The sequence below is a fragment of the Leopardus geoffroyi genome, chromosome A2 (assembly GCF_018350155.1).
Source record: "Leopardus geoffroyi isolate Oge1 chromosome A2, O.geoffroyi_Oge1_pat1.0, whole genome shotgun sequence".
Classification (NCBI taxonomy): domain Eukaryota; kingdom Metazoa; phylum Chordata; class Mammalia; order Carnivora; family Felidae; genus Leopardus; species Leopardus geoffroyi.
Window position 1 is genome coordinate 50429008 of NC_059331.1, and position 70982 is coordinate 50499989.

At 48.4% G+C, this 70982-nt stretch overlaps 2 protein-coding genes across 4 annotated transcripts; one reads left to right on the forward strand and one right to left on the reverse strand.

The window, feature by feature from the left end:
• The first annotated feature begins 7356 nt into the window (after positions 1–7356).
• Positions 7357–19865, forward strand: CAV3 (caveolin 3). Its single transcript, XM_045493628.1, has 2 exons — positions 7357–7593; positions 19079–19865. The coding sequence occupies exons 1-2, from the start codon at positions 7480–7482 to the stop codon at positions 19418–19420; spliced, it is 456 nt and encodes a 151-aa protein (XP_045349584.1). The 5' UTR covers positions 7357–7479; the 3' UTR covers positions 19421–19865.
• Positions 19866–22323: 2458 nt separating this feature from the next.
• Positions 22324–46097, reverse strand: OXTR (oxytocin receptor). 3 transcript variants are annotated; one of them, XR_006716013.1, is made up of 4 exons: positions 45794–46097; positions 43899–44965; positions 27226–27562; positions 22324–22957 (listed from the first exon to the last, which is right to left on the reverse strand). XR_006716013.1 is itself a non-coding variant. In XM_045493630.1 (3 exons), the coding sequence occupies exons 2-3, from the start codon at positions 44818–44820 to the stop codon at positions 27315–27317; spliced, it is 1170 nt and encodes a 389-aa protein (XP_045349586.1). In that variant the 5' UTR covers positions 44821–44965; positions 45794–46096; the 3' UTR covers positions 26482–27314. The 3 variants fall into 3 exon arrangements, 2 of the variants coding, with proteins under 2 accessions (XP_045349586.1, XP_045349587.1); XM_045493630.1 differs by lacking the exon at positions 22324–22957 and having other exon boundaries at positions 26482–27562; positions 45794–46096; XM_045493631.1 differs by lacking the exon at positions 22324–22957 and having other exon boundaries at positions 26482–27562; positions 43899–46096.
• Positions 46098–70982: the final 24885 nt, after the last annotated feature.

Below are 70982 nucleotides of genomic sequence, written 5' to 3' on the forward strand. Positions count from 1 at the left end.
AGGTTCCCAGGACCCCCTTCTTGGGTTGGATTAATTTGCTAGAGCAGTTCACAGCACTCAGAGGAACACGACTAGATGACCGGTGTATTATAAACGGATATAACTTAGGAGCAGTCAGGTGGAAGAGATATGTGGTGTGTGGGTGTGGGGGAAGGGTGTGGAGCTTCCGAGCCCCCTCCCAGCGCCCCCGTGTGTTCACCAGCCCAGAGGCTCTCCAAGTCCCAGCCTCTGGGGTTTTATGGAGGCTTCCTTATGGCCGTCATTTGTTGCAGAGGCAAAAGGGAACAAATTTGGGGAGAAGTTTGGGCCCTTCTACCGTGTGTCAGTTTCCTGGGCCTCTGTAACAAAGTACACAAATGGAATGGCCGAAACAGACATTTGTTGCCTCCCAGTCCTGGAGGCTACCAGTCCCAGCTCAAGATGCCGGCAGAGCCACACTCCCTCTGAAGGCTGTAGGGAAGGATGGATTCCAGGCGTCTCTCCTCATGGCTGGTAGTTCCTTGGCTTGTGGCAACCTGCCTGCAACCTTCACATCGCGTTCCCCCTGTGTGTGTGTCTGTCTCTGGGGCCAAATTTCCCCTTTTTATAAAGACACAGCCATATGGGATGAACACCTACCCTAATGAGCTCAACAAACTGGATCACCCCACAAAGACCATATTTCATTTTTTTTAATGTTTATTTATTTTGAGAGAGAGAAAGAGACAGCATGCAAGCAGGGGAGGGGCAGAGAAGGAGAAAGAGAGAGAGAGAGAGAGAGAGAGAATCTCAAGCAGGCTCTGCACTGTCTGTGAACAGCCCCATACAGGGCTCGAACCCATGAAACCACGAGATCACAACCTGAGCCAAAACTGAGAGTCAGATGCTTAACCGACTGAGCCACCCAGGCGCCCCACAAAGACTGTATTTCTAAATACAGGCCACATTCACAGGTGCTGGGGGGTCAGTACTTAAACATTGTCCCTAAAAGCTGCCCTTCTTTACAAAGCCCGGGGAAGAGGGTAATAATTCCTCCCCTGCAAAAAGAAGCAATCTCTGCTGCTGTCCCCTAGTTCACGGCCACCGGCCTGAGAAGCAAGTGCTGGATACCCAGTATCCACCTATAACTCATCCTACTCTTCGGGGCCTGTAGGTGCTGGGGTGCCTCTCCCGGCTACGAAGTCCTCCCAGGCAGCAGCCACCTTGGTCCCTTCTGCCGTAGCTCTTGCAATGTTCGCCTCCCATCCTCAGCACCTGCCACACGCCACACATCCAGTCAGTGTCTGTTGCAAAAACACACTCTTCATCTGTGTTTCCCGTCCGCTGAGCTCAGCAGAAAACACCAGCACTAAGTCGATGCGTGTTGAATTAAAAAATGAGCCCAGGAAACTTTCCGTGGACACAGAGGAGCTGACCTCAACCTGTTTTCAAACGCGGCATTGTTTATGAAGTGGTGACATTCTCTGAATCACCGAGACTCTGCAGGCAGCTCACATCTGCGGCTCAGGCGGAATTAAATTGGAGCCAATCCTTTTTGAAGCAGAGATTGAGATCCTATGGGATACTAAGGAGACAGGGAGCAACAGACTTCTCTCTCTCATCCCGGCCCGGCAGAGCTCTGCACGGTGTTTCAGACAGACACATCGCCTTCAGGGCCTAGAACATCAATGGGGTTTGGGGTCAGCTCAAAGAGATGCACAGACCCAGCCTGCAGAACCACGTCCAGACATCAGGTCTCTATGCATTAACGAAGCCGTGCTGAACTCAGAGGCTCCTGCTGTTCTCAGAGACCAAGGCCTGCTCCGGGGCTGAAAGGAAACAGTAAACAGTGCTCTCTTCCAAGGGCACACACAGCCCCTCCCCCGGAGCCCACTCCAGTGTGGTTTCCTAAGGGTGTTGCTGTTGGCCCTTGAGGCTGGCAAACCTTCCACCTCTTTTCTCTCACCAGCAGGGCAAAGTGGACTCCACCTATGCAAGGGCAGGGCTCCTAGTCTCCCCTGTTTTGGTAAGGACTCTGGCAGAATATGGTGACTTGGGTTCATTTGCTCACTCTCATTCCCTGATGGAAAGGGAGATGAGGATTCAAGGAATTGCAAGGAGGTGTGGGACTCGAGGCAGAGACAGTCTTCCCTTGGGTGGGAGAGTGAGGCCAGGAGAGCACATCTCCGCTGTGGTGCCATCCCACGGTGGCTCCAATGAGCCTCTCAGCACCCTAGAGCAGAGTTAGCAAACTACATACAGCCTGTGGGCCAAAATCTGGTCACCACTTATTTTTATAAACAAAGTTTTACCAAAAGACAATCATGCCCCTTGATTTACATACTGTCTCTGGCTGCTGTTGTGCTATGCCCGCAGAGCAGAATCATTGTGACAGAGACTATATGGCCTGCAGAGCCTGAAACCAGGGGCAACTTCATGGCCATGCAACCCCCAGGGCCCTGGGCTTAGAAGACACCTTAGTTTACTGCTCTGCTGCCACTGTCTTGAAATTCCTAATTATTTTTAGCAAAGGGCCCCGCATTTTTGTTTTTCACTGGATCCTGCAAATTATGTAGCTGGTCCTGCCTAGAACATTTACTTGCTGGCCCCAAGTTTGCCTACTTTTGCCTGTACTTTTCCAACCCGCCCTTTCATGCCTCAACAATTCCAGCCTTGGAATTGTTTCCTTTCTGAAGCAGCCTATTAGACTTCTGGACAACTGAGAATGAGTGCTTCCCGGTACCCTCAACAGTAATCCCATCAGTTGTCATTATCAAGAAGCCCACAGTAAGCCAGGCACTGGTTTGAATGAAGCCAAAGTCTGCCACTTACTCACCAGTCCTTGGGACCATTCAGAATAAATCTCATCCCTTAAACGTTCATGGATTTGAGTAAGTTTCTTCTGTTCTTCCCCTAAGTCTTCTCTCCTCCAAATTGACATGGCTTTGTTTCTCATTAAGACATGCTTCTAGTTCTTGTACCATCTTACCTACCCTATCTAGATAGGATCTAGCTTCCCCAAAACCCTCTTAGAGAATGGAGCCTGAGTGTACAAGGCTCCAAGTGTAGACTGACCAGTGCAGAGTTGAGTAGGTCAGTCACCTCCATCATTCTGGGTATATATCTTTATTAATGCATCCTGACATCACACTGCCCTCTTTGGAAAGCATTCCAAGAATCTCCAAAATCTCTGGTAGGAATCAGTTACCAAAATCTGGTAAGAGGCGATGGTGTCATTATCCTCATTATATAGATAAGTACACTGAAGCTTGGAGGGGGTGGCCTGCTGACTGGCAGATGACCAATTACTTCCAGTTCTGTTTCCAAATGCTTACTTCTCCCCTCCACCAACCACCACTCTTTAGAGGGACCACAGTTTCTTCATCTGTAGAGTGCAGAAACTGGGTCTCTTCCAGCTCAAGAATGCTGTGATGTGTCTGCTAAATAAATAAATAAATAAATGCAGACTCCAAAAGCCAAATAGTAAACAGAAAATAGATGCCCTCTGCCTAGATCTAAAACTCCTATGAAAAACTAAAAGATTTCCTACTCTACTCATTCTAGCCTTATCTCTCTTGGAGACATCTGCAGACATGATCAATCTTGCCGGTTAATGTAGCCTTAAATCTAACAGTTATTTGAGTCTTCAGATTGTAGTGCTATGACTCTCCCGGTGCGTCTGTCCATATCATCTTTCCCATTACTTCCCCTTTTCTTATTCCACAGATTTATGAGTTCCTGCACATCCCATTTGCAAAGATTTTTTTTCCCTCTCTCCCTTAGCAAGCCAAACAACAACCCTTTAAAATAAGAACGCGGCGTCCTCCATAAAACCCCGGACACCAAATGGGCTTCAGAAAATCACTCTCTCTGCTTTACTGGGCTCTCATGTCAGGAGCATCACCCCAGGGTTGACTTGAAAGCTTCATCTTTCAGTCTGTTCTCTGTAACATCTTCTCTGTGGGTACAAGGGCCCACTGGTGCCCTGTGAGTTTTGTCTCTGTGTGTGAGGTACAGAGTCTCAGCGTGAGGAATGCGGCCGGCTTCACCATCCAAACTGGACAGGTGAGGACACTAGGCACAGAGAAGGTAAAAAGCCCACCCGAGGTCACAAAAGTGGCTAGTGATGGGGCAAAAAAAGACCTCACGACTGACAGTTCCTGAGTTAAACGCTCTTTCGTTGCCACGACATTGCCTTTGGAAACAGGATCGTCATAAATGAAATGAGAGACAGCTCTCTTTCTGCCTCTGGCTTCTAGCTCTCCCCACCCTGCTTCTCGAAATCCAATCATCCTTCTGGTCCCCCTGAAGTGCCACCGCCTTCAAAAAGTGCACCCTGGTCACCTCAGGCCACAGCATTTCCTTCCTCGGACATCCAAAATGGGCATTAGTTGCCCCACACCCTTGGTTCCTCAGCATTGATTGCCATCTCCAGGCAGCAACCCTTCCAACGTGACAAACAGGACAACTCCGTTACACCCTCGGTGAGGGGCAGCACACAGCGAGCCTCAACAAACAGCAGCTGCTGTTACTACCAGTGTCACTCTTTGTTCCAGTTCCCATGACTGTGAAACCAGCTACCCTCAAATTGAGTTCGTGGACTCTGTGGCTTCGGTGTTGGGACAGGACACAGAACAGCTTGTCTGTTGCACGACGTCTGGGCTTCAGCTGGAAGGCACAGAGGTTCAGGGCTGATGTGAAGCCCGGGGCCTGGAGTCATCCAAAGCCTCAGGCACTCTCCCCTCTGACAGCCGGGGGCCCTGGACCCTTCGCATGTGGTCTCTCCCCTTGGGCGAGTCAGGGCTTCCTGAAAGCGAGCAGCTGAGTTCCAAGGGCGGGAATCCTGAGAGGAGAGAGCCAGGAAGCTGTCTCTGTCCTATGGCCTGGCCCAAAAGCCACATAACATCAGTTCTGCTGTGCTCTGGGAGTCGCAATCATCTAACCCCCTGCCAGGATTAAACAGGAAGAACACAGACCACTGTGGTAGAAGGAGAGTGTCCTACCGGAAGAGCAGAGATGTGGCCACCTCTGAAAAATGCAAACGTCCATGATCTGTTACCACTGCTTCTACTTTAGGATGAGCCTCTTCCTGATGGCTCCGTCCCTTGTGAAATGCCATTGCCTCAATTGCCCTAGCTTTTCACCGGACATCTGGCCCCGCAGTGGACAAAACTCAAACTCAGGCTGAGCTCCCTGGCATATGGCAACACTTTCTTTGTCCCAACTCTTTACAGGAGAAGGTACATACTCCCACGAGCTAGGGTCCCAGGCAGCAGGATGAAGGAGAAAACAAACAGGTAATTCCTAAAAGAGTAATAGACTTTTCTAGTTGCCTGCCATTTACCCCTAGTGACCACTGTGGGGGCTACCAACGTGCTCTGCCCACAAATCTGCATTTCCCAGCCTCGTCTGCTGAGAGGGATGGCCGGTGAGAAATAAACAAAAGCTGTCAAGGGGGACTTCCGGGAAAGCTTTCGAATGGAGCCGACTCAGCTGGCTGATGCCTTTTCCTGGCGCATCTCGCCACGTTTTCTTCTTCCATATGCTAGCTGGAAAAGCGACAGCCACCTTGTGCCCAGGAGGTGGCTGTAAGAATAGCAGGACAGAAAGAGGGAGGTCTGGGAGCCTGATGCCACAGTGGAGCTACCACAGTAGTTCTGTACTATGTGACAGGGGGAGAAAAGCCCCCACCTGGCACCAGCCACTAATATCTTGCATTTTATTAGCGATAGCCGAGCACAGTTACTTACAGAGCCCGGCTTTTACGCCGTGGTCACCTTGACTGTCTTCCTGCCTCAGACTCACTCAGCTCTGATCACCAGTGATCTTCCTCGCACATCATTCCGAAAAAGACCGCCTGCTGTGCCGAGGTCTTCAATGGCTTCACTTTTTATTGTTTATTTATTTATTTTGAGAGAGAAAGAGAGCGCCTACGCCTACGAACAGGGGTGGGGTGGGGGGGGCAGAGAGAGAGAGAGTCCCAAGCAGGCTCCATGCTATCAGCAAGGCCCTGATGAGGGCTTCCATCCCACAAACCATGAGATCGTGACCTGAGCTGAAATCAGGAGTTAGACACTTAACCGACTGAGCCACCCAGGGGCCCCAAATCCATAGTCTTTAGTATGACATTTGAGTCCTTCCCACATAGGCCCGAGCTGAGCCCCATCACCTGCCCTGCCTCTGCCAGACAACCCAGGCCCCAGCCACTGCACACGGCTCAGCATCCTAGTTCACACTGGTCCTCTGAAACTTATGGTCTTTCCACCCAAGAGGTTCTAGATAGTGAACTCCTGCTTACCCTTTAACAAACCCCAAAGGCACCTCCTTTAGGAAGCCTTCCCTGATTCCCTCAAAGTAAGCTATTGCCTCCTGTGGACCTCAAAGGCAAGTCCTTTGTAAAATATCTCTGATCTGTAGCACTTGCCACACCCTATTATAATTACTTATTTTTGAATCATACTGTCCTCCTAGACTGTGAGCTCCTCAAGGCAGGAACAGAGCCTGATTGCTCTGTTTATCCCCAGCTGTTGGCAAATCCTGAATGAATGAGTGGGCAGATGGATGAACGGATGCACAGCCCCTGGAAGCTGGGGACTCCGACTCTTCACCCCTCAGGCTGTAGAGGCCTTGAGTGACGCCCGAGTTGGAGGAGGACCCAGGAAAAGTGAGCAGGCACCTAAGACAGGTGCATCCCGCTGACACCCATGCAAAGTCTGGGGCCTGTGGACACCCTGGAAGCTGTCACCGGGGCCGGGGGGGGGGGGCAGGACAAAAGGGCAGCATGAATGTGGACCTCCTATCCCCTCCGTGTGGTACCAAGAGGGCATGGGAGTGTGCGCTGCCCCATCAACGGTCTGCTTCCCTGGAAAACTCCAGAAGTGGGAAAAAGTTAGCCCTGCTCCAGGCCACCAAACAGCAAGGCCAGGTACTAACTACCCCAATGAGAATCCCTACTGGACAGTAATTCCGTTCCCGAAGCCCTTTCCCGCACAGGAGCTCATCTCCTCCTCTCCGAGAGGGTAGGCAGAAGGTTCTCGCCACGGCCCCATTCCACGGGTGGGAACCTGGTGGACCAGAGAGGAGAGGCGTGCCCAAGCTCACAGTCAGCGAGAGGCGGAGCTGAGGACCAACCCCACCCCCCTCCCAGAGAAGCCCAAATGCTGATGGCAGCCGTGCGAATTCCAGGACCCACTCCAACCGCTGAGCTTCCCCATGGCCCACAGATGCCAGAGCCTCTGCTCTCTCGGGTGAGGCCTTGTGCCCTCGGCAGTCCCTGTAGGGAGTGCTGGGCCTTCCAGCAGAGCTCCAGTCTTAATTTTAGCTTGGAGGCCTGCCACGGAGGCTTTAGCGAGAGGCAGGCTGAAGTTATGTGGGACAGCTGTCAGCTGGCATGCTGGGTGGGGCCTGTTGAGCCGGCAGGGGCACAAGTCTGGGGACACCAAACCGTGTCCCTGCCCCAAGTCTTTTCAGCCCCGCTGGCCACACGGCTCAGACCTCCTCCTGCGGTCCCCCAGCTCCGCGATGATGGCCGAAGAGCACACAGACCTGGAGGCCCAGATTGTCAAGGACATCCACTGCAAGGAGATCGACCTGGTGAACCGAGACCCCAAGAACATTAACGAGGACATAGTGAAGGTAGGATCGGCGGGCCTGCCTGGGTGCCACCGCCAGGAGGGTGTCGGGTCTGCAGAATGTTTGGACGGGGGAAGGGGGATGGGGGAGGGCTCTGCTCCACACACAGCCGGCTTCCCCGACAAGAGGCCCTGTTCCTCTGTCTTCTCCAAATCCTCCCTCAAAAGCCAGCACGTACACCCCCCAAGGAACATTTAGCATAAACAAGAGCAGGACCTCAGCCACACAAACGTGATGCAGGTGTTGCCCAGGGCGGGGAGGCAAGTCACAGACCAGAGTGCCTCCCTACTCCTCTGAGCTTCTTCCCATTAGTGCCTGGCCCTTGTGCCAGGATGGAGACCAGCGGGTGGCCGACTTGGGCTCTTTCTCATGCCAGGGGTCATGTCTGTGGTCTCCATGGTGGGCGTGGGGTTAATCCCCAAAAGGTGGCTTCCAGCAGGGCTGGCAGCCGCTCGTGGGGGCACTCATCTCCCCAGAGTACTACCCCATGTCCACAGCCCATGGTGTGGGGGCTGTGCCCAGTGCTCATGCCAGGTCCTGCGGCCAGGCCAGGGCAGAGGCCTCTCAGACGCACCCAGGCCCCTGGAAGGGACCACTCAGAGGGTGGTTACCGGGCCTTTGGGGAGTCTCCCCAACAGCCACTGCTTGAGTCAGCCCCTTTCCTCATCTGGATGCCCCCAGCAGCCTGACTGCCTCCGGGCCCACACCCTCCCTCTAACCTCCAGTCGGTAGCCACGGGGATCTTCCTACAGCAGAATTCCTGGAAGCAGGGTGGCCAACCACTGGCATCAGAGTCACTGGAAGGGCTTTTAAAAGGGCAGGTGCCTGGGGCCTCCAGAGTCCAACTAAATGCATCAGAATCACAGATCAGCCCTGTCCAATAGAAATGTAATGCAACCCATCATACAATCACCAGATGTCATTTTACATTTACATTTTACATTTTTCTAGTAGCCGTGATTTTTATTTTTTCAAAAAAAAATTTTTTAACATTTATTTATTTTGAGAGAGAGAAACAGACAGACAGAGCACAAGCAGGGGAGGGGCAGAGAGAGAAACACAGAATCCAAAGCAGACCTCAGGCTCCGAGCTATCAGCACAGAGCCAGACAGGGCTCGAACCCACAAACTTGTGAGATTGTGACCTGAGCCGAAGTCAGATGCTTAAATGACTGAGCCACCCCGGCGCCATGATTTTAAAGAAGGAGAAAAAACAAGCAGATGAAATTAATTTTCATGATATTTTTCTATTTAACCTAATATTTCCAAAATAGTATCATTTCAACATGTAATTGATATAAAAAACAATTATCAACGTATTAGTATACAGTCTTTGTTCATCTTTGAAGTCTACCATGTATCCTTCCCTTACATTGCATATCAGTTCAGATTCCAAATTTATCAGAAATCCTTGTCCTGTATTTAGATCTCATAAACTGCGCGGCTGAAATCAATTCAACACACCCAAATTGTTCCAAAGATTTTAAAAAGTTTTCCAATCTCAGAATTAAGTATCACTTCTCACGTTTGAACTAAAATGAAATAAGATTTAGAATTCTTCTGTTGCCCTGGTCATAGGTCAAGTGCTCAAAACTCGTGACCGCTGCATTAGACAGCATGGCTCTTGGCTTGCTCTGAAACACAGCCCCTGCGTTATCTTCTTCTGGAGGAATACCTCCCATGCTGGATAAAGTCTAACTTCTCGGCCATGGCTTTCAAGCCGCAACTCAATCCAACCACAACCTTCTTCCACCTTCCAGCCCTCAAGCCAGGAGCTGGCCATACCAACCAGAACATACTCCTGTGTCTGTACCAGGAGCAACCCCCACCCCCTTCTTCCCTGGGGTGAATGCCCTATTCAGCTTTGAAGACCCAGCTCAAAGGTCACCTCCTCCAGGAAGACTGCCTCAGCTCCCCCAGGCAGTCAGTAACTCCCTCCTCCATGCCCACGCTTCCCTCAAGGCACTTCTCCGTAATAGCTCATCTTATGCTGTGACTGTGTTTATCTGTATCATTAGTGGCAGAAATAGGGTAATTATGGCACAGTGAGAAGAGCTACAAGGGGGAAATTACTATACGCATGTAAAACAGTATTCATCGTGGTTTGTGCAGTGCAGTCTGGAGGACATAGTCCCGAACTCGGCTTTAACAGACCTGCTTTCAAATTTACTCTCTTCTACCTCAAAGCAGTGACCCTGGGCAAGTCACCTAGGTTTTCAGAACCTGAGTTTTCCTCTGTAAAATGAGCATAATATCATTTACTCCACCGGGTAAAGGACTCTCAGAGCAGCCCTGTGCAATAAAAGTATAATGTGAGGAGTAATGAAAATAAAGGATTTGAAAGTGCCTAACACAGTAACTGGCGTGCAGCAAGGGTGTGACAAGTGTGAGCGGAGTTGGAGCCTGGAAGAGCTTGCAGGACAGGACAGCGAAGCCATGGGCCAGCTTTTACAACCAGGTTCCCCTCTGGCGGTCCCTAGGCGGCTGCTGGGGTGGAGAAGAGAACCCCAAGGGAGAACGTGGCTTCTGAAAGAGACCCACAACAGGTGACAAGTGTAGAGAGGCTCTCAGGCCCTACTGAGCCTGGAGTGAACGGGCTCCAGGCTCTAGGCCCAGGTTATAATCTCAGTGAGGGATGGGGGCAGCCATACAGACACGGCTGTTTACACAACCATCCCCTGGGGCTAAGACCTGTCTCTCCTGAACCCCAGAAAACAGCCCTCAAAGGCTAAGCTTTTAAAAGGCCCTGCAAATAATCTTGTCGAGAGGAGATTATTATTTGGTATATTTATTGGACGCTCCCTGGCTTGGGGAGTTATTCTGTTTTTAATAACTGAGAAATGAAAAAGTTTTGAAATTCAGGATGAGGATCATAAAACGGAGTTGGATAAATAGCACAAACAGGTTGAAGTAGACTTCAGGTTTGTGTATGGTCTGTGAAAAAAGAAAGAAAAGGAAGAAGGGAGACAGGAGAGCTGGCCAGGAATTGGCGGGGGGTGGGGGGGCGTGGGGGGGTGGCCTGGCCAGTCTGTCTGAAGAGGAGCCTGGGGCATCTCAGCTTCTTTGATCAACCGGGGCAAAAGACAAGAAGGAGGGAGGAGGAAGGAAAAGGAAGTGAGGAGGCAAGAGAGACGGAGAGAAAGAGAAACAAGGCAGAGGCTGAGATGAAGGCTCAGGAGGGGCCTGTCAGGGTGGTCATGAGGACTAATAGGCTCCTCATGGCCTAGGATGGGAGACACAGTAAGATCCTAGAATAAGACTGAGCTACAGAGACCCAAGTTCTAGTCCCAGGCCTGACACTAGCTCGCTGTGTGACTCCAGGGAAATCCCTTTCCCTCTCTGGCCTGAATCTTGGTGTAGACACACGCTGGGTGGAGAAGAGGAAAACCTGTCCCCTCTGCAAACAGCTGCTGAGGTTTCATATAGGATGCAGAGCAGGAGATAGACCCATGGTGATGTGGATTGGACCCCCAGCAGATGGGAGGCGCTCTGTTTGACTTTATCCAGAGTCAAAACTTCCCCAAACTTCTCCGAGTAAGGCCTGGTACTGCCCTTGAACCTGGGCTGGAAAATGAGTGCCAGATGCAGAGGGAGAGCCTTGTCCAGACTAACAGACTTGAACTGTGGTCCCCAAGGTTCAGGGCTAGGTCTTGGGCAAAGGCTCATGGGGATTAGAGCTAAGGACCTGGGATGAACACACGCAGTTCCCCCCGCCCCGCCCTCCACGTCACCGCCACTCACAGAGTACCGCTTCCACGAATCTTTACTGAGCGCCTGCTACGCACCAGGTCCTGTGCTCAGAGGAGTTGGGGATGAGCCAGACAGACCCACAGCGCATAAACCCCCCATGCCAGGCTGAGGGGGGTGTTAATGTACAGCAACAGTCCCCAGGGTTCTCCACTGTTCCCTCTAGACCCATGTTGTAAACCTCCAGCCCTCTTTCCATGCATTCCTGCAGGACCTCAGTCCCAGCACAAAGGCCTCTGAGTTATTTCTGAGAGGGCTCAGGGCCGTCTCCCTAACCCCCACTGAGGCACTCACACCCTTAGGCAGGAAGGAATGCTTGAGCCCAAAGCATCACACAGCCTCTTCAGCCTCAGTCTTCAACTGCTCTCCCCTCGGCCACTCAAGGTCAAACAGGGGGACAGACCTGACCCCAGCCCATCCTACTTGTTCCCACTCCACCTGCAACCGACATCTGCCGCTAAACACCCTTCTCCCTTGGGAAAACACACAAACCACACCCTGTGCCTATCAGCTCAGGCTAACAAACAACCAGAAGACCCAGTAGCCACCAGCTCTGTGAACCCTGCTCCCATTTGGGGCCCATCTGGACATTCTGCTGCAGAAAGATGAAACTGACCTGGTACTTTCTCTGGAGAAGACTCCAACCCAACAGAGAGGATGAGACTAAAATCATGAGAATATCTGGGAGAAGGTGCTAAACGCCATAAATAAGTGTCACAGGGTTTAGGGAGGAAGATTTTACTCTCATCTGGGAAAATCAGGAGCCACCTTCACGGGGAGGTGGTAGCCCAGGTGTATGTACAAATGGGAAAAAAATTAAAATGTGCAAAGGGAAAATAAGGCTTTTGAAGAAAAGGGAACAAAATAAGCAAAAGCCACAACATCAACAAGGATGTGGGTGGACAAGGATGTTGGGTGTGAAAGAAGAAAGAAAAGGAAGAAGGGAGACAGGAGAGCTGGCCAGTCATTCCTTATTGGTCTTACCCTCTGTCAAGTACCTCTAGAAAGGGCTACATTGCATGAACTCACAATGAAGTATTTACAATTTAGTGTTATGGGGACTCCTAGGTATTAACTAATCTAGTTTTTCAAAATGGCATCCTCTTTCTTGGGGACCTGGTTAAAATGCACATTTCTGGGCTCTGCCATCAGAAATTTTTATTCAGCATGGCTGGTGAATGTTTTGCACTTTCAAGTACAAACAGGTCTCTCTTGTCCTGTAGAAAATAAACCTGGAATCCAGCTTTCCTTAGAGATGCACTGTATAAGTTATCTATCGCTGTGTAACAAATCATCCCAAAACTCAGTGGTGTAAAACCACAACCAAGTGATGGTCTCCCACAGTTCTGTGGGTTGACTAGACTCAGCTGGGCAGTTCTACTGCTCTCACTGGTGGCCTCTCAGGCAGCGACAGCCACCGAGGACCTCTGCTGAGCTGGAACATCCAAGACGGCTCACTCCTATGCTTGGTGCCTTGGGGATGGATGGAAGGCAGGGCTAAGCTGGGATGCTGGGCTGGCCAGGTCTCTCCCTCATGTGGCATCTCCCCCAGATTCTAGAGCAAGGTAAAGTAATGGACGTCTAACTCCACCAGTCTCTACATCAGGGCATAAAAGTAGACTTTTAATTTGGTGGCTCGAGGCTCCCCAAGGAAGAGACTTCCAGGCCTTTGTAAGGCTTAGTTCCAGACCTGGCACATCAACCCTTCTACTGCATCCTGGTGATTAAAGCAAGTCATGGGGCAAGCCCACATTCAGTGTGGGATGAGAAGAGGCAAGGGCACAAACTCTCAGGGCCATGACTAACTGGGGGTCATCTTTGGAGACTGGTTAACCACCAAAGGTGGACAGAACACTAAATATAAGATACATGGCCAGAAACCAACACCTACAAGGGCCAAATTGGGAGCAGTGCACTGGTTATCCCAGACTGTACACAATTCTATTGTTATTACCACTTAAAACCTGAGAAGCAAAACTTTGCCATTTTTCAGCTGTTTTACAGCTAACACCTCCGTTTAGCTTCCTACTGTATATGCCAATGGTTCTCAAATTATCCGGCTGAGGGGCCAGTTTTTATCATTATAATCTCAATCTGTGGTACACCAATACTTTTGTAAAATTCAACAAAAATGTATGACCAGGGAGGTGAAATGAAACACGGGCATCTCCAGTGTAAGCCCCAATTTTTATTATCTTTAGACTTAACAGACCTAAAATTACTGGCTCAAATTTCTGTGACTGTTTTTAAATGCTTACTCTCAACTTCTATACATACCTTGTTGAGAAGAGGGTCACTGGCCATGGACCACCCTTTAGGCAGCAAGGCAATGGGCAGGAAAAGGAAGACCCAGCAAAACTAAGCCTCCCCCTTGGGTGTTTGGACTCCAAATCTAACTCTGAGTCACTAGGAACCTTGGCCCAATCCTCCTGGTGTAGAGTTAAAAAAAAAAAAAAAAAAAAAAAAAAAAACCGGAGGCCCAGAGAGGGAAAGTACCATGCCCAAAGCCATACAGTAACTCAGTGGTCAAGTGGAGACTGGAACCAGGTGTCTATCCCCCTGCCTAGAGCGATTTCCCCGCCCACAGATACTCTATCTGAATTGTCCAGGGCCAGGGCACCTGGGTAGCTCAGTCGGTTGAGCGTCCGACTTTGGCTCAGGTCATGATCTTGGGGTCAGTGAGTTCCAGCCCCGTGTCGGGCTCTGTGCTGACAGCTCAGAGCCTGGAGCCTGTTTCAGATTCTGTGTTTCCCTCTTTCTCTCTCCTCCCCTACTCTGTCTCTCTCTTCTCAAAAATAAATAAACGTTGCATTGTCCAGGGCCCCGGATGCCCAAGGACTGAGTCATACAGGAATGTGGGGAGGTATTTTTGACAGGGGATGGCTGCTGGCCTTCCCCGAATCCTCCGGCAATGCCTGGACCTGCTGTCTTGCACCTTCCCCGCCCTCTCGGGAGACAGCGGGGGCCACGTTGGCTGGTTCCGATTAATCAACTGGCCCTCTTGCTGTTCCAAAAATAAATACGCCAGAGAAGGGGACACCAACTGAACGAGCAGCTACATTCACCCTTCCCACCCTTTGCCCTTCCCTCCAGCTGCACACCAAGCCCTGAGGTACTTTTGATGGATCCAGCCCACACCCAACCACCTTCCCAGAAAAAGCCATCTCCTCTCCACTTTAGAAAGGAATTAAGAAATGAAGTCACTGTGTGCTTCTGATACACTGGCATGACTGCCTAGCCCTGCCTGAACCGGGTCTTTTAAATACCTCCCCAAGGAAGGCGCTGTGGACAAAGCTGGCCCAGTGCTCAAACAGCTGGGCCTGACAGCACAGCCCATCCCTCTGAGAGCACGTTTTCTGATTCCCAGAAAATGGAGCAGTCGCCCCATGCTCAGTGCCTGAAGGCGTCATGGGCAATAATTTAAATGTCAGCATCAATGTCTTCTGCAAAGTAATAATAATTAAACGACGCAACAGAGAGGTCCCTGGGAGTACGATTACTACCGTAAACAGCAAATGAGGGAAAAGAGGCAGAAGTATGCGTGCACACGCACACACACACACACACACATTTATGACTAGGTAGGCTGGAGAGTTACTGTACTTAGGATCTGGGGTGTCAACAGATTTTCTGAGATATATTTGCATAGGTACTTCAGAACAATTGAACAAATAATTACCTTCACTGAGCACCTACCACGTGCTAGGGATTGGGCTGAGCGTTGCCCAAGAGGTGGTATGCCTAGCACAAAGTGGGTGCTGAATAAGTATGTGTTGGGATGGGGGACAGGCATGGGTGTCTGCGAATGGACGGGGAGATCCATGGATCAATGGATGGATGGATGGATGGATGGGAGATAGGTAGGTGACTAGATGGTAGGGAACAAATGGATGGATAGGTGATAAATTATTTCTATTCCTCATAACAAGATTGTAAGACATAGCGAATGCATTTTTGCAGTTGAGGGAGTGAAGCTCAAAGAGGTAAGTCATCTACCAAAGTCACTCATCAGAGAGGCACCTGCCCTGGGGTGCAAAGCCACCTTCGGGGCTCGAACATCCTCCCGAAGTGAGCACTCCGTAACAACCAACATGAGCTAACAGTTATGAACCAGGTATTCTGTGCCAGGAAGTTTTCTGAGTATTTAGATGTCTTATTTAATCCTCCAACAAACTTTATGAGATGAATCCAGGAAACTGAGGCACAGAAAAGCTCAGACACTTGCTGAAGGTGACAGAGCCAGTTAGTAGCAGACCTAGACTCCAGCCTCAGCAGCGTGACTTCAGACAGGGTTCTTTTCCACTCTTCAGCCTCTTAGAGGCCAGACACAAATACCCAAAGGTGTTGAAAGGCGGAATACACTGGACTAGACCAACAAGACAGGCTGGGCTACAGAGGAGCAGGGTGGGTGGCTGGCTTTAAATAAGGGGCTGGGAGCTCTGCCATGGGGCAGGTCTCTCTGGTCAACAAGGACCAGACCTCAGATGCTCCACAGTGAGAATCCACCTTGAGGTCTGGCCCCAGCTGGGGCAGTATGCAGAGCTTAGATTAGAATCAGGACACCTGATTCAGTCTGGGCCCTGCTCCCTCCCACCTCTGGGCTGTGTGGCTTCCCGTGAGGTGAGGAGGCAGGCCTGGGAAACCCATGAGTCAGGGGTACACCATCCTATGGAACAGCCACAAGAAGGGCAGGGGAGGCCACAGGCACTGAGTGGGAAAGGGAAGGAAGGAGGAAGTGCCTGCTGGGACAAAGGCAGGGAGGCACGTCTCTGCCCTAATGTCTCCTTCTGCTGGCAAAGGTCCTGGGGCTGCACTATGCTCCAGAAGCCAGCCAGGGTGCTAAGAGGCATCAGGCTGAGGCACGGCCATGATGGAGGAGGGGCAGGCTGCAGAGGTCAGAACTCCTCAATCCAGGATCCAGGCTCCAGGGATCTAACTGCACCTCCGTAATCATTATGGGTGTCCCCAGGTCAGGGCTGGAATGGTTCTCCCAGACCTATCCTCCCCATCTTCTCCGATTTGAAAGCTCTCTGGGGCGCCTGGGTGGCTCAGTCAGTTGAGCATCTGACTTTGGCTCAGGTCATGATCTCATGGGTTGTGGGTTCAGGCCCCACATCGGACTCTGTGTTGACAGCTCAGAACCTGGAGCCTACTTTGGATTCTGTGTCTCTGCTTCTCTCTGCCCTTCCCCTGCTCTGTTTCTGTCTCTCAAAAAAAAAAAAAAAAAAAAGAATAAAAAAAAATTTTTGTTAAAAGATTTGAAAGCTCTCCCAAGAAACAGCAACTCTGAATCTTTGCCCCCATATAAGCCAGATGTAGAAGATGTCAGCCCTTTCCATCCACTGTCTAAAGCCATAAGATGTTCCCCAACCAACTTGGGCCTTCTTTTCCGCATATCCAGCACACCACTTTTCCATCTCTGCCTCCAAATCCCACAGTCCACCAAAGTCCCAGACAGCCACCACCTCCTGGGAGCCCTCCAGGAATAAGTGCGATCTTTCTGAGAAGATGAGGACCATATTTGTATTCTTCCCGCCAGTCCTGCCCTTTCACCCAGGGGGCCATAAATGACATCTGCTGAAACCCCAGAAGAGAAAGCTGGAGGCTGAGATTTAGGGAGGTGGGGGTGGGGGGCGTCCTGGAAGGCCCCTGAGTCAGCTTTCCGCATCACCTGTAGCCTGAAATATCAGCACATCCACTCTGTTCTCCATAAACATACCATCCCCTGGGTGGGGCCTCATCCTCCGATGTCTCCAGGGGGATCCGGGGATCTGAGGCATGGCACAGGAACTCAGAATCTAGTCACGTGAGAAAAACAGGACCCACCATTGTACGTGCAACACGGATATGTCCAACCCCTCCCCCAAAAAGTTACCCTGGAAAGGAAAGTACTAAAGCAATGACATCGTTAGTACTAGGGAAATACAAATTGGAGGTGCTTTTGTTTTCTTTCTGCTGTTGCCTGAATCTTCTGCAATGTGGCTATGTAATTTTATAACGAAAAGTACTTTGAACCTCATGCCTAGATGAGAGGACCCCCTTCCTCCAGCAAAAGTGGGGAAAGGGTTGACCCTGGAAGACTGATGTTGGAGCTCTGCCCCCACCAGCCCCCACTCGTGTCCCCTCCACCATTAGTCTGATTAGTTTGAGCATTCATTCAACCAACTTTTATTAAAGTAGCCCAGGAACATGGAAGATGGCCCATTTTACAGACACGACAGCTAAGGATTAGTGACGCTAAAGGACATCACATGCGAGAAAGAAGCTATGATGGTCTTCAATGCATAGCAGGGACTCAAGAAAGGTTAGTTAAATGACTTGGCTGAAAGTACAATGTTTTTTCCCCCAGGTTTACTGATTATTTTTTCCCACTTCCCAAATGGGGCCTCAGTCACCATTTCAGTGGAATGTGTGAACCAGATTCTCTGAGCACCCATGCTCCTCCCAGCTGCCAGACTTAGGAAAGTCTGAGGTTGCCACAGGACTACAGTGAGGGAAGCACCTGTCTGCTGCACAAGGTGCTTCAGGCCTGCTCGACCACACTCAGTTGCAGACACCTTTGCTAGCCAGGATGACATGGCCCTCACTTTGCCACATGCCACATCCTAAAATAGCTCTCAGACCTGTTTGCCTCTCTCTGGCCCCCCACCATCACCCCAAAACAGCCTGTCGTCAGGTCTCACCTGGAATATTGCAACAGTTCCCTGCTGGACCCCACCTACATCCTCTCTCCCAACCACCACTGGCCCAACAAGCTGCTCAAAATTCAGATCAGAGAACAGAGAACAGACTGATGGTTGCCAGAGGCAGAGGTAGGTGGCGAGTGAAGGGGGTCCAGAAGAACAAACCTCCACTTATAAAATAAGTCACGGGGATGTATGGTGACTGTACCTAACAATACTGTGCTGCACATACAAAAGGTGCTGAGTAGATCTTAAAAGTTCTCGTCACACACACAAATTTGTACCCACGTATGGTGACAGATGTTAGCTACACTTCCTGTGGTGATCATTTCCCAATACATCAAAATACTGAATCATTATGTTGAAACTAATATAATATTATGTATCAATTATACTTCAATTAAAAAAAAATCAACTCAGATCTGGCTAAGCCAGTCCCTGTGCAAAAAAGCCTTCAGAGACTGTTCATCACAGACTGACTGTCCCTCCAGGCCTCTCCAGCCCCACTCTGGCCACTCTGGGCTTGCCCGCCGGCCTTACGGAAGCACCTGCATCACCCTGAGGGCACACACTATCTGGTTAGGTCCTAGCCCCACCCAACATGCTGTTCCAGCCCATGCCCCTGCCTCCACCTGGCTACCTTCAAGTATTGGCCTGGCTGGATGTGTCCTCTTTACCCCCAGGATGACGAGGACTGTCCAACTCTCTAGGATCATAAAATATCAGAATTTGAGAACCACACCTCTAGGTCTGCACCTGCATTACTGATGGCTTTAAGCAAGTCACTTAATTCCCCAAGGGCCTGCGTATCCACCTGTGAAATGAGGGGGCTGGACCAGCCCCTGTGTCTCACCGCTCTAGGGAAGCATCGGCAGCACCTGGGGGCTCGCTGGAAATGCAGTCTCAGGCCCTGCCCCGGCTGTGCGGGACAGAAGGCCCAGCGGTGGGGCCCAGCCATCAGGTGCGACAAGCCCTCCAGAGGGTCCTGAGGCTGGCACCCCAAAGCCCGAGGAGTGGGTGGACGCTGTGACCCGAGGATTGCCCCTCCCGCCCCTGCAGGTGGATTTTGAAGACGTGATCGCGGAGCCCGTGGGCACCTACAGCTTCGACGGAGTGTGGAAGGTGAGCTACACCACCTTCACTGTCTCCAAGTACTGGTGCTACCGCCTGCTGTCCACGCTGCTGGGAGTCCCGCTGGCCCTGCTCTGGGGCTTCCTGTTCGCCTGCATCTCCTTCTGCCACATCTGGGCGGTGGTGCCGTGCATCAAGAGCTACCTGATCGAGATCCAGTGCATCAGCCACATCTACTCCCTCTGCATCCGTACCTTCTGCAACCCGCTCTTTGCCGCCCTGGGCCAGATCTGCAGCAACATCAAGGTGATGCTGCGGAAGGAAGTATGAGGCCAGGTGGGGCGGTAGGGGTGGCCGGGCAGCAGGGGGAGTCAGGGGAGGCTGGCCCCACCGTACTTCTCCATGGGCCTGCCGGCGAGCTCTTTCTCTTTAGGGACTGCTATTCCACCCCCCCCCCCCCACCTCCCACCCCAAGATGGGAGCACACCGTGTAGGGAAGCCAGAAAGAAAAGACAGCCCTGCCACAGAAGCACGGTGGCCCTTCGCTCTGCCCCCTACCCCTGCCCCTCCTCGATGCCCCTGTGACCGGGCACGAGGAAAGGTAATTTGCTAAGAGGCAGCTACTGTGCAAGTCTTTGCATTCACTCGGACTGTAACAGCATAAACCAGCACTCCGTTCCCACCCAGAGTCAACCTGTTGATGCACGCCGCCCGGGGAGGCTACCGGTGACTCTTGGCATTAGGAGGGTGGCTCCAATAAAGGGTTTCGGCTGCATTTTGGGAATGCTGTGTTTTTGTGTGTCCGCAAGGTAGGTGTGTGTCCTGATGAGCTCCAAAAATACAGTTCACTGCCCCGAAGAACAAGCGGGGCAAGTTGGTTGGTCCTTCTCTCTGCGAAATTGAAGAGCCAGAACAGAACTTGGTTTTTCTTGGGCTTCTTCTTGCTGTCTGGGTATCCTCTCCCCTGTGTTTCTTACGAGATTATATTCCCACCGAGGTCTGCTGCCCTGGGCCAGCCAGTAGTCACCAACAGAAGAAAATGGCCCTTGGGCTGGAAGGGGCAGGAGACCCTCCTTGGGCACCACTGAGGGCAGGACTTGGGTTCAGAATCCTGTGAACCTCCCCTTTGGCTCACCAGACACCGAGCCCCTGGCATTGCTGCTTGGCACACGTATGCCTTCAGCCCTCAGAGAAGTGATGAGGGCATAAGGTCCAGTTTGTGCATGTGTGGACCCACTACGGACATAAAAAACAACAGCAGAGGCATGTCACCTAACCCCACCGAGGGGAAAAAATAGCAATCTCACATTCTTCAGAGATGCTTTTCCCAAGAGTGTTATCCAGATCTTAGTCCTCAAAAAAAAAAAAAAAAAAAAAAAAAAAAAAGGTGGGTACGGATTTTGTGATTAAATTTCTCTGGAAAATGCTATCTATTTCTCTCAGAGATTTTCAATAGACATGAGTACATTAAAGGCTCTGACAAGTCCTGCAGTAAAGAAATCTATTTAGGCTAGTGTGTCTCAATCCCACTTTTTTTTTTTTTTCATACAACACCCACTTAAGTCTCATAAAAATATGGTTCCACAGCAGGTTTTCAGAGGCATCACCTCACTGGTGCCTGGCCATGAGCTCAAGAGGGCTTTGGGGCGGGGGGCGCAGTGGGCAGTGTGGTAGAGCGGATTGAAAGACAGGCAGCAGGCAGCCTCAGTTCCAGTCCTGTCTCTTCTCCTACTTGCCTCTTCTGGCCTCAATTTTATCATCCATAAAATGATCTCTAATGTCCATCTCAGCCCTAAAATTTTGCCTGTTTTTGTTTTTTCTAGCATCTTATCATGAAATTTTCGAACACAGAGGAAAGTTGAAAGGGTTTGCCATGAACACCCATACGCATGCCATCCAGGCTTTGTCACATCTCTGACACCCACCATCCTCGGTTTTCTTTATGCATTTTTATAATTTTTTTAATGTTTATTTACTTGAGAGAGGTGGAGAGAGCAAGTGCACACAAGCGGGAGACAGGCAGAGAGAGGGAAGAGAGAGAGAGAATCCCAAGCAGGCCGTTGGTGCAGAGCCCGACATGGGGCTCTAACTCACAAACCGTGAGATCACGACCTGAGCCAAAACTAAGAATTAGATGCTTAACCAACTGAGCCACCCAGGCACACCTCTTTATGCGTTTTTAAATAAGCCGCAGATATCAGTATTTTTACTTCTGAACACTTCAGTAGCCATCCCTTGGTTGTTTCCAGGTGGGGAAGTGACAGCCCAGAGAGGTCAGCAGACTTGCCAAAAGGCACACAGCTAGCCAGCATTTGAGCACAGCAGCTCTAGCCCACCTCTCTTTGCTCTATCCTGGGGCTCTTCCCATTCTCAGGGGGACTCAACGAGCCCAGCCTCGTCCTGCTGAAAAGGTTTAAAGTCAGTATTACTTACATCCTCCTCGAAGGGGCTGCCCTTTCAAACATTAGCCCATCAGTTTCAGACTTGGAATCTTGGGTTATGCAGAGATTTTTCACCATCTTGGCATTTTCTATAACCTGATTTGACTACAACTCCAATTTTTCAAGCTTGCTCCCTTTCTCTAGGGGCAGACTATAACATGTGCTCAACTATCCATGAAGTTCACGGAGCTGGAGAAAGGACACGCATTTAAGACGCACGTATGGCCGAGGAGTTCTGTTCCTTCCAGAATCTCCTTGAGAAGCAGCAGGAAGAGCAGCACAATGGGGGACCGTGGGGACAGGCCAGAGGAGGAAGGCGGAGTTTCACTCTCTGACTACATTCAGCTCATCAGGGAGTCCTGCTGAAAACGCAGGTTTTAGGGTCCCAGCTCCAGAGTGTGAGTTAGTGGGCCCAGGAATGAACACGAACCCATCTGTGGTTCTGCAAGTGGTCCCCATGCCTCACTGGAAGAAATATGTGTTAGGGTCCCTTTGAGGTGACAATCCAGAGTCTTCTTATCTCCAGAGTTAGCCCCAGTGAGTGTGGCTAAGTCGTACCAGAGGTCCATGCCTGGGTCTTAGAACATCTTCTGATACGACTCTGACAAATCTTGACCGAAGACAATGGCACCAGGTCCCCTACCCCCATTCCAGCCACAACCCAGGTGCACCTCTGTCATCATCAGGAAGAAAACTCTGCTCCCCTCCCCCAGCCCCTGCAGGGGACTCCGGGTCTGCAAGCCATCAGACATGGTCACTGTTTCGAAGAGGGAGAAAGAGAGAAAAGCAATGTATGGGGGGAAAAATGTTTATTCAGTGCACCTTTTATAAAGCAGTTAACGAAGCAGACATCTTGCTATTGGCCACATCATTCAGCGACTGGCACAGTCCACGAGGGTACCACAGAAAAGTCACCACAGGAGAACACAGTCAAGGAAGTCACATTTTGTATTCAGTGGTGTTTCGTTGCAATTAAATACAATAGGTGAAGCACTTTGAAACCAGGATCTTTGTAAAAGGCAGCCTCCTGCAGGTGTAACCCACAGATCCAACCCAAAAGGAGAGCAAATTGTGTGACGCTTTTTTTTTCAGGGCCTAAAGAAATAAGGCTCAGAGTCCTCAAGTGTTCACATGTCACTTTTGACCATCAGAATGAAACATTCCAGGAGAAAATGCGCATGGTTCAATTTACTGGCACCTCCAGCCACGCGTGAGGTTTGTAAACGGGTCTGATGCTGTGGGAAAAGATGGTTCACAGACCTCAGACACGAGGTCTGGGGAAGAAGGACAGAAACAACTGAGCTTCAGACAGCATTCTGGACCCCGCACTCATGCTTCCAGAGTTTGGTTGGGGAAAGCCCGAGACGATGGGAACTTCCTCCAGCATGAGATCGGGAGGGGAGCGGTGTGGAAGCCACGGGTGCAGCTGAAACCAAACGCCACTGATAAGTGGTATATATAAGACAGACTCTGGCACCATAATAAGACCCAAAGAACCATCCAGAGATACCATAGGAAGAGAATAAGGGAAGCATCCCAGCTGGTTCCAGTGCCCAAGAATCTTGCAGCTCCAAGGGTCTCAGGAAGGTTGTGCCCCTAGTCAGAAAAATCTGTGAGTTGCTGTCCCCTCAATCCCCAGTGGCCTCCGTTGGCTGCTAGGGCAGCAACTTTCCCAGGAACAGCAGAGGCTGGGGCATCTCTGGCTGGTGAGCAGATAGGCTCAAATGCCAACAGACCCCACCACGGGTGCATTTGCACCCAGAGTGCCCCATGGTCTTGTATGTGGCCACAAAGACCCCAAATCAGCACCCTGTTAGCTTTCCAAAAAGCAAGAACTGGCTGGTGTTGATGCTGTCAGTACGTGTGACAGCAACACTGTCTCTGGTTCCAAAGATGATATAGTCTTCAGTCCCCAGTCAGTACTGAAGGTCTTGTACTAAATGGTGAGAGTCTGAATACTGGCATTTCAGTGCTTGCCTCTCTTCTCCCCAAACATCAAGACCATGCCAGCTTCTTCTACTGTGTGCATATGTGTGTGTGCACGTGTGTGTGTGTGCATAATGCAGTGTGGAGGGAGAAGAGGACAGTGCATATCGAGAGTGGATCTGTGACTTTCGGGAAGTGCTCTTGTTTGTGAGTCCAAAAAATATGTGTAGAAATTAAAAAAAAAAAAAAAGAGTCCCACAGTGTCAATGAGCTGGCCAGTCCCAATCGGAAAACCTCTGATCCAGAATATCCTGTATTTAATAACCAAAGGTATTTCTTGGGCATGGTCACGTCCTACCTCAAGGCTGCGAGGACCCTTGAGAACATATTTCCTAGGTAAGTAAACCTTTGAGACCCCTGGTGAATTGCTCTTCTAAATAAAACACAACAGTGTGCAGCCTCAAGACATCGCTTGTGCCTTTACTAGAGCAGGAAGAGAGGATTATCACTGCTGGGAACCTTTGGCCAAGCGGGAAACACCATCTCTTGCAGAAAAACTGAATAAGAAAACCATTCCTCCTAAATGGTGAGTTACAGAGAGAAACAAACAAACAAAAAAAGCTCAGAGGGATTCTAAGGAATTCATCCTTCCAGCTGGCCATGTCTGAATTCATCTGGTAAACATTTTGTTTTTGTTTTTGTTGCTGTTGTTGTTGTTGTTGTAAACTTCTTTTAAAGTGCTCAACTCAGTGGTATTGGCCCTATTCTAAAAATCACGTGCCATCATCACTAATTCCTAAAAATTATCATCACCTCCCCGCCCCAAAACCCTGTATCTATTGGCATCCACGGCCTTCAGCCCCTGGCAACCACAATTCTGTAGACTTTATAGATCTGCCTACTCCAGATATTTCACAAAAATGGAACTGTACAGTAAGTGGCTTTCTGCAATGGCTGCTTTCACTTGGCATACTCTTTTCAAGGTTCATCCATGTTGTAGCATGAATCATGATTTCCTTTATTTTTATAGCCCAATAATATGCCATCGTATGGACAGACCGTGTTCATCCATTCATCTGTGGATACACCTCTGGGCTATTTCCATTTTGCGCTATTATAAATTATGATGCCATGAGCATTTATGTACAAGTCTTTGTCTATGTGTACGCTCTCATTTCTCTTGAGTAAATACTTAGGAGTGGCATATCTGGCTCATATGGCAATTCTATGTTTAACTTTTTGAGAAACAGCCAAAGTATGTTCTAAGTGGCTGGACCATTTTCTATTCCCACCAGCAACGTATGAGAGTTCCAATCCCTCCACATCCTTGCCAGCACCTGTTAGTGCCCATCTTTTTGATCATGGTCATCCTAGCGGGTGGGACATGGCCTTTCACTGCGGTTTTCATTTGCATTTTCCTAATGAAAAATATTGAGCATCTTTTCATGGGCTCATTGGCCATTTTTAGGTCTTCCTTGGAGAGGACAGGAAAATATGTCTTTTTGTTTGTTTGTTTGTTTGTTTATTCAAATATCTTATGCCCCCTTTTCTTAAAGATTTTTATTTTCAAGTAATCTCTACCCCAAATGCAGGGCTCAGACTCACAACCCCAAGATCATGAGTCGCACACTCCACCGACTGAGCCAGCCAGGCACCCCTATTTTGTCCCTTTTAAAACTTGGCTTATTTGTCTTGTTATTGTTAAGTTGTTAGAATGCTCGATATAATCTGGATAGGAGTATCTGATTTGCAAACATTTTCTTCCGTTCTGTGAGATACCTTTTCACTTTCTTGATCATGTCCTTCAAAGCACAAAAGTACTGTACCCCGTTTTGATGGGGTTCAATTTATCTACTTTTCCTTTGTGTTTGCTTTTTGGGTATCATGGCTAAGAAATCACTGCCTAGTCCAAGGTCACAAAGATTTATGGCTATGTTTTCTTCTAAGAATTTTATAGTTTTAACTCTTACATTTAGGGCTGGAAGCACTTTGAGTTAATTTTTACATACAGTGTGAGGTAGGAGTCCAGCTTCACTCTTTTTCATTGAAGTATAGTTGACATACAATGCAATATTAGTTTCAGGTGTACAACATCGAATTCCAACAATCCCACCCATTACTCAAGGCTCACACCATGACAAGTGTGATCACCACACAACCTGATTACAATATCATTGACCATACTCCCTGGGCTGTACTTTTTATCACTGTGACTTATTTATTTTTCTAACTGGAAGTTTGTACCTTCACCAGCTTCATTCTTTTGCATGTGGATATCCCGTTTTCCCAGAGCCATTTATTGAACAGATTGTCTTCCCTAGTGAATTCTCTTGCCACAGTTGTCAAAAATCAATTGGCCATAAATGTGAGGGTTTATATCTGCACTCTCCATTCTACTGCACTGGTCTAGATGTCTACCATTATACAGTACCACACTCTTTTAAGTTTGAAACCAGGAAGTGTGAATCCCACTTTGTTCTTCTTTTTCAAGGATTATTCGGCTATTCTGGGTCCCTTGCATTTCTGTATGAATTTGGGGATCAGCTTATCAAGTTGTGCAAAGAAGCCAACTAGGATTTTGATAAGAGATTGCACTGAATCTGAAGATCAATTTGGACAATACTGTCATCTTAATATTTAAAGTCTTTGATCCATGAACATGGGATATCTTTCCATGTATTTAAGTCTTCTTCAGTTTCTTTCAATGATATTTTGTAGTTGTCAGGGTATCAGTCTTATACTTTTTTTCTTAGACTTATTCCTATTTTATCCTTTCTTAAATTATTATATATGGAATTATTTCTTAATTTCATTTTCATATGGTTAATTGCTAGAATCAAGAAATACCACTGGTGGAGCACCTGGGTGGCTCAGTCGGTTGAGTGTTCGACTTCGGCTTGGGTCATGATCTCACAGTTTGTGAGTTCCAGCCCCACATCGGGCTCACTGATGTCAATGTGCAGAGCCGGCTTCAGATCCTCTTTCCCCCTCTTCCTCTGCCCCTCCCCTGCTCACACTCTCTGTCTCAAAAATAAATATTAAAAAAAAAGAAATACCACTGATTTTTGTATGTTGATCTTGTATCCTGCAACCTTGATGAACTCACTTATTCGTTCTAATCGGTTTGTACAGGTGCACAAATTCCTTAGAATTGCCTACATACAAAATTATGTCATTTGCAAAGAGTTTTACTTCTTCTTTTCCAATTTGGATGCCTTTTATTTCTTTTTCTTTCCCAATTGCTTCATACAAATATTAGCTTCTTAAACATTTGTAACCCAGGTTTTAATCAGCTGCCTATGCCATAAGGGAATCCCCTGTTCCTAGGGCCACATTCTGACATGCTGTTGCCCCAGGATGCTGGAATGGGCCCATGCAAAGGTAAAAGCACTCTGAAGTCAGGAAGATATTGGTACCACCCTCCGCAGCTGAGCTCACTCCTTATTCTGAGCTAAGAACACTAGGCTTCCACACCCGGGGAGTCACCAATCCTATACTTACTTTCTCAAGATCCCAGCATAAAGGAGTTAAAAGATACTGGAGTGAAATGACAGGTCCAGGAGAAAAAACCAACCCATCCACCAGCCAGGGGCAACAGTGGGGTCAGGGTACATAAACATCTGTGGGAAACCAGGGGAGATCCAGGGATTGTCTGATGGATGAGTCACCCCATCATCTTCCACCATGAGGACTACTTCCCCAACCCCCATGTCAGAATTCCCCGCTCAAGCTACCCCAAGGTGTGGAAGGGTGCAAACTGAAAGGTACCTCAAATACACGCACACATGCCACCAAGGGGTGGACTGTCCGTGTAGGCACAGGCTGAGCCGTGGGAGGCAGTCCTGGCCCCGGGCCGGTCACACTGTGGATGGCTGCGAGGAGCTCCTCTGGCTGGAGCTGTGGCGGCTCAGGACGAAGGTGGAGGAGTTGCTCTTTTTGCTGACGCTGGTCTCTCCCGGCCGGCTGCCCTTCAGGTAGCTGGAGGAGCAGCAGAGGAAGCGCTGTACAAGTTCGTGGAAGAGGTGGCCGGTGAAGAGCATGTAGATCCAAGGGTTGCAGCAGCTGTTGAGGCTGGCCAGGAGCATGGCTATGATGAAGGCCGAGGCTGTTGGGGGGTGGGGGGGTAGGGGGAAGAGAACAGCCCATCACTACTGGAGGAGTCCCTACCATTTCCTGAGAACATCCTTTCCCAGGTACCAGGTGCCGGGTCACAAAGTCTGTCTTCCTTCCATACCCTAGCTCTGGGCATGCACTCAGACTGCACACGGCCCCCGCCCCCAACACTTCCCAGGCTCAGCCCAGCCTAGAATGCTCTCTGTCCTTTCTCTCACCAAAAGCGTACCCGCCTCATGCTTTCATCAGCAGGAGCTGCACTCGTCATGGCCACCTGTTCATTCATAACTCACCCAGCAAGTATCCACTGCCTACGACTGGGAGTGCCCAAGAGCACAGGATCTGGAAGCTGCCAGACCTAGTTTGTATTTTCATGCCACCAGCACCATGTTCTTTAGTTCCCCAAGATACTGCTATTTGCTATCTTTCAGGGGAGCTCACAAGAGTATCCAAACCTCACAGGAATCTGCAAGGATTCAAAAACGCCTGGTACACAGCAAGTGCCCAACACACGGTGGCTGCTTTCATGACTATGTGCCACACACCAGGCTAGGCAATGGGGACACAAAAACACAATGAGTAGCACCATAGGGTGGGCACGATGCAGGTCAGGGTGGGCACACCGAGGAGGGGTGCAACTCTGAGTGAATCACGGCCAGCCCCACAGAAACCAGCATTTGAGCTGATACCCGAAGGATGCTTACAAGTCTTCAGGCAAAGAAGGGAGGAAGGGTGCTCCGGGCAGGAGGAAGGACACAGGCAAAGGCATGGTAGTAAGAAAGTGTATGCTGTCTTCACAGTTGAGAACATGAAGGGTTCTGTGAAGATACCTCTAGGAGCACTGATTCAGCACGGCAAATAGGACTCACACAGGAAAAAAGGTTACACTGAAATTATTTGAGTCACTGTGCAGAAGCTGTCATACTGCGGATTTATTGAGTTCCAGGAAAAATCAATGATCAACTTCTGACTGCTTGTCACAAATTCAAGCTTGAAGGGGAAAGAAAAATTCCTAATCCTGGGGCACCTGGCTGACTCAGTCAGTAGAGCATGTGGCTCTTTGATCTCGGTGTCGTGAGTTTAAGCCCCAGGTTGGGTGTAGAGTCTACTTTAAAAACAAAAGAAAAAGCTGGGGGGCCTGGGGGGCTCAGTCAGTCAAGTGCCTGACTTCAGCTCAGGTCATGGTCTCACAGTTCACGAGTTCGAGCCCCGCGTTAGTCTCTGTGCTGACAGCTCAGAGCCTGGAGCCTGCTTCAGATTCTGTGTCTCCCTCTCTCTCTGTCCCTCCCCACCACTTCCCCCTGCTAGCGCTCAGTCTCTCTCTCTCAAAAATAAACATTTAAAAAAATAAAAGAAAAAAGAAAAATTCCTAATCCTATATACTTCCAAGTAGAAGGAGGGGGAAAAAAAATCTGAGTTTCTTGCAATGGACTTCAATCTGACAAACTGCAGACCTCTCCTACCAATGGAGGAGCAGAGACCTGCAAGGAAAACCATGTACCCGAGAATGCAAGAAGGGGAAATCTGCTGGTCTTGGTCTTTTCTGCAAAAAGTTTTCAAAAAAATAACTCCAGAATTCGAGCTAAATCCAGGAAAGGATTTCTCACAGGGACAGAGGAGCCACAAGATCTCGATGCCACCACAGATGCAGAGCATGGAGACATTTGTAAGCAAAGTCACCAAGCACCAAAAGGAGAAAAGTATTTGGCTGCAAAACAAATGCAGTGGTTCTCAAGGTGGGATCCCCGGATCACCTGGGAACTTGTTAGAAATGCAAATTCTCAGGCCCCACCCTAGACCTACTGGATCAGACTCCTGGGGGTGAGGTTCACCAGTGTGTTGTAGACAGACCTCCAGGGGGTTCACACACACACACACACACACACACACACACACACACGTTTGAGAACCGGCGGTCTAATTACTTGATGCACCTGTTGGCACAAAAGCAAACTACAACAGATAAAAGCAAAAAATTTCACCAAAGAGAATGTTTAGAAAACAAAGGAGAAGCAGCTAGCTAATCCTTAGACTAAAATAGTAAAGAACAAAAAAGTGGAAAAGTGAAGGGGGGAAAAAGCCAGTACTACTGAATCCCTCATTTTCTCTAAAAGAGAATGAAAAAAATAAATATTTGATTTGGAGAGCTAAGACGATCAATTTAAGTTTAGAAATTCTGGTGAAAAGTGACTAAGACTAAAAAGACTAAAAAGAGAATGTCCTCAAAATCATAATTAAACATATAAAATAAAGGAGGTAAAATTGACCCACAAAAAGTTAAAAGAGGGCACCGAGTAAACTATCAGACACAAAGGCAAGAATGTAGGTGTATAAGGATATAAACAAGGTAGAGAAGGTCGTAGCAGGAATAAGTTCACCCTTGGACAGGAAGGCACCACTTTTGCCTAACTGTATACAGTCATAATTGTATCTTTTTTTTTCTTAAGCTACCTGCCCAACTCTTTACATTTGGATCATTTAACTCATTTCTCCTATTTAAAAAAAAAAAAGCATACAGAAACATCAACAACAAAAAAGTAAACAGTTAAAGGATTCCCAAGTAACCATAGGGAGATTTTCTACCTCTACATGGCCAGCCTGGGTGGAAGAGTTGAGACTAGGGCCAGCACCCGCTGCCCCCACCTGGTGGCCACAGACATGAATGACAGGCCTGGCCTGTCCCTTGGGGGATGGATGAGCCTCTATAAACTGAACCTGCTTGTGTCAGGTTGCCAAATGTTAAGGGCACATTTGGACTTTTAAAATTTGCCAATATCCTAACTATCCAGAGACATGAGTCCCCAGTGGTGGAAATGCAAGCCATCAGCAGAGAGGAGAGCTATTTGGGAATAAAAAACAGTCTATGGAGGACATTCCAAAGGAAGGAAGCAATAGGAATGAAGGCACATAAGAAAGAATGTTCAAGAACATTCAGGGACTTCCAGAGTTGGAGTGGGGGCGGGGGGGTGGGAAAAGAAACTGGAAAGAGCTAGGCTGAGGAGGATTTTGAATCCAGCCTGTCTGAGCTTTAACCTATAGACAATGGGGAGCCATTGATGGTTTCGGAGCAAGTAAGTGACTGACTGATTGCACCTCACTGGCTCTCCGCACTTATTGTACCTTGTTTAGGCCACACTGCCGCAACCTTCATAGGGTTTCAGAAGAACAGGAACAGAACAAAGCATGGAAAACAGTGTCCTCACAATTCATGATGTTGTTTCCAAGGGAGCACATAACAACAGCAATGCTGACCACTGGAATCACCCTCTCAAACTGGCACAGGACCATATGATTTTCAAATCAGACTCATCCCCATTTTATATGTTGAGGAAAGTGAAGGTCAGAGAAGGGACATGACTTCCCCAAGGACACACAAGTCACCCTGTGTTCCTACCTGAAATTAATAACTAGGTCAGCATTCACACATCAGGTTGGTACTAGTTAGCGAATCCTCTCAGTCCCAAAGCAAAGACACATGCTGGCCAGGCAATCACCCTCCTGGTGTGATCTGAGGGACAGAGACAGCAACTACCCTTTTCCCACACAGATATAATTGCCCATGGAGGCTAGGTACTGCCTGTTCCCAGTGATAGTCTTTTAATATCTAAGTATACCTGGGACGGGAAACACATTGCTTCCTATCAGATCACCATTGTTCCTGGCAGAAATGTCTCCTGGTCTAGACTAGGGGCCAGCAAACTATATAGCCCATAGGCCAAAACCCGCCTGATGCTGATTCTTCTAAATAAAGTTTTATTGAAACACAGCCACACCCATTCATTGATATATTTTCTGTGGCAAATTTTGCATTACAAGGACAACGTTGAGTACCTATTACAGAGACCTTATACTCACCAGCCTAAAATAGTTACTGTCTGGCCCTTTACAGAAAAAGTTAGCCAATCCTTGATGCCTGTAGGAGGGGCAGATGTTAAAAAGCAGTGGGAAGGGGCTCAGAAGGGCAGGGGAAAACCCAGAGGGCAGGCCCAGCACACTTCTTCCCATTCGACCAGAAGGAGAGCTGAGCGATGGCTTTGTTTTCAAGTTACCCGGACATGGCCCATGTCCTGGCTCTGCCACTTTGCACCTGAGTTTTCCAGGGCACGTCTCCTAACCTCTCCTAACCTCAGTTTCTCCATCTGTGACATGAGAGTAATAAAAAGAACTTCTTTACAGAATCACTGCCAAGTTTCATTAGACAGGAGATACCAAGTACCCACCACGATTCCTGGGGCCCAATAAAAGTCAGAAATTGGCAAACTTAGCTATTGTCATTATCACTACCACGATGCCCAATAAATGCTACTTCTCTTAACAATAAGAGTTAACACCAGCATGGGTGAAACAATGGGGAGAGGCCGCTCCCTGGGCTTGGCTGTGTCTCAGAATCTGAGACAGCTCAGGGTGGGGCACAGGACACAGTACACAGTGGCGGAGCTTCTGGAAGCTGCACTGCCATACGGCAATGTCTGTTCAGCGTGGCTCTTGGGCCAGACTGCATGGCCAAGAATGTCAGCTTATGGATTCGATCCCCGGCTCTAAATGCCTGTGTCACCAGTAGAACCAACAGACCTTATCTACCCTTCTCAGCTAACTTGCAATTTCCTGATGGGTTTAAACAGATGAAACAATGGGCCATCTTCAGGGAGCACTATGGGGGCGCCTGGGCTCTACAAAGTCAGAGGTGTGCTCAAACAAAGAACTAGCATTAGAGGAGAATGTTCTCACCTTATTCCACATTACTCGGGGTCCTGGGAATGTCTGATCTTGCCCAGCAAATGTCAGTGCTAAGATCTGTTTTAATGCACACGCCTGGCACAGCTGGGAGCAGCTGCCGTCTTTGCACTGTAAACTGCCATCTCTCCTTTCTGCTCGCTGCGTTCCAGCTCCAGGTTCTAGGACACGCCACCCTCCGGGTGTTCTATACTAAAATACTGTTTGACAGTCTTCTTTCAAAACACAAGCATCCACTGGGTAGCTGCTGCTGGTGGGACACTGAATGAAAAGGTGACTCAGAGTGATGCTGCCTCAGGCTGGCTCTAGCAAGTGTTCCTTGGATGCTGTGATGTCCCAGGTGCGGGTCCTGCCCTAGGGGGGCTCATCCCCCAGCTGCCAGGGAGCTGGCCAGTGTGGCTCACGGCTGAGTTCCTTTCAGGGCACTGCCTTTGGCCAGAGCACAACACCCTGTCCCAGGGGCAGCTCGCGTGCAATGACCCATCTATGCAAATGTACAACAGTCTACCCTTTTGCCTAAATTCAGGCTTCTCTGAAGGGCTGTCCCTGCTACCAAGCTCTGAGCCTGGTCCGCGGCCACACTTTCCACAAAGCAGAGAAATGACGAAGTCAGAGCACAGAAAGGAGGAGCTGGAAGTCAGAATCTACCAGACTCTTCAAAAGGTGTGGTCTATAGCTGCCAGGAGGATGGGGGCAAGTTCACAGAGGGGCCCCAGAGGGGCATGGGCTCAGTTGTCGGAAGGAGGAGCCAGGGACCCCGGATTCAGATGCAAATCCCTGGTGTCTGAACTCTCCTTCTCTGAGCCACATCTGCTGTATGAGCCTTAACATCCTTACCTATAAATTGGAGATAACACTCCCAAGGACTTTAAGAAAACTGGGGGAAAAAAGTATAAAAGGGCTTTGTGAATGGCAGTGTTAATTTAGGTGATTAGTATTATCATTAACAGAGAGGAGATATGACCAACTGCATACTTTTTTTAAAGCCCCAAGTTTGGGGGCTTCTGATCTCAGGTTGATTAAAGAAATTGTCCTTTGTCCTTTTTTCCAGGATTTCAAAAATTCAAAAAAAAAAAAAAATCAAAACCCAGAGCACTGGGATTGGATTATGTGATACCAAAGGAATTCCAGACAGTTCATTAGGAAAAACCTTCTCTGCCAGTGACATGAGAAACCCAAAAGGGAACGTGGCGGCAACTCCAGGAGAGGGCAGGATTTCAGGGTCTCAGAATCCTGTTTCTTCCACTTGCCCCCCATAAAAATAACATCTTTCCGCTGGATGGAGCCCTGAGCAGTGCAAACTGCTCTCTCTGGTCATTGCCGGAAAGGGAGGGTCCGTGGGAGGTACTGGGCCACGGACTGGGCCCTCACACCTGCCTGGCCATGAGCTTGGGGCATTTCTCTGAGGAAGAGGATGTTCCTGCATTCTTTCCATGCCCTGTGCCCGCTGCTGCAGCAGCAGCCCTGGGGACCTGACCTCAAGGGAAAGACAGACATATGACAGGCGGGCTGTTAAACAGGGAGGTGCAGCACTGGGGAACAGGCTGGTGGGTCCAAAGCTAAGGGTGATCTTCCAGTGGGAGCTCCTATGTGCCAAGCAGGGGAAGTGAGCAGAAATGGCCACCCACCAAAAGCCAACATACCCTGCTGGCCAACAGTACTCCCAGGAGACAGAAACAACTCTGCATTTCCACTCGGCACTGTGACTCATGGAGGGGTGGGCGGCAGAGGGCCACTTGAGGACGAGGACGGTATGCCCCAGAGCCTTCCACCCGCCTACCAGCCTGGCTTTACTCAAGCCCCAAGAACTCCCACGTTCGGATTTCCCGGTACCCCCTCCGCCCTGCCACCGAAGGCCCAAATTAGCCCAGAACAGCTGACGGGCAGCTGGCCACGGCCTCTCTGGGCGGTGTGTGCCTGAGGTGACCAATGCATTTCACGTACACTTCAAAGACGTATGGCTTATCTAACGTCTCTTATCTGGATCAAATCAAGCCTGTCAACTTTTGTAAGAGGCCCTCACTCCAGAAACCAATTGCTTGGTACAAGGCCTCCTGGCCAGGGGATTGGAAATCTGGGTGTGAATCCCTTATTCCTATAGGGGCTGTGCAGGAATTTGAGAGTTGTGTACTACCAAAGGCTTTTTTCTTTTTTTAATGAGTTTTGAATGTACAGTTATATAAAGATCGAATACTAGTATGTATTACAATAGATCGCCTTCTTAGAAAAGACCACAATTTTACAACATTGGAATTGTTTTAAAATTCACAGCTGTGTGATCTCCCCATGTATCCTAAAGTCAGGAATAGGAGCCAAATTCGTGGGCTACGGAGCTTTAAATGGGCTCCTATTGTGTCCCTGCTCAAATCTGGGAAACAAGTTGAGCTCACTGGCTGAACCAAAGGAATAACCGCCTTCTGGAAGCACAACCGCTGGGGCCTTCTTGTAAATGACCAGCCCTTCTCTAATGCAGGGAATGACAGGCCTTGCAGCCAATTTCAGCCTATGTGCAAAGGCAAACTGTGCATTTTGATAACAGAGGTAAGATATTAAAGACTTACTACTCAGTACATAGTCAATGGGCCAGATGCATAGGCACTGCATAGACATCCCCTGGATATTTGGTAAAAATGCAGACTCCTGGGCTCCCTCCTGGACCTCCTTCATTGGGATCTGCATTTTCACAAGATCCCCCACATGATCTGTGTGCTTGCTGAAGTTTGAGAAGTATCCCTCCAACAGGGAGAAAGATAGTACTAAAGTTAAGTGCCTGATGATCTCAACATGTAGTGTGCTTCCTTGCATTGGCAGTTCCGACTGGCTCCCACAGCCCCCTTTTCAAATGTGGTTCCCTCTCTGAAACCCTCCAGGGTTTTTCACCAGGGAGTCAGAATCAACTGATGCCTCCTGGGGTAAACACTTGGGGTGGGAGGAGAATAAAGATCTCTCTTACTGCATCATCCCTTCGTGCTGTCATTACTTCTGTTTACAGACTGGTGGCTGGGAATGGTGTGTCATTTGTGGCTCTGTCCCTGACTGCCAGCAAACACTGGAAAATAGGAAGAGGTCTGTAAGGGATGGAAGTGAACTGAAGCGTGAAATTAGCAGACGGGAAATCCTGATACATCCAGCCGCCAATGGCAAGCTGGGAAGGTGAAAAGGCAATTTCCCTGCTTGACCATAGGAGGTGTCTCTAATGTGGTAAGTGGATTCTAACGTCACTCCTCGTACGAAAATGAGGTTCACACTCAGATCCAGGTCAGGTGGAGAGAAAGAGAGAGAAATGGAATGAGCAAGAGGGGCCATTTTGGTGTGAGGGGTGAGCCATGGAGCACAGGGCAACGGGCAGGAAGTGCCAGCTGGAGCACGACAGAGACTGGCAGAGGCTGCCCCTCCGTGGCCAGGAATCAGATCACAGGAATGGGGATGCTCACACATGACTGCCTGGTTACACCCCCTCCCTGGCCACCCCCTATGCAAGTGTCCTCTGGGGCTTCTAAAATCCAGAGCTAGAACCTTCCCGCCTGGCTTCCTGCTGCCTCCTCCAGGTGGGGCTTTCGTTAGTCTTCACCTCTTCCCCTCTGAGCACCCATGGGCTTCCTTCCTCACCAGAAACTGCAGGCCTTCTGCTAAAATACTCCTGAGCTCACGATTCCCACCCCCAACTGCACTGACTCGGCCCAGGACCTGACATGTCTTGGAACTGCTCTCCTTTTTAAAGCAAATATTTATTAAGCACTTACTATATGCCAGGCACTGTGCCATGGGCACAGCCCACCCTCCCCACAACCTAAACTCTATTCTTAACTCCACAAAACTGGGCTCCAGGCAGGTTTAGTCAACAGCCCAAGGTCACTGCTGACACCCCATCGTGCTACATACACCTCGGGACCTGAGAGCCTGACACCAGCCTAGCAGAAAATGGGGGTGTTGCCCCCAAAGCTCCGTAACCCACCTTGGCCTGGCTGTCCCATGTTTATGCAAATGTCAGCCGATGGCCACAGGAGGGCAGGTGAGGAACTAGGGATTGGCTCCCTGCAAACTCTCCTCACTGGAGGACTGAGATACCAAGGCAGAGGTTGTATGGACAGGACCCTCGGAGGCACTAATGACTGCAGAATGAACTTCCCTCCTTCAGAGGAGGAAGGAGGCCTCCAGCTGGGGGAAGCAGGGAGGGTTTCATGGGAACACTGGATGAGGCTTCCATGTCCAGCTGTTCGAGTTGTGCCCTGCACAGCTCCTGGGAGCATCATTCTCACAGGCCAGGAGGTAAATGGTACCCACTGGAATTGTGCCACAGAGCAGCCCACACTTGGACTTGGCCTGTGAAGGATGATGGGTCTCCACAGAAGAGACTCGGGGTGGGCATTCCCGTGGTGGGAACAGAATCAGCGTGGGAGCAAAGCAAAAGGACCTCGTGGGGACTGACAAGTCATCTGGCCTGGCTGGGGGTATAGTAGGCAGACTGGCCAGAGCTCAGGGCAGATGAGGTTGCCCTCATTCATTAGATATCAGTTCAGGCCACACCTACATAGTGGGCCTAAACCACTGCTTCTCAGCCTGGGGCGATTCTGCCCCGTAGGAGACATTCGGCAATGTCTGGAAACACTTTTTGGTGGTCACAACCGAGGGAAAGGAGCCAGTGGCATCTAGTGGGTAGAGGCCAAGGATGCCGTGAGCCACCCCACAGTGCCCTGGATGGCCACCCTCCCAACAGAGATTATCTGGCCCAGAACGCCGTAGTGCCAAAGTCAAGACATGCTGCTCTCAACCAAAAGCTGGCGATGGAAAGGGAAGAGTCACCATGACAGGTGTGGTACTGCTAAGATGGAGGGGTCAGTGGGTAGCAGGAGTAGCTGAGGAGCACAGACTTTGAACCCAGGATGCCAAGGGGGTGGTGCTATGAGCGGACGTGCAGCCAGGTGGGTGCATGTAGGGATACTGGGGCTGCAAAGAGGGTGCAGGGCTCTGGGGCAGGGCCAGGAATCAGCTTTTTAACAAGCACCCAGGAGATGCCAAGGCCGAACATGGTGGACCACCTTGAAAATGCTGGCCTGGGGAGGAGGGGCAGAGCAGTCTGGCAGTCTCTGGTGTGAGAAGGCTTGGGTTCAAATCCCAGCTCCACTGCTTACTCAACCGCATCCTCGAGCAGGTCATGCCTCTCCGAGCCTCGGTTTCCCCCTCTGTAAAATGGGGATAAAGCCCCCTCACCTTGCTGTGTTCAGGTGAGGATGACAGGTGGGGCTGGGTACTCACCCAGTGGTGGCTACTGTCACCAACTCATCCGACTCCTCACATCACCGAAGTGGATGCCCAGAGAGGGTGTCATGTTCTATCCCCATTGTTCGGATGGGAGTGACAGAGGCCCAGCCATCACACAGAGACGTGCCCCAAATCACAGAGATGGTGACAAGACCAGGTCTCTGAAGGGGGCTGTCACCAGTGCTCACTGCTGTCTTCTGGGACTGATGCAATGGGGTCTGGCAGAGCACAGGTCAACCTCCACCCAGCCTCAGCCCCTGGAAGTGAGCCCTGTGGGGTTCCCTCTGCTTCCAGTAGTTGCCAGCACAAACCGGTGGGGGTGTCAGGTGGACCAACCCCTCAGACAGCTGACCGGCCAGCCCAGGCTCTCCAGAGATGCCCTGAAGCCAGGGGCAGGCCTGCTCCAGGAACTGACCTCCTGACCCACAACCCCCCACAGCCTCCCCACCATCCCAAACATCCATCAAATGGGAAAAAGTATATAGCAAAGCCTCATCCAACAGATCTTCCTTCTCTCTCTCTCTCTCTCTCTCTCTCTCTTTCTCTCTCTCTCTCTCTCTCTCTCTCTCCCTTTTCGTCTCCCTCTCCCTCTCTTTTTTGCTGTTATTAATCAAACCTTTTGGGGGGAAAAAACGGTAAAGTCACCTGGGGCAAAAACTCAAAAGGAAAGCATGAGCATTAGCCAAGAACATAACTCACAACTGCTTAATGCCAAGAGTGTGATCGTTAACTGTCCATCTAATTGCAATTTACACCCAGAGGGGCCAAGTTTGAGAGCTCTTCAGGGCAAAGAATCTCCTCCTGCCTGCCCTCCCTCCCCCACTGCTCTCCGTACCAGTGGGTCACCTGAAGAGCAGACCCCCCTCCCCCGCAAGGTGTCTGGCCCACCCAAAATTTGGGCACAATATCCTCAGAATGGTGAGGTGGGCAGGGCCACATCGGAGGGATCACAGTTCCATAGAGAAAGGGAGGAGCTGGGCAGCTCATTTTCAGGCAGGGAAACACTTAAAACCAAGCCCCTAGGCATTTCCACCTTCCTCCTAGGACAATACCCCTGATAGATGTTTGGTTGCCCCCAAGTGACCACTCACTTCTTTCCCAGGTAGCCAGTTCTGTTGTTGGAGGGCTACTTAGAAAACCCTTATTTCTAAGGCACCTGGGTGGCCCAGTCAGTCGAGCGTCTGATTCTTGGTTTTGGCTCAGGTCATGATTTCACTGTTCCTGAGTTCCAGCCCCGCATCGGGCACGGGGCGGACAGCACTGAATCCCTACTTGGGATTCTCTCTCTCCCTCTCTCTGCCCCTCCCCTGCTCATGCTTGCTCGCTCTCTCTCTCTCTCCCTCAAAATAAATAAAAAAATAAACTTTAAAAATTTAAGAAAACAACGACAACAACAAAAGAAAACCCTTATTTCTCCCAAGTCCAACTCCACACATCCACCGCGGCCCGTCTCCAGCACCTTCCTCCTCCCATATCCTTCCTATTTGTTCAGCAAGCATTGGCTGAGCTCCCGATGGATGCCCAGCCCTATGCTAGGCACTGTCACACAAGGTGTCCCTGTTGTGACAACGCTCCTAGTCCAGCCCTAACAAGTTTCTCCCCCACATACCAACCTCCCTATTGTCCGGCAGGCTCGGCTTCCACCCCCACCCCCTTCCGCTGGGCTCTCAAGAGAAAAATGCCCACTTCCTCCCTCAGGAGTACCTGCCAAAATTCTCAAAGTTGGTCTCAAGAATGCAAACAAAACTTTTAACAAGTCGGATGGGGGGAGAGGAGGAGAAGGGCGACACGGATCACATGGCCCCAGGTGCCACGGGTCCTATCAGGTCATCTGCACAGCAACCCCACAAGCAGGCTCTGCTTCCTTGATTATACACAGGACGAAGCTGAGGCCCAGAGAGATAGAACCACTTGCTCAAAGGACACACAGGAGAAAATGGCAGAGCCAACTCCAAGCACAGGCCAACCGTGTGGTTTTCTCTGCACGTGTGATGTGGGATTCCACAGTGCCTGTCTGCTGTCCCGGCCCACCAGATGGATCTCTTGGCCCTTCTGCAATCTCCATGCAGTGGAGGTCCCCACCCTGTTCTCGGGGCAGTTTCCTGCTCTCACAGAAATCGGCTATTTTGAGAGAATTCTGAAAGAAGACTTTGGCTCATCTATGAACTGCGAGTGAGATTTTTTTTTTTTTTTTTTAATTCAAAAGCTTCTCCTCTAGCTTCCAGGCACCTTCTGCTGAACAGACAGGAGCCACAAATAGTGTTTGGTATGTACAGATAGCACACCTGTCCAACCCGTCCCCCCTCCTCTCTCATTTCTGCCCACTGGACCAGGCATTTCACAAACACTAGACACAGAGACTCAAAATCAGCTTCACTATACCAAGGAGCATTGACAAATCCCTGGAAATACAGATATGCCCCCTCTCCACCTCCTCTCTCAGAACTACTCCAGGGTCCGAGTCCTTGGTACCAGCAGCAAAGCAAACCTACTGAGTTCAGGGGGGAAAGGTTGACCCAATCTTTGATACTGGGATTTGCTTGTGAAGGATACATCTGGGGCTTGTCCAAACCTGCCATGGGTGTCTGGTCTCACTCCTACCCCTGTGGCCTCACTGGCCTTACCAAATCGGGGCTCCAACAGCAGGTGGCTGTTTTGGGTGGGGAGGAGTTCAAACATTACCATGATGCTCCTCTTCCTTTCTTCTTCTCTCACTGTTTTTTCTTGTGAACAATGGAAATACTGAAATTGAGAGTTTCCTTCTTTCCTTTGGCTCTTACAAAAAGGAAGCCCTGTGCACGGCTCACCTCTACCCACAGAGCCTTTATCATTATCATTATAATCATGTTATAATCTTCCTATGCCTCTTCCCCTTTCATCCAAGTCTCCCCGTATCTACTTTATCTCCCTGCGGTGCCTGAATCTTTGTGGCCTACCTCTCATTACTTTTGGAACAAGGAGAGCTCTAAACCCATGAAGGCGGCGCTTGGTGTGAATGAAGGGGTATGAGGTAAAGAAGTCCATCAAGGGACAGCGATGTAAAAGAAGCATCTGGGTTTGGAGAGAATGCCAGAGCACACAAACCCTACAGGAGGCAGGGACTTGGAGCCCTGTGAAGGACCACGAGGCCAGCTGCCAAGACAAGCATGGTTTCTCCGTCCACTCGGCCCATGATCTGTAGCCAGTGGTTCAGGAGTTTCTCATTCTCTCAGAGGTGTTCATCATGAAGCTATTGGCAGGAACAGCCCCACATTTGCCCCACTCCCTCCACCTCCATCTGTAGCTGTCTGCCCCTGGGCTTCCCCGAAGGAATGTCATGCTGCTCTCAACGGGTTTCCTGAGCTTGCAGCCTCCACTCCCCAGGAGATGAACAGAGTGAGGAGCCCTGATCTCGCTGTTTTGCATCTCTTCTGAATTCCCTTCCTCTTGGAAAGTGGGGGCTGTGCATTCATGCCGCGGTGCTGATCAAAATCTCTTGAGTAGCTCAAGTGTACCTTTCTTTTATTCCTTAACACTTACGATAGCCTTGGGACAGAGTCATGTCTCCAAAGTGACCGTAAACACCATCATTTCTGATGGCCCAACCTGCTACTTGCACTTATCCCAATTAATGCCAAGTGGGCACAGAGTTTACGGTCCAGCTGAGCCCATGTCCACTCAGACCCGCTGCAGCCCTGAGGCCGAGGCACAACTAGGCCAGGCTGGTGACCAGAGCCCAAGTCCTTGATGCTTGATGGGCCTGGCACGTGGGGACTGGGCGCTGGCTCGTGGCAGCGGTGGTATCATGAATCCCCTGCTGTCTGTACTTGTTCTCTTCTCACAGTACCCAAGACAGAGTGTCAAGGAAGACCAGGGGGACCTACGCTCTCCGTGTGACACCCACCTTTTCCTCTGAACTGGGAAAGAAGCACAGGAACACAGGGGAGATAGGTTCCTAGAGTCTTGTTTCTTTCCCCACTCCTGGAGCCTGAGAACAGGGGTCCGGCTCTACTGAAGGTCTTGCCCGGAAATCCTCAGGGAATCACATGTACCCAAAAGGCCTCTGGCCCCCACTTTAGCTGAGGGTTCCCTCTCACTCTCTCTGTGTTTTAAGACAGAGAAATGGACTGTCTGGTGTACTTTTAAAGTGTAGAATTGCGGTGCCTGGGTGGCTCAGTGGGCTAAGCATCTGACTTTGGCTCAGGTCATGATTTCACAGTTTGTGAGTTCGAGCCCCCCATCAGATTCTGTGCTGATGGCTCGGAGCCTGGAGCCTGCTTCGGATTCTGTGTCTCCCTCTCTCTCTGCCCCCTCTCCCCCCCCCCCATTCTCTCTCTCTCTCTCTCTCTCTCTCTCTCTCAAATATAAACATTAAAAAAATAAAAATAAAATAAAACAAGGTAGAGAAGAGGACCCTTCACCTGAAATCCCACACTAGTAAGCACTGGAAGGAAGACTCCCCAGTATATCTCCCCAGGATCTGCTCAGTATCAGTCTCACTTCCTCAAGGGCTAGTGTCTGAGCCCTCAAGACTCAGGTCTGAATCTTCAGCTTCTGCCCAGGAAACAGGTGTAGCCTGATGCCCTGATTTGAAACACCCACTGCTGGCTTTTGCCCAACCCAGCTCCCTACTCATGTGTCCTTCATAAGAAGTCTGGCACAGGACAAAATAGCTCTACTCTGCCTCCGATTTGCTGTGTGACCGCGAGCAAGTACCTTCCCCTCTCTGGACCCCTGAACCCTTTCTTCAAGGCATGACCACAGGCTGCACCTTGGAGCCAGGCTGGCTTTGCTGAGTCTTCATAGCAATCCTCACCCCACACTGCCCCAGCCTGACATCCCACAGGTGCTCAGTACATGTCGAATGATAATTGCCCTGGCCACTAAGGCAAACACTAGGTTAACGAGGAGGGCTGGTTAAAGCCAGGAGTCTGTGGTTTCTGGAAGAGAGCAAAGCTAAGTGATCCAGCTGAATGACGGGAGACTTCTGCTTCCATGGGAAGGTTGTATTTTAGACTGTTGGGAGCAGGAGTGATTATATTTAAAAATGGGACATTTTTGCAGAAAGGGTGAAAGCAAACCCCTCCATGTTTCCTTACAAGCATCTGACTCACCTGCATCCCAGTGTAGTGTTACGAGCTTTTACCCTCAAACAAAAAGGTGTAAGTCAGTTGCCACCTCGGATCATCCCTCCTACTCTTTGCAAATGAGCTGCTGGAGACGTGTGCACTGAAGGCCAAGCTGCCAGGAGCCTGCAGCAGCCCAGTGGTGGCCACAAGCCCCAGGACCCAAGGTGCCCTCTGCTCTCCCAAGCTCCCTCCCCACAGACTACTCCATTCTACGCTCTCCTCCGGGCCTTCCTGACAGTGGCCAAGTTCAGACAACAGCCTCTGGCCACCCTCAGCCCTGACCTCCTCAGTCCTCCAATCTGGAAGTGCATTCCCTGCCTACAGAAACCACCCAGGCTCCCAGGTCAAATCAGAAAGTGTGCATCTGGGCTCCCTTCCTTTCCCCCATCCCCACTTCTCCCCAGCACAGGCAACAAACAGTCTCTAGTCTCAGGCATCCCCAGCCCCTCTACCTTCTGGGGCACCCGCCTCTCTACTTTGAGGCTTACCACCTCCACCAGGTAAGGGGTTCAGGGACTGTACATCACATCCCCCGAAGCCCCAGCCACCACATACTGTGTGTTTGGGCTGACTTCAATTTAAAGTCAAGTTCAACGCAAATTTAAAGCGGTGGGAGCTTTAGACTTGAGTTCTTTTTTTTAAGTTCATTTATTTTTGAGAGAGAGCATGCAAGCGGGCCAGGGGCAGAAAAAGAAAGGGACAGAAGACCTGAAGCAGGCTCTGGGCTGACAGCAGCGATGACGATGTGGGGCCTGAACTCACGAACTGTGAGATCATGACCAGAGTCCAAGTCTGGCGCTCACCCGACTGAGCCACCCAGCCGCCCCACACCTGCGTTCTTAAGTTTATTCCACCACTGGCTAACCATGTGGGAAAGTCACCTGAACCTCAGTTTTCTCATCCATAATAATGAACCATACGCCCCATATGTAGCCCAAGGACTGTGCTAAGGACTTGGCGTGCATTTTCTCATTTCATTCCCTTACTGCCTGATGAGAGCCGGCAGTTTCATCATGGTCATTTTACAGAAGAGTAAGCCAAGGCTTAGGGAAGTTAAGCCCCCAAATCCCTTGATAATGGAGCCATGACTCAAACCCAGCTCTGCAGGATTCCAAGGCCCACCTCTCCCGCATGAGACCCCTAGAGCCCTGGACGTGCAGAGACAGAGAGGCAAGGACGCCGCACTCCCCACCCCGCCCCCCGCCAGTTCCCCACCAGCGCTACCTTCCTTGGGCGCATTGGCGTCCCAGACGCTCCACATCTGAACGAAGAAGAATGGCGTCCAGCACACGATGAAGGCCAGCACGATAATGAAGGTCATCTTGACGGTGCGGATCTTGGCCTTGGAGATGAGCTTCACGCTGCTGACGCGTGCCAGAGCCGCGCGCCCAGCGCTGCCCGCCGCCGCCGCGCCCTCCTGCCCCTCCGCCGCCGCCGCCGCGGTCTTGAGCCGCAAGTTCTGCCAGATCTTGAAGCTGATGAGGCCGTAGCAGACGGCGAGCACGATGACAGGCACGATATAGACCGCGAGCGTGATCCACGTGATGTAGGCCTTGGGCCCCCAGGGCTGGATGAAGACGGCCCAGCAGTCGAAGACGCCGTCGGCCACCTCGCGCAGCGAGAAGATGTGCACTTGCGGCGCGCTGGCCACCAGGCACCCCAGCCACGTGGCGAGCACCGCCAGGCGGTCCGCGCGGCGACGCAGCGCCCGCAGCGGCTGGCAGATGGCCAGGCAGCGGTCGAGAGACATGAGCAGCAGCAAGTAGGTGGAGGCGAACATGCCCACCACCTGCAGGTACTTGACCAGGCGGCACAGCAGGTCGGGCCCGTAGAAGCGGAAAGTGATGTCCCAGAGCAGTTGCGGCAGCACCTGGAACACTGCCACCACCAGGTCGGCTATACTCAGGTGCTTCATGAAAAAGAAAAGGCGCGAGTGCTTGTGGCGCGTGGTGCGCAGCGCCAGTAGCACGCACGCGTTGCCGCTCAGCGCCAGGAAGAGAATGAGGCACAGCACGGCCACCTCCACGCGCGCCAGGGCCTCGTTGCGCTGCGGGGGCCCGGCGGTGCGGTTGCCCTCGGCTCCCGGCGGCGCCTCGCTGCCATTGACCGCCTCCGTGCTCCAGTTGGCCGCAAGCGCGCCCTCCATGCCCGTGGCTGCCGCGCGCCCCTGGCCTTAGAGCCCTTTAAGGAATGGCGCTGCGGGACGGGACCCGACGCGCAATCCGGCGTGCCTGGGGGCTCCTCGGGTTCCACTGCCTGAGACCCCTCGGACCGATCTGCTGGGTCGGAGCCTGAAACAAACCCAGAGGGCCGTGAGAAGACCAAGCACTTCTCTCCCGACGCACTTGCGGTTCATTTGTCCCCTTCCCAGGAAGCCCAAATTATTTGGGACTAGGAGCACAACGGCCGGCCCGGGGGTTGTTCAGCCGCCACCCCAGAAATCCCCGCTTGAGGTACCTCCTCTGAGCCACTGGAAATGAGCGGGAATCTACCAGACTGCCAGCTCCTTGAAAAGGGAGGGTCGGAATCAGCCACTGTCCTCCGGGACTGGGCCTCCCAAAACAGTCTACCTCTCCCAGAGATTCCCAAACTAGCTACCCGCCACGCCCCCCCACCCCAGCACATCCATCTTCCGCGAGACGCCCCAAACAGCCATCTCTCCTAGCAAATGTTACTGCAGTTATTTTCCCCCGGAGATCCCCCAAACAATTACTTGCCTGGGAAACTCCAGCTCAGGACCACCCCTCTCCAACCTCCTAAGATCCCTCCTCACCCCGGACTCCCACAATAAGTGCTTCCGTGGAACCCCAATCCAGCGGTCCCTCCTGGAAGAACTCCGGTCTCAATACCTACCCCTCAGGATTCCCAACTGCTGTTCCCACTACCCCTCCCATGAGGATCCTTCAGAGCCCAGCAGCGTCAGCAAGCCAACGCGCGCCTCAGCCCTCGACAGTTAAGGGCTGTGCATCTTGCTCCTGAGAAGTCTCATTCCAGGCTCTGGGAGCACCGGGCGTGCCTCCAGGTGCCAGAGTCGCGAGGCACCCCACCACCTCCACTAGGGTTCCAATGGCTCCACCAGCCACAGTCAACCCGTCCACCCGTATGCAAGACCCAACTACCTGCACCCAGTCCTCGAGCTGGCCTAAAGTTGGCTCCCTGGGGAAACTGCACCGCCGCGGACAGCTCCAAAGACGCGTGCGCTCCCAACCCAGACTGGGGTGGCTGCTGGCGGCACCCAGTCTGATTCTTTGGTGAGGTCTCAGATTCTGAAACCTCAGCTGGAATCCCGTCGCCCGCACCTAACCGGTCCCTGGATAGGGACAGAAGGCGAGCGAGGAGAGCAGCCGAGGCTGTGCGCGCTGACAGCGTCGGGATGAGGCGCTGTCTGCTGGTGGCCCGCTTTTCTGCAGCGGGGACCCGGGCTGCACCACCACAGGAGTCCGCTGGGAGGCGCGGAGGGCCGCCCCTCACGACCCCCGCAGAGCCGAGTTACTCGCCCAGCGATTGCCCCAGAGCGGTAACAGGCTTATTTCAAAGTAGCTTAAAACAGCAAGAGGGACGGAGCTCGTAAATAACCTGCTTGGTTTCTTCCTTTCTTGGTTTATAAGCTCCTGACTGTCAGGCAAATGGGAGGTTTGAATAGCGGTGTTTTCCCCTGAGTGGATGGTGATGAAGTTACAAAAGCATTTAACTGATACTTCCCAAACATCAGGTTAATTTCGGCGCTTTTATTTTTCCCCTCCCAGGAGCTTGTTCTACTGGATTTAGCAGTGAATTCAAGTAAATCCTTAGTTTGCAATACTTTTGTTCCTATTCCCATTCCTGAGGAATGAGAAACGCCTTCTATTCTAATCAACTGGCAGAGGGCTTCATTCTTTAGGTAGCTTTAAGGAAATATCTCAAGAAAAGAAAAGAATCTATCTTCATTTCAAAGTGCTTCTCTCAGTCTGTGGCCAGAAGCCATTTCTGCCTCTTTGCCACACTTCAAAATTAAAACCCAACATGATGCCAAAGGAAACTGAAATGGTAAGGACAGCTTCTTCTGACTCCAAACTCCTTTCCTATTCTAAAATCAGGTTGTTGTTGTTGTTGTTGTTGTTTCTTTCAAGTGACTTTACAGAGGCCAAGAATGAAGACAGGGAAAACCAGGTGAGGATTCAAAAATGAACAAGGCTCTTTAAAATTTAAATGCATACTTCGTCCTGACATTTCATTTCTCTCTCTTTTAATTATGTGGAGAGAATTGAGTTAGCCAAGGACTGGGTTTGCTGAATCCACAATTATAGCCCTGTGCCAAGACATCCTAGGGACAAACCATTCCTCTGTACTGGTCCCAAGGTTCTTAGAGTTGAGTGAGCATTCCAGGATGGGCCTGGGGATTCCAGCAGCATTGGAAAAGGATGATAGCTGTCTTTCTTGCCCTTTGGGAGCTAGCTGCATCATAATGTTGTTACAAAACAAAATTCAAGCGAATAGATTGTAAAGATCTTACTGGCTTTATTCAGCAATTCGTAAATCAAACGGCCTCCCATCTAATAGATGAAAAGGAGCCAGCCCCAAGGAGCTTTACAAAGTAAAAGACTTTTATAGGCAGAAGGAAGCCCCGGAACACAGAATGTGGAAGTTTTACAGGCTACAGAGTGACTGGTTATTGCAAGGTTACTTTCCCGATAGGGGACGGCAGGGATCTGTTGGACAGATTGTTCTCTAGTGCCCATCAGGCAGTTCCTGACTGACTGGTTTGAAACTCCATCTCTTGAAGAGGTGAAACTGAAACTCAGTTTGGTGATGTGGGGCTTAGCATATGCAACTCCATTTTGGGTCTGTTGTCTTTTTTTTAATGTCATTTATTTTGAGAGAGAGAGAGAGAGAGTACATGGGGGAGGGGCAGAGAGAAAGAGGGAGAGAGAGAATCCCAAGCAGGCTCTGCACTGTCAGCAAAAATCCGACATGGGGCTGGGTCTCATGAACTGTGAGATCATGACCTGAGCAGAAACCAAGAGTCACTGACTGAGCCACCCAGGTGCCCCATGGGTCTGTTGTCTTGTTTTTAACAACATTAACAACTAGCCTTTGTCACACAAATTACAGATTAAAGTTACAAACTACTCAGGTGAGCATTAAGTGATCTTGACTTGCTCCCTGGGCCTCAGTTTCCCCATACATAAAATGAGAGGGCTGGTCAAAAGAGCCAATCTCTGAGATCTCACCCTTCTGGTTTTCTGGAGTTTGATGATGTATGCCATCTGAGAACCTTATTCTAGAAGGTAAACCACATCTGCCCCACCCCATGATGGGATGAGGAAGGGTTTGCCCCAAGCACCCCTGATGGGATACATTATACTTACCTATCACCTTTCTTATAGTACATACCTATCTATAAAATGTGTTGAGAAAATGATTAATGGATTCCCCAAGAACATCCCTCAGTAAATTAATCACTAGAGTCAGACCCTTGCTTCCCAGAATAGTATTTGTGTAAATCTGGCTGAAGGTGGGGGGGGGGGGGGGCTCTGTGTGAGAAAGCATGTCATTGTCACTCATACACATGGCCCATTCTTCCTGAGAGAAAGCAATGACAAAGATAAAGCATGATACTTCTAATTCCACAAACATGACAATTGACAATGGATGTGACAACACACCCCCTATTAAGGAATTGGCATAAATAGATGCATCTTCCATTTGTAGATGCTTTTGGCCAAGGTGAGGACACAACAAGACATAACCAGAGAGAAAAAGCATTTGGGGAGAATAACTGAGCTTGGAATAAAAGCAGACTGTTCTTTTGCAGAAGAAAAGGTTTATTGAGAATCAGGAGCTTTGGAAGCTGTGACTGACTTTTTTTTGGAGAAGTAGGGCCCTGAGGAGCACAGAGTCATTTCAAAGTGGTTGTTAGCCTCCAAACAAGCAGAACAATTGGAATTCTCATGTTGTCTCTCTTACAGATGAGGAAACTGAGGTTCAGAGAGGGTGAGGGGCTTGGTGCAGGCACACAGCTGGTTCAAGACCAGCATGGCTGCAAGAAAGCATGAGGCAAACCTAGAGAGGTCTGCCAGAGTCAGGCCACCCAGCCTGACAGCCTTGTTAAGGGACTTTGTGCTCTCTGAGTGCAGGGACACTGGGAGCCAGGGAGAGGCGGGTGGTTACTGGTTACCCGGTTACCTGATGGAGATGTGATAAGAGATAGTGCATTTGCATCTGCTGGAGGAAGGACTGGAAGGGGGCAAGTGGCAGGAAGCAAATAGAATAAGAGCCCACTGAGAATGGGGCTCGCCTGAACAGCAAGATGTCCAGGTTGACATGGCAATAACAGGTGACGTGCCCAAGGTCCCACTGCCATCAGAAATGAAGCCAGACCGTGGCACCTGGGTGGCTGAGTCAGCTGAGTGCCCGACTTTGACTCAGTTCATGGTTTGTGAGTTCAAGCCCCACACTGAGCTCTCTACTGTCACACAGACCCTGCTGCAGATCCTTTGTCCCCCCTCTCTGCCCCTCCCTTTCTTGTGCTCTCTCGAAAATAAATAAAACTTTAAAAAAATAATAAGATAAAAGAAAATAAAAAGAAATGAAGCCACACCACAACTCTAGTCTTTGCATAGACCAAGCCACCTCCTGTGTCATGAAAGGCCTGACTGAGCAGCACTGAAAAGGTTCTGGAGATAAAAACTGGAAGGATCTTTTGGGGAAGGAGAGGGCAAGGGGGTGTGGTCTGAGGAAAGGAGATAGACACGGGACTTGAACCAGTCCCTAGGGACACCCTAAGAAAACCAAGCTTTCTTTTCCCATCTGCCACCACTGCCTGGGTCTATCTGTCCATCTCTGGTAGGAAGAAGGAACCTACGGGAAATTCCAGTGACTCAACAGCCTCCAAACACAAACACTGTCCCAAGCCCCAGGCAGCCCCATCTCTCCTCCTCCTCCACCAATTCCAACAGCCTACTCGATTCCTTTTTATTATTATTATTTTTTTTAAAAAGACATTTCTTCCCAGAGGGGCACCCAACAAAACATCCTTTCTTCTTGGAATGTTGACATGTTTTGACAAAATGTACTATTTCCTGAGCTATGTTATGCACATTCATTCAGTAAGTATTTTCTCAGCACCTGCTATGTGCCCAGTGGGGTGACCCTGAATCACAGCACCCAGAGGCAGTGCTGAGTCTGGAGTTGAACTCTACCCACCAGGGCTACTGAGGAGGGTGAGAAAATCAAGACAAGCAGAAGGACAGGGATTCCTGTCTGAATTCAGAGTTCTGATTCCACCAGGAACACGCTGCCTTATACGACCAGGGGCAAGCCCCCACCTCCCTGGTCTCCATTTCCTCTCCTTAAAATGAGAGTACTGGACAATCTCTAAGATCTCTTACTGTTCTATCTGAAACTTTATTTATTATTTTTTGAGAGAGAGAGCAAGCAGGGGAGGGGCAAAGAGACAGAGAGAAAGAATCCTAAGCAGGCTCCAAGCTGTCAGCGCAGAGCCCAACGTAGAGTTCGAACTCACAAGCCGTAAGATCATGACCTGAGCCCCAACCAAGAGTCGGATGTGTAACTGACTGAGCCATCCAGGCGCTCTCTATCTGTCATTTTCTAAGTCTTGGCAGCAAAACACACACAACCAAGCAGTGGGCACAGAACAGATTATGTGGTGAGTGTCCTCAGGGCACAGAGGTGACAGTGTGCACACAGTCTGGTACTCAAGGAAGAGTGAGTATGGACTGTACCGGAAAGACTATGGTGCTCCACCAGGACACGAAGTCTTCAACAACTGAAATACCATTTTTCACCTATCAGACTGGTGAGAATGAACAAGAAAAAGACCCCGGGGGGTGGGGACCTGCCGCTCTCAGCTCTCACACACTGCTGACAGGAATGCGTTTCGGAATAGCCTCCTTTGAAGGAAATGGGACAGTCTGTATGAAAAGCCTTGAAAACTTGGGTACTCTTTGACACAGCGATTAATCCTCCTAGTGACATAACTTAAGGACACAATTGGGCAAGAAGGCAAAGAAATATGTATACAGATGTCAATCAAACATTATGATAACAGTGAAACAGGACAAATGGAACAAGACTGTTATATACCTCCAGTGAAAAGTGACAGAAAGGTTAAAAATGACAGGGGGGATCTGTGTTAGTTGACACAGAACGGGTGCGTGTGTGTGTGTGTGTGTGTGTCTGTCTGTCTGTCTGTCTGAGAGAGAGAGGAAGAAGATGGTGGAGGAGGAGGATGGGGAGGGGGGAAGGGAGGGAAGAAGGAGGGAGAGAGGGGAGGGTGAGGAAGGAGGAGGAGAATTCTCTCTAAAGGATGTTACAAACACACCAACAGCAGTTATCTCTGGTATTTGCAGCACATATGGATTATTTTTGCAACATGAAAGGGAATTCTATTTCCAAAAAGCCTTATCCCAGACTGATGTGAATAACTCCAGCCTCCACTTGCTGCTTCACCTTTGCTGTGCAAAGTGTTGTCCCTAACATACTGGAGAAGTCAGGGCACTCCCTGCAAGCCTCCAGTGGGGGCTGGGCAGCTAGTTTGTGTCCTGGTCCTGCAGCAGGGACCCCCTTGGAAGGCCACAGAGGGAACAGAACAGCTGCTTCTTCCTGCCCCACCCCCAGCTCTTCCCGTAGCTGTCAAGCACACAGCACTTTCTCTCCACCTGTAAGGTGCTTGTGACACTTCATCAACAGCATCCTAAAGGGCCACGCTCCAGCAACATGTCCTCACAAGACAGATGCACCATCCAGGACGGGACAGCCGGGGTCCCTCAGCCCGTACTCTTGGAGGCAGCCCAGGTGCGGGAGCTTTTCCCTAAGAGCAACATCCCAGAGCTGAGCCAGGAGACCCGATGAGGGCAGGACCCCAGGATTCCAGGGCACTAGGACTAGGAAGAACAGACACACATCTACGTACATTTCCACAGGACAGGTCTGAGGCGTGGAAAGGAGGAAGGGCTTACCTGATGTCACCCAGTGAAACACAGGCTGAGCTGCGACCCATACGCCAGGATCGGGGTGCTGAGTAAGCTCCCTGCTGACCAGACCGTCTCTCCAACATGGCATAAACACCACATAGTTCCAGTCCCCAGTACACTCTTAATTCCACCCCCACAGTCCCTTTCAAGCCCCTGGCCCACCCACCTGCCTCCTCTGCTTCCCGCAGCAGGCCCAGTTCCATGCACAGGACCCCCGACACTCCCTGCCCTCAAGCAGCCTGTCCCTTCCTGGTAGTACCCTTCCTGCTCATCCCCTTGTCAAATCCCACACCTTGCCCACTTTACAAATGGAGAAAATGAGGCACCTGACAAAGAGCGACTGCCCAAGATTGCCCCGTTAACTGGTGTCACAACAGATCTCTGCTCCTTCATAGTCTGTTGCTCCTTTTCTGAGAACTGAGTTCTGGAACTCTGGACGTGGGTGCCAGAGACTGGACAGCCACTCCCTCTGCTACCTCCCAAATGGATGCTGCTAAACCCCCAGCTCTCCTGAGGTCTCCTCATCTCTGCCTTTGGGTTCCCGTAAAGTTCAAGGCTGGCAGAGGAAGACTCAATGTACTGTCTCACGCAGGCTCACTTTAGGTAGATGCATGGCCCCTAGAACCAGCGTTGTGTGGAGGGACGAGGCAGGCCTACATTCAAGTCTCGATGCTGCCACATACCCATGGTGTTACCCTGAGAGACAGCCCCAGCCTCTCTGTGCCTCACTTAACTCAACTAACAAGCGATGATGGAGATAATAGCCATGTGCTCCAGTGACTACGGCTACATAACAAATTGCCCCAAAAGGTAGTGCTTTAAAACAACATTTATTTTGCTCATGAAATGATGGTTTGGGCAGCACTTGGCCAGGATAGCCCAACTCTGCTTCATTCAACATCGGCTGGAACAACTCAAAGGCTGGGGTTGGAATCATTTATGGCTCATAAAGGCCAGGTCTCACGCGGGTAGTGGTTGGTTCTGGAGGGTCGTGGCTGGGGCTGCAGTCAGAGCGCCTGTGAATGAGCTCCTAGGCTGCCTCGCACATGGTGGCTGAGTTCAAAGGCAAGTATCATGTGTGTGAGAGAAAGAGACAGAGAGAGGGAAAGATCCGGAAGGCAGCTGCAGCCGTGTCACCAGAAGTCACAGTGCATCCCTCCACCACATTCTTTTCAATGAGGCAGTAACGAAGTCCCACCCACATTCAGGAGGAGGGGAACTGGGCTCTGCCTCTTTCAGGGGGAGGCGCCGGGGGCAAATGAGACCAAGAGTATTGCTGTGCCATTTGTGGAAAATACGCAATCACACCAGGTTACTAAGTTCTTCAAGAAGATCCGATGAAACAAGAGCTAGAACGGCGCCTGGCCCATGGTGTGTACCAGCAGCTGTCAGGGGGTCGCTGCCTACAAGGATGCCCAGAAATCTGGAGACTACAGCTTAGAAACCAATGGCCGCGTCCAGAAGATCAAGCTGGAACCTGTCCTCTCTACCCCAAGCCAAAACGCTTGAGGCTCACTTCACAGTCCCCTTCATTTGAGTGAGCCAGGGCCTGCTTATGACAGGAGCACCAGAAAACCCTGTTAGTGAGAATTTCCTCCATGTGCCCCTACCCCACATACCCATCACACCCCAAAATTTTTGCTGAAGGTCCCAGATTAGTAGCCAAGGGTACTGGTCCTCAAGAAATCACACAGTCCAAAACAAGACACCAAGTACTGAGGCAAGCCTGTTAGAAGAAATGAGAACAGAAACTTCTGCAAGCTGCAGGGTCAGTGGAGACCACAAGGCCACTTCTGCAGAGAGAGGTGCACATGCGTTTTAGGCCAGCAGAAACAGTCCCCAGCACTGTCACTCCTGGCCCACCAAACTGTGATTATGGGGGCGGGGGGGCTCTGTCCTCTCTTAATGAGTCTCCCCCTGCCCCTGCCAGTAAAGATCACATCACTCAAATTCCAGCTGAAAAGAGCCATGAATATTACTGCTCCCAGAGCGCTTTTAATTTGACCTCACAGTGCATTTCTAATGGGGGAAAATCTGGCAAGTGACAGAGAAGACCAGCAAGGGCGCTGCCTTACCCCTCTGAGCTGGCATGGACACATCCCAGCAGTCCCGAGCACCTAGCTCAGCATGGAAAGGTCAGCAGGAACCAGAACAAAGACAGCATGCTGGGGCCAGAAAGGACTCTAGAAATCCTATCTTATATCCCCTTTATTTCTCAGAGAATAAAAGTGAGGTCAGAATAGGATAAAAAATGGCCCTGGTTTCTGCTAACTCCTTGCAGGGTTGGGGCCCCTAGGGCTGAAGCTGTGATTCATGCTCAGCAGGACGGCTCTGGGCAGTGAGCCCTATGGGGCCTGGGGCTGGGCACCTACTCCACATGAGTTGGTTCTGAGATTGCCTGGAACTCGGGGGGCGGGGACCCTGAAATCCCTGGGTCCAGCCCTAGGAGGCAGGCCCAGTTACCTAAGTTGCAGGACCCAGCACCAAGGGAAAATGCAGAGTCCCTTGGTCAAACACTGTTGAGAATTTCACGACAGTGACACAAGAGCATTAAAGCAGGGACAGGGCCTTCTGAGGACGGGGCCTGTGCTGATGCATGGACTGCATGCTGGGGAAGCCAGCCTTCCCAGAGGCTCCTCTCACACCATCTAGTCCTCTATGCCTCTTCAGTATCTCTTGCAGCTGTCCCCATCCCCGGTTTCCATGCCACCACTCCACTCCAAGCTGCCGTCACACACACTTCCCGGGCAGCTGCAAAACCTTCTGCCCCTCCCACCTGCTCTCCATACAGCAGCCAGAGTTGTTGTTTATTTTTTATTATTTTAATGTTTTTTTTTAATTTACTTTTGAGAGAGAGCACATGAACAGGGGAGGGGCAGAGAGAGGGGGGGACAGAGGATCCCAAGCAGGCTCTGTGCTGACAGCAATGAGCTGATGCGCGGATCGAACTTGTGAACCATAAGATCATGACCAGAGCCCAAGGTGGGCACTCAACCAACTGAGCCACCCAGGAGCCCCCAGAGCTATTTTTTAAAATGTCACCTGTGAGGGGTGCCCGGGTGGCTCAGTCAGTTAAGCATCTGACTTCGGCTCAGGTCATGATCTTACAGTCTGTGGGTTCGAGCCCCATGTCAGGCTCTGTGCTGACAGCTTGGAGCCTGGATCCTGCTTCGGATTCTGTGTCTCCCTCTCTCTCTGCCCCTCCCCTGCTCACGCTCTCTCTCTCTCTCAAAAGTAAATAAACCTAAAAAAATTTTTTTCAATGTCACATGTGATTGATGGTGTTTTGGGGTGATAGCAGGACGTTCGGAGCTGACAGTCAAGAAAGAATTCTTGAAGATGCCTTTGGCGCAAAAAGGTGATTTTATTAAAGCATGGGGACAGGACCCACGGGCAGAAAGAGCTGCACTGGGGTTGTGATGAGTAACTGATTATATACCCTCAGGTTGGGAGGGGTTTAGGAACAGTGTAAATCTGTAAGGAATTTTGGAAGCAAGGCCTCCAGGACCTTGAGGGGCTAGGTCTTGTTAGGAAAATACCATTAATTATTATTTAGTATAACCTCACTCATGAGACCCTTCAGATGTACATCAGGGGGCCATAAGCTTAGAGTATGATTGCCAGCATATATCTTGGAGGAATTGAGATAAAGGAAGTTTCTAAAAGAATTTTCTATATGTTAAAGTAGATTTACAGGATCCTGGGGGGGTCAGCATAATGTTAAGCCAAGATTCCCTTTTGCCCTTAGAAAAGCGTCATCATCAAGGCAGCTGAGCTCCTAGAAGAAGGTCGCTCTGCCTGTTTCTAGGACTTGTCAATGGGTGGTAAAGGAATTTAATTTTTCATTTGCCTTTGTTTCCCACATCACCATGACAAACACTTAAACCCTCTTACATCTTGATGAGGGTGATATTCCGACTCCAGGAAACAGAGTCTATAGGTTTCTGGAGATCAGGCTATGGATAAGATTGCCTTTTTCTTGCAGTACTAATTTATCCATAAACTGAAGGAGACTCCTGTCCTGCATGACTGTGATCTCTATCAGTCAACCGTCTGCTTTCTTTCCTTTCCCTGTCCTTGGGCAGCCAGGAGTGTCCGAAGAATGTCACATCTGTCCCACCTGGGGGGTGGGTGTGCTGGCTTGTGCTTTGCCCCCAGCTTGCCTTATGCTCCCTCATCATGATGACATCATCCTCTGTTGATAACAGCCCAGTGTCCTCCCGCAGCCCCAGGGATAAAGATCAGGTGCTTTGCCACAGCCCGTGGCACCTGAGTGGCCCAGCCCCTGCCACCAGGCCACCTTGTCTTGAACCACCGTCTTTCCAGTTCTCCGAGCTTCAGCCACTGCCAAGTTTGCTCCTGCTCATGCATCATACCCCAGCAGACCCACCACACCCTCCTGACCCCATCAGAACCTCGTGTGGTATTGCAGACCTCTCCTTCCCGGCACTTTGCACAGGTGTGATTTCACATGGGTGCGTGTGTTGGGGTGGGGGGCTGACCGATGCCTGTCCCCAAAGGCAGAAGCCAGGTCTGGTTGCCTTTACCATTGTCTCCCCGTGCCTAGCATGTCATGTGTGCGCAAGTCACGTGATGAATGACCTGCCTAATACACCAATGGCCACAGACACGGAGGTCCTGGGACTGGCAGTAGGCCTGGCTTTATGCAGTCTTCTCGGCTGCAGCAAGGAGACAAGGATACCTTCCCTTGTCGAATGTTGTAAGGATGTGAGAGTGTACAAAAAGCACCTGTCATGAGAGAGATTCTCAGTAAGCGCCTATTGAGTGTTTGTGGGGGGACACAGTAAGGCCTGGGGCAGGGGCAATTCTCTCTTGCATCCCTTCTCCCAGGTGTCTGGGATTCTAGGAAGAAGCTCTTGGAATCCCTTATCTCTACTGCCAGGTTAGAGAGTCAACGCCATTTTCCTTCTCGAGGAATATGCATTTAAAGAGGGACTTCTGGTAAATGAACTTGAGTCGCAAAAGTCCCCTCAGCCAAGCATAGTATGTGGGTGGGGCAAGGGAAGTTCAAATCCAGCCCGGGGCGTGGGGGGAAGCTAGTTCCAAACCCAGGTCATATTCTACATCAGAATGCCTCTCGGGGTTAATGTTTAACCCAAATTAAGTAATTTTGGCCTCAGTTAGGTTTAGCCTAAACCCTACCTCGAATCTAACTTATCTAACTTCCGGTATGGAGTGCAGCAGGGTGGACACCCGACCCTACCCATGCGCACAGAAATACCCCAGGCTTCATCCAGCCTTCTTGCTCCTGAAGAGCTTTCTGCAGTTCAGACTCAATGAAAAGATTATTAAGTGGCCTGGTCAATTCAAACGTAAGGGGAGGGGTTGCTCCCTGACAGGCCACCCACCAGGGAAAATAGGGGCAAGAGTGCTGCTGCTGATCCTGTCATCCGGCCTTACCTTTGCTCTGCCCTCCCAGGCAGGGTTTGCAGCTCCGGGGAGTCCCATCTGGCCTGGAAACAGCTGGGCATTGTGTCGTCCCCTCCAACAGCTGCCCACGGTGTCCAGACAGGGAATGGCCACCACTTGCGTCCAAATGAGGCTCCGGGCAGGGGGAACTGAGCCCCAGCAGCAAAGCCTGGATCCTCCAGCTGGCACAATTCAGAGTCTGCAGGGAGCCAAATATCCTTTATAAAGAAGGCCAGATCAGAACAGCCTCCCACATTTGTCCTGCTTTTGTTCTTCTTCAGAGCACATTCCGGTCTATTAGCTTGTTAGAGCTTAAAAAACAACTCTGTGAGGTCCTTATGCAGGAATCCCCGCTCCTCAGAAGAGGAAACCGAGACTAGGGAATCATTATCCTCAGTGGCAGCATGGCAGTCATTACTGAGTGCTTACTGTATGCTTACTGAGAGCTCTGCATGAACTATCTCAATTAAATTCTGGAAAGTATATCCTATTATTTCCTTCATTCTACATTTAAGACCTGGGGGCTGGGAGAAAGCTAAGTAACTTGTTCCAGGTTACAGAGCTAGGGTTTGAACCCGGGTTTGCCTGACTGCAAAGCTTGGGCAATGGATGAGTATGCCAGATGTTTCCCAGAAATGACCCATTTTAGAGGTTCCCACAACGAGTCCAGAGCAGTGAGACTCCTTTCATTTCTGGGCCCCAGCCGTCAACTAGGCTGCACCCTTGACCACACCTGGTCCTAATGCCTCTCTCAGACCCAAAACTGACCCTCAAGTCTGAACCCATGGCTCTCAAAGAAGTAGAGCCCAAAGCATGATGTCCAACCCACCTTTCCTGGAAAATGCTCTGCCACAATCAAAAATAACCTCTAAATACACAGAGGTCCTTGAGATTCAGCTGTGAAGAAGGTAGGCAAAGTCCCTGCCCTTGTGAAGCTACATTCCAGGGGGAAAAACAGATCATAAACAAGCACACACATAGAACAGTAACATAATAGCTGGAGGGAATAAGTACTCTGAAGAAGAAAAAACATCCAGGGAAAGGAATGGAGAAAGACTTAGCTGCTATTTTAGATGAGGAGGTGAGGGAGGGACAATCTGAAGAGCTAACCTTGGGGAAAGACTTGATGAACAGGGAGTGTGCTATGGGAAGATTCAGGAGACAAGCATTTCAAGCAGAGATAACTGTAAGTGCAAAGGCCCTGAGGCAGCAACAATCTGATGTAGTGTGAAGGACACTGTGGCCAGAGTAGTGACCTGAGGGTACAATAGGAAGAAATGAGGTTAAGGAGGTCAACATGGCCCAGATCATGTAGGACCTCATGGGCTAGCAGAAGAGTTTGGACTTCTTTCTAAATGTCTAAATGTAATAGAAATTTGAAGGTTTGAGCAGGGTAATGATACAATGCTACAGATTTTTTTTTTTTTTTTTTTTTTGCTTGAACAACACAAATTTATTCCCTCATACTTCTGGGCACTATACATTCAAGATTAATGTGTTGTCAGGTTTTTTTCTTTTTTTTTCTTTCAGTTTAATTGAGATGTAATTGACATACAGTGTAAGTTTAAGGTATACAGCATAATGACTTGTATATATTGTGAGATGATTACCATGATAGGTTTACATAACATCCATCATATAGATATCAAAAAGAAGGAAAATGCTTTTTCTCTGGTCATGAGTGATTTTGGTATTTACTCCCTTAGCAACTTTCAGATAGAACATATAACAGTGTTAACTACAGTTATTATATAGGATATCATATCCCTAGTAATAACTTATTTTGTAACTGGAGTTTCGTACCTTTGACCACCTCCATCCAATCCCCCCACTTACTCTTGGTAACCACAAATATGATCTCTATGAGTATGGCCTTTTTTTTTTTTTTGATTCCACATATGAGATCATACAATATTTGCCTTTCTCGGTCTTATTTTGCCTAGCATAATGCATTCAAGGTCCATCCATGTTGTTGTAAAAGGAAGGATTTCCTTCTTTTTTTTATGGGTGAACAGTACTTTTATATATATAAACATATATATCCCACATTTTCTTTACCTGTTCATCTACTGATGGAATGATGCATATTTTCTTTCTTTTTTTTTTTTAACGTTCATTTATTTTTGAGACAGAGAGAGACAGAGAGCATGGACGGGGGAGGGTCAGAGAGAGGGAGACACAGAATCCGAAACAGGCTCCAGGCTCCGAGCTGTCAGCACAGAGCCCGACGCGGGGCTCGAACTCACGGGCTGTGAGATCATGACCTGAGCCGAAGTCGGCCGCTTAACTGATTGAGCCACACAGGCGCCCCTGGAATGATGGATATTTTCAAAGATTACTATGCTAAGTGGACAAATGACCACCAGAGAGTATACTAATTAGCTACTGCTGCTCAATGACATACAATAATACAGCTCTTCTCAAAATTTTTAGTTTCAGGACACCCTTCTACTCTTCAAAATTACCAAGGAGCTTTTATTTATATAAGTTATTTTATTGAAAATAACAGTATTAAAAATCTTAACTGTGAGAAACTTTTAAAATATGTATTAATTCTTTAAAAAAATAATAAACCAATTACATGTTAATATACAAACCTCTTTTAAGATTTTATTTTTTTAAGTAATCTCTACACCCGTCATGAAGCTCAAACTCACAACACTGAGATGAAGAGTCACACACTCTATTGACTCGGCCAGCTAAGTGCCCACCCTTTTTTTTTTAAGATTTTATTTCTTTAAGTAATAAAAACTTGTTCATTAAAACCACTACATTTTGTTAAAAGCACTTCATCAAAACAAAAAAAATATAGCATTGCTTATATGCTTGCAAATCTCTTAAAAACCTGGCTTAATAGAAGGCAACTGATTTAGAGTATCTGTTTCTACATTCAGTCAGTTGCAATATAAAATTTTAGTTGAAGAATAGGTTGGAAAACAAGCCTTACTTGGATATGTAGTTAGAAAAAGGAAGAGTATTTTTACACCTTTTCAGTAATTGTGGATTTTCTTTGGTACTACACTAAAACTCAACACAGCCATAGTTTCAAAAAGGCTAGCAGCATTGTGGAAACTGAAACCATATCAATGAACTTCTAACACACTGATACATCAAAACTCATTAGGTGATCTTTCCTGTTAAATGGATATTTTACCCATGCGTGATGTCATAACATCCTGCACTGGTTGGCCATTTGAAAAACACTAGTTTGGGGCGCCTGGGTGGCGCAGTCGGTTAAGCGTCCGACTTCAGCCAGGTCACGATCTCGTGGTCCGGGAGTTCGAGCCCTGCGTCAGGCTCTGGGCTGATGGCTCAGAGCCTGGAACCTGTTTCTGATTCTGTGTCTCCCTCTCTCTCTGCCCCTCCCCCGTTCATGCTCTGTCTCTCTCTGTCCCCAAAATAATAAATAAACGTTGAAAAAAAAAAAAAAGAAAAGAAAAAAAGAAAAATACTAGTTCACTGAGTTATGCAGATGTTCCAAATGTTGGTAAATTTCATCAAACAACATTTTAAAACTCACATTATTCATATCACCAATGATCTCATTGGGAGTATCTTTAGGTATTAGGAAACCATCAAGCTCAGTGAGGTATATACAAGTTTTTGGAAATTATAATTTTCCCTTAAAAGCTCTAATTTGGGGGCGCCTGGGTGGCTCAGTCGGTTGAGCGTCCGACTTCGGCTCAGGTCATGATCTCACGGTCCGTGAGTTCGAGCCCCGCGTCGGGCTCTGTACTGACAGCTCAGAGCCTGGAGCCTGCTTCAGATTCTGTGTCTCCCTCTCTCTCTGCCCCTCCCCCGTTCATGCTCTGTCTCTCTGTCTCAAAAATAAATAAATATTTAAAAAAAAAAAGCTCTAATTTGATCACTGTCAACAGATACTGTCAACTCTTTTCTTTGGAGTGACAAGTCTAGTTCATTCATTTTTGAGAAGGCGTCTGACAGATACCCAAATATGGATACCCATAGTTTGTTTTCACTAGTTCTTTCCAGGTAAAAACTATGTTCCATGAAAAAAGCAGCTAGTCCGGGGTGCATGAGTGGCTCAGCTGGTTAAGCGTCCAACTTTGGCTCAGGTCCTGATCTCATGGTTCATGAGTTCAAGCCCCATGTTGGGCTCTGTGCTGACAGCTCAGAGCCTGGAGCCTGCTTTGGATTCTGTGTCTCCCTCTCTCTATGCCCCTCTCCTACTGACGCTCTGTCTCTGTGTCTCTCTCAAAAAAATACGTAAACAACAATTTTTTTTTAAAAAAAGCAGTTAGTACAACTCACACTCAAGCACCTAAGTGCACAAGTGCTTTTCCTTGTCACAACCACCATACTTCATATGCACAAGTGCTTTGTGCCTACTTCCTATCTCATCACCCACACTTTGAAAGTCTCAAAACTTGATACTTAATAAAATCAGCATTTTTTATGCTTCATCCAGAACATTTTTAAGTGCCACTGGCATTGTTTACTCTAAATGTGTAGCAATGAAGAATACAATGACCGCTCCTACAAAGTGTTAGAGCCTTAATTCATATTCAAGTCCCAGCAGTACTTGCCACCTGACGTAGGCAAGACATCCATGACCTGATCCTTAGGACCTGCGAATCTCTTCTGCTGCACAGCAAGGGGGAATTAGAATCACTAGTTCGCGAACCTCGAGATGGGGGACATTTTCCTGGATCGTGCAGGTGGACCCAAAGTAACCACAAAGTTCCTTACAAATGAAAGAGGGTAGGGAGCAGAGTCAGTGTCAGGGTCAGAGAGAGGCTGTAAGATGCTACATTGCTGTTTTTGAAGATGGGGCAAGAGAACACAAATCAAAAAGTGCAGGTGGAAAAAAAAAAAAAGAAAAAAAAAGTGCAGGTGGCCTACAAGCTGGAAAAGACAAGGAAATACACTAGAAAGAAAAAGAATAGACTAGAAAGAATGCAGCCATGATGAAACCTAGATTTTAGCCCAGGGAGATCCATTTCCCATTTCTGACCCCCATAACTGTAAGATAACAAATATGCGATATTTTAGGTCACCAAGTTTGTGAAAGTAACACACCAACCATCAACACTATCAATTATAGAACATTCTCATCAGTTTATGATGAAAGTTCATATCCATTAGCACACTTCCTGTTTCTCTCCAAACCTCCCAGCTCTAGGCACCCAGTAACATACTCTCTGTATCCATGGGTTGCCTGGACATTTCATGTAAGTGGAGTAATGCAATATGTGGCCATTTCTGTCTGACTTTTTACCTTGTGTAAAGGTTTCACAGTTCACCCATGCCATAGCATGTGTCACAGTATTACGTTTCTTTTTATTGCTAAATACTATTCCATTGTGTAGCTATTTTGCCATTCAGTTGATGGATATTTGGGCTATTTCCACTTTGGGGCTATACGGTAACCCCCCCTTATCTGTAGGGGATAAGTTCCAAGACCCACAGGGGATGCCTAAAACCATGGTTAGTAATGAACCCTAAATATATATGCTATGTTTCCTCCTATGCAAACATACGTATGATAGAGTTTAATTTACAAATTAGGCACAGTAAGAGATTAACAACAATAACTAATAGATCATATAATGTACTGTAATAAAAGTTATGTGAATGTGGTCGCTCTCTCAAAATATCTTACTTTACTGTACTCATCCTTCTTATGATGGTATCAGATGATAAAATGCCTGTGTGATGATGGGGCGCCTGGGTGGCTCTGTCGGTTGAGCATCCGACTTCGGCTCAGGTCATGATTTCACTGTCCGTGACTTCGAGCCCCGCATCGGGCTCTGTGCTGACAGCTCAGAGCCTGGAGCCTGCTTCAGATTCTGTGTCTCCTTCTCTCTCTGACCCTCCCCCATTCATGCTCTGTCTCTGTCTCAAAAATAAATAAACATTAAAAAAAATTTTTTTTAAATGCCTGTGTGATGAGATGCAGTGAAGTGAATGACATAGGCATAGTGATGTAGTGTTGAGCTACTACTGACCTTTTGACCGTATGTCATAAGGAGGAACATTTGCTTCTGGACCGTGCTTGACCATGACTAACATGACATCATGGAAAGCAAAACCACAGATAAGGAAGGACTGCTGTAATGAATACTATTGCTATAAACATTTGGGTACAAGTTTTTCTATGAACATATATTTTCAGTTTTCTTGGGTATATATCTGGGAGTGAAAATGCTGGAGCATATGACAACTCTGTGCTTAACATTTTAAGGAATGTCCCCACTGTTTTCCAAAGTGGCTGCACCATTTTACATTCCCACTAACAGAGCATGAGGGTTCCATTTTCTCCATATCCTTGTTGACACTTGTTATTATCTTTCTCTTTTGGTTATAGTCATCTTACTGGAGGTGAAGCGGTATCTTATTGTGATTTTGATTTGCATTTTCCTGGTGGCTAATGATGTTGAGTATCTTCTTGTGTGTTTACTGACCATTTGTATATCTTGTCTGAATAAATGCCTATTCGTCCTCTGCCAATTTTTAAAAATTTTTTTAATATTTATTTACCTTTGAGAGATAGAGACAGAGAAAGAGTACAAGTGGGGGAGAGGTAGAGAGAGAGAGAGAGAGGGACACAAAATCCAAAGCAGGCTCCAGACTCTGAGCTGTCAGCACAGAGCCCGATGTGGGGCTCAAACTTACGAACTGTGAGATCATGACCTGAACTGAATTCAGATGCTTAACCAACTGAGCCACCCAGGCACCCCATCTGCCAATTTTTTAAATTGTGCGATCTTTTTATTATTGGATTATAAACGTCCTTTATAGTTTTTTTAGAAACAACTCTCTTTTCAGATATATGATTTGTAAATATTCTCTCTTATTCTGTGGGCTGTCTTTTCATTTTCTTGATAGTGTTCCTTGAAGCACCAAAGTTTTCAATTTTGGTGAAGTCCAATTTATCTATTTTTTTTTCTTTTGTCACTTATGATTTTGGTGTCATATCTAAGAAACTACTGCCAAATCCAAAGTCAGGAAGATTTACATGTATGTTTTCTTTTAAGAGTTTTAAGGTATTAGCTCTTACATTTAAGTCTTGGATGCATTCTGAGTTGATTTTTGCACTGGTGTGAGATAGAGGTTCGAATTCATGAGCATTCGTGAGCATGTGGATATCCAGTTTTCTCAGAACCATTTGTCGAAAAGACTATTCTTCACTGAATGGTCTCATAAGCCTTGTAGAAAACCAACTGACCATAATTACGATGGCTTATTTCTGGACCTTCAATTATAATCCATTTACTTATATGTCTATCCTTATACCAGTACCACACTGTCTTGATAACTACAGATTTGTGGTAAGTTTTGAAATCAAGAAGTGTGAGTTCTTCAACTTTGTTCTTTTTGGGTTTTGGTTGTCCTGGGCCCTTTACATTTCTCTATGAATTTTATCAACTTATCAATTTGTGCAAAGAAGCCAGCTGGGATTTGGATAGAGACTGCACTAAATCTGTAGATCAACTTGGAAAGTACTGCCTTCCGAGCATTAGTAAGTTTTCTGATCCATGAAAATGGGATGCCTTTCGATTATTTAGGTCTTCTTTAATTTCCAGTGAGGTTATATCATTTTCAGAGTGTAAATTTTGTACTTTTTATTAAAAATAATTCCTAAGTATTTTATTTTTTATGATAATGTAAGTGGAATCATTTTTCTTAATTTCATTTTCATATTGCTCACTGCAACTATATAGAAATAAAAATAGTTTTATATACAGAGCTCGTATTCTGCAACCTTGATAAACTCTCTTATTTTTTCTAATGCTTTTTTAGTGAGGTATCTAGTGAGGTGACTAGAACTTGCTATATGATGTTGAATAGAAATGGTGAGAGTATCCTTATCCTATTCTTGCTCTTAGGGGAAAGCATTCAATCTTTTACTATTAAGTATGAGGTTACCTGTGGGCTTTTTATGTTTGGGGGAAGTTCCTTCTATTCCTAGTTTGTGAACATTTTTATCATGAAGAGGTATTAAATCTATCAAATGTTTTTTCTGCCTCCATTGAGATGGCCGCTTTTTCCTTTATTTTCCTTTATTCTATTGATATGGTATATTACATTATCTGTGGTTTTCTTCTCCTGTGACATCTTTACCTGTTCTTGGTATCAGAATAATGCTGGCACCATAGAATGAGGTGAGAAATGTTCTCTCCTCTTCTATTCTTGGAAAAGTTTGTAAAAAAAAAAAAAAATTGGCATTAATTATTCTTTAAATATTTGGTAGAATTCATAAATTAAGCCTTCTGGGTCTGGTCTTCTCTTTATGGGTAGTTTTATTTCTAATCATTAGTTCAATATCTTGTTATATGGTTCTATTCAGATATTCTGGTTTTTCTTCAGTTTCAGTAAATCTTGTCTTTCTAAGAATTTGTTCATTTCATCTGTGTTATCTCATTTGTTGTCATACAATTGTTTATTGTATTATCTTATAATCCTTTTAATTCCTGTAAGGCCAAAGGGTTTGTAAGATCTTACATTCCTGATTCTAGTAATTTCAGTCTTCTGAAATTAACTCTTCTTTAATTGGTCGATTTAGCTAAAAACTTACCAATTTTATTCATCTTTTCATGTAACTAACTTTTGGTTCTGTCGATTTTCTCTATTATTTTTCTATACTCTATGTCATTAATTCCTACTCTAATTTTCTTTATTACTTCATTCTGCTTGCTTTTAGTTTGCTTTTCTTTTTCCAGAATTGTGAGGTAGAAGATATTGATTTGACAGCATTCTTCTTTTTAACATAGGCATTTACAACTATAAATTTTTCTCTAAGCCGTGTTTTAGCTGTATCCCATAAATTTTGGTATGTTGTACCTTCATTTTCATTCATTTCAAGGTATTTTCCGTTTGTCCTTGTGATTTCTTCTTCAACCCATTGGTTATTTGAGAGTGTGTGGTATAATTTACACATATTCATGATTTTTCCAAGTTTCCTTCTGTTACTGATTTCTCACCTCAGTCTATTATGGCCAGAGAACACACTCTGTGTTATTTCCATCCTTTCAAATTTATTAAAAATGTGTTTTATGGCCTAACATTTGGTCTATCCTGGAAAATGTTCCATGTGCACTTGAGAAGAATGTGGATTCTGCCGTTGCTGGGTTGAATGTTCTATAGATATCTGCTATGTCTAGTTCATTTATAATGTTGTTCAAGTCTTTTATTTCCTTGTTGATCTTCTGCCTACTTTTATATTTATTGAAACTAAGATATTGAAATCACCAATGATTATTGTTGAATTGCCTATTTCTACCTTCATTCAGTTCCATCAGCTTTTGCTTAATGTATTTTGGGGCTCTGTTATAAGGCTTATATACGTTTATAACTGTCACATTTTCCTGATGGATTTACTCTTTAATCATTCTAGAATGTCCCCTTAATTTTTAGTAATTTTTTTTTGTTTTAAAATCTATTTGATATTAGTATAACCATTCCAGCTTTCTTATGGTTGTGGTTTGCATGATTTATTTTCTACATCATTTTACTTTCAATCTAGTTTACCTGTAAATCTAAAGTGTGTCTCCTGTAAACAGCATGTAATTGGGTCTTGTTTTTGTATCCAGTCCAGTAGATGGAACATCAGTGCAGATGTCAACACTATACAAAAGACATATAATGTCCTCATATTATTATAAAAATACTTTTGACCTCATATATCCCCTGAAGGGCATCTTTAGTCCACCCTTTGAGAAAACTTCAATAATAGACATTTATTTAGCTTATGCATGTGTGAATTAGCTGGGAGTAGGCTGATCTAGGCTGATCTGGCTGGCTACCTCTCCTGGGACCAGCAGGCTATTGCAGACATACCATTCTGTTGATGACAACAGAAGCCCAAGATGTCAGGTGAAACAGACCTTTTAGGGATCTGCCTTATTGCATTAGTCAAAGCAAGTCACATGACCAAACCCAAAGTCAAGAGGCAAGAAAACATTCCGCCCCTTTAATAAGAAGAATTACAAAATCAATGCAAAGGGAAGGAATACAAGAATAATGAGGCCAATGATGCAATCTACACATGGGCCAAGAGTGGGAGCAGAGGGGCCAGCAAAGAGCTACGACAGCAGCCTGGGAGGGAGGATGGTGCCTTGCACTTGGGTAATAGTGGAGAAAGAGGTCAAAAGCAGGTAGATCTAGGTACAATCTTGGGCAAGTCAGTTCTTCCAAGCCTTCATTTCTTCCACCATGAAATGGTGTTATTATGACACCATTAAATTAAATTAATAACAATTAAATGAGATAATGCACACAAAATTTTGCCCGTAAGAGGCATTTGCTCCATGAATGCTCTTACTATTATCTCTAGTGGGGAATGGGGATGACTGAAGACCCTCACAGCCTTCTAGTCAGGATCAAAGCATCAGGAGCAAAGGCTGGCACATAAAATATCCTCCAGTTGTTCATTACTTCTAGTCTGTTAGCTTTCTAAAGAGATTTGAGGAGATTTACAGTAAAAGACCCCATTCTAGCCATGCTATTCAAAGTAGGGTGAAGAAATAAGAAAAAGGACTTGTCTCTTTGACTTAGTCCTTAAACTAACAAATCCACTTAAAGGATTTTAGCCATTGTAACTCAATATGGAAAGCATTCTGGTATTTCTGATGGAGTTAACCACACTTCCCAGGGATCTATTTGACTGGGTTTGAAGGTTGGAGGTCGGATGGAGTTGGTGAGGGTGCTTTTAGACTAACTCAATTTCGATACTATTTCACAGGATTTCCTTTCTTTGATGTTCCCATCAGCATTCATCTGCAGGAAGAGATGATAATTTAGCTAGATGATCTCAGGCAAGTTCTTAACCTCCCTCTACTTGAGTTTCTTCATCTGTAAAATGGGGGTGTTCATAATAATACTTCCTCTGAGGACAAACTGAGTTAATATACATAATATGCACTCAGAGCAGGAACTGACACAGACAATGCTACTAATTCTTTCATATTATTACTATCCTTACTTAATAAAAACTCGGATGTTAATGTCCAGAAAAGTTGGGCATGATTTCACAAAGTCAGTCTGAAACTTCATCTTATTGCTAAGGAAAATCAAGGTCTAAAATGTCTTCAGGAGACGAATGCTCTGCTCCTACTTTTAGAGCAAGAATCTACATTTCCTCTCTGACTGCTCCTCTCAGATCTGAAGACCACAGGTAATCAAAGAGAAAGCCAAGTCCTACAATTTTCTAAGACCCACACTGGGCTTCCCCACCCCCCACCTCCCACCCCAGAGCATCCATCCTGGCTGTGTTCATGGTGCCTCCAGACCTGTCACTAGGAGGTAATAAAGAATAGACATAAAGTTAGGTCTACAATGCTCAGACAAGGGCTGGCCTTCACAGTCACATCTGAAAGTGACTTCTTTTAAGCTGAGGAAACTGGCTCAGAGAAGATAAGCAAATTGTTCAAGGTCACAACGTTAGTGACAGTACTTTCTTCCTGGCCCCAGTATCTACGGACTTTACTACAATACCTTTATAGATTCTGCAACGAAGCTCCCTCATTCAGGCTACATATCTTCAGGGTCCTGGATCCACCCTCAGGACACGGTCTTAGACCCTTTTATTACCATGTCATCCTGCTCTGCTGTTGATAAAGCATAGACTAGAGATGAGTCTATTTCTCTAGATGATGTCCACTGAGCCCAGAGGCTGGTGAGATAGTCCCCTCCTACATCCTAAATGTCATACTTCCAATAATGTGGTTGGATAACAAACTGGCTTCCTTGGAAGTTCCCATCATGTTGACTCACATGCTGCTTACCATCTACTGAAAACTGCTGGCCCCTGCAGATGCTGTTGTTAAGCAATGCTTCTCTGTACCCCAGCATCCTATTCAGAGTGCCTGGCATCTAGGTTGGTGGCTCACTCTGAGAGACTCAGTAGCCAGCCAGCCTGGCTGCCTGGCTACACTTCCTTCTGCAAGGAAGGGGACTAGGATTGCAACCCAAGAATAGGACTTCCAGGTGACCCACTCCAGCCAGGTGACTTACTAGGCAGGACCACTGCTGAATTCAGGGCTGGCCCTGCACTGTCCTGGGCAGAAAGAAACCAGTCTTGGTGCTCCCAGTCTTGCTTCCCTGATACTTTCTCGACCTTTTCTTGGGACTCTCAAACAATCCAGTTCTGCTCATCCCCTCTGAGTCTACGTAACCTCTAGAGATCCATCATGAAAACTGTCCATCCTCTGCTGTGGGAAAAAAGCAGACTCAAGAATTGAAGTGTGCTTCTAACATATGGAAAGTGTGGTATGGCATTTCTTTGCAAAACCAAGAACTCTTTTGTGAATCATATTTAGTCATATTATCGTAGAAAAGATACCAGATGGTTAACAGTATTCAGTTATTTCTGAGAACTAGGCTGGTGTTAGGTGGGGTGGGGTGGGGAGCTACAGCTTTTTGCCATATACATTTCAGCATCTTCTGAATTGGTGAACATGTATTAATGTTAAATATGTTAGGTAAATGCATGGATGCATGGAAGGAAGGAAGGAAGGAAGGAAGGAAGGAAGGAAGGAAGGAAGGAAGGAAGGAAGGAAGGGGAGTGGGAGGGAGGAGGGAGAAGAGAGGGAGAGAGGAAGGAAGGAAGGAAGGAAGGAAGGAAGGAAATGTAGTTTAAGTACCCAGAACAGCACTGGGCACACGGGATGAGCTCTATCAAGTATTAGCTCCTCATTCAGTTTGAAGCAAGGGTTGGTCCCCTGCCCAGCTGCCAACCTTTAGCTCTTATCTCTGAATGTTGCCTCTCTTCACCCCTGCCATCATGCTCCACTCCCACAGATAACGCAGGAAGAGCATTCCTCCCTCTCCACCTTCCACTCACCAGTGACCATGCCCTCCTGTTTCAGAAATGGTCTGACATATACATTCCCAGGGGAGATATTACCAATGTAATATCTCTACAAATTTAAGTTGGACAGACCCACAGAAAATGGCTTACCCTACAGAAAGGAGTAGTGAGGAAGGATCTGGGGGCACAGGCTATGGATGAGTGGGGTTCCCTAGTGTGGGCATGAGAACCTCTGCATAAGGCTGCCCCACGGGAGACTCCCCAGTGTGGCTGGCCACCATCCCCCAGGAAATGCTGCTCTGGGTTGGGAGCCCTGAGGAGCCTCAGCCCCACAGCACTGGCCTTGGAAGAAACAGCTCCTACCCTCAGCAAAGCTGTCTGCATCCTGTGTCTCCTACAAAGAGCAGCCTCCTTCCTGGCTCTGCTGGCCTCTCAGCTTCCCATTCAAGCCCTACAACACAGCCCTGGCTCGGCAGAAGAATCTCTTCCCCAGGAGACCTTGTCTGATCACACGTACCATAAAGTAGGAGAGGCAGCTTTGACCGGCCGTGCAGCAGGGTGGGGGAAAGAGGGGAAGGAGGGTACCCCCCAGTCCTGGCTCTACCACCCACCAGCTGTGGATCCTGGGTAAGCCACCCGCCTCACTTGCCAGCCTCTTCCTGAGTCACTGTCGGGAGGAGCGGGAGACGTAACAGATGGATAACTGCCCAGCACAGTCTTGGGCAGTGAATGCTCAGAAAGGTATGTGGGGACACTGAACCCTAGCACATGCCCTAACAAAGACTGTCTTCTCCGTGCCTCCCTTCCCGAGCCCTGTTGCTAAGGCCTTACTGTAGGGTCTGGACATCCTGCAATTCTAATGAGCACGAATGAACACTAAGGCTAGAGGCAGAAACATAGGCACAAGTGATTGCAGTCAAAGCCACAGAGCCCAACCCAGGAAGCAAAGGAAGGCACAGTGCCCCAGACCCACTTGACATCACTCTTTTTGCCTCAGGAAAGAGACAGGCAAATCCTGGCACAAGAGGCAGAGGCCAGACAGCAAAGCTGCTTGAGGAAACTCAATGGATGCAGATGGACCCTGAATCACCAGGAACTGGTGATTCAAAGTCTCAGAGACATTAGCTAATT

What these genes read in the sequence shown, in the direction of transcription:
- CAV3 (XM_045493628.1), top strand. Translation starts at nt 7,480, where the DNA reads ATGATGGCCGAAGAGCACACAGACCTGGAGGCCCAGATTGTCAAGGAC. An exon ending in TTAACGAGGACATAGTGAAG is followed by an intron (nt 7,594 to 19,078) that starts GTAGGATCGGCG and finishes CCGCCCCTGCAG; the next exon opens with GTGGATTTTGAAGACGTGAT.
- OXTR (XM_045493630.1), bottom strand. Translation starts at nt 44,820, where the DNA reads ATGGAGGGCGCGCTTGCGGCCAACTGGAGCACGGAGGCGGTCAATGGC. An exon ending in CGCCAATGCGCCCAAGGAAG is followed by an intron (nt 27,563 to 43,898) that starts GTAGCGCTGGTG and finishes ACCCCCCAACAG; the next exon opens with CCTCGGCCTTCATCATAGCC.